This window comes from Chiloscyllium punctatum, chromosome 9 (genome assembly GCF_047496795.1).
Source record: "Chiloscyllium punctatum isolate Juve2018m chromosome 9, sChiPun1.3, whole genome shotgun sequence".
Taxonomy (NCBI): Eukaryota; Metazoa; Chordata; class Chondrichthyes; order Orectolobiformes; family Hemiscylliidae; genus Chiloscyllium; species Chiloscyllium punctatum.
Window position 1 is genome coordinate 126,366,236 of NC_092747.1, and position 72,089 is coordinate 126,438,324.

The following is a 72,089-nucleotide window of genomic DNA, read 5'->3' on the forward strand; positions in this document are numbered from 1 at the left end:
CCAGGAGAGAGGCCCAGACTCTAACATTCTCCTGTACCTGATGCCTCAAGTGAACACACCTCAGGCCTCCACTTATTCCTGAGTGTGCAGGAACCCCCATGTCTCTAACTGAGATACCAATAGTCAGCCCCATGTCTCAGTCACCCTGCACAAATGCTCTTCTCTCTTTTCCACACATGCACATCATCTCAAACAGTCACACCTCTCTGCTTTGTCTTTCTACATGAGAAGACAACACAAAACATTTTGAGAGGACTGAGTCTGGGGTGAAGGCCCTCCAGTGACACACACCATGTCATCATTGGTACCACATGTCCAATTGTTGGATGAGGATGGAGGTCTCATTCTAGGAGGTTGTAAGTGGAGCAGTTCCTGGTAGTGAAAGGAGGCTGAAGTGCTGAAGGGATTTGTATTGAGCTTGTCTCTTTCCAGTTAGATCTCAGTGTCTCACCCCTTTGCCCTCTGGAGAGCCATGCAGCCAAGCAGAATGTAGCCAATTATGGCATTGTCTTTGCTGCTACAGAAAAGGTTTGTGATGGTGCACGAGTCTGAGCTCTGCCCTGGGTCCAGAGCTGGATCAGGGGAGCTGTCTGAGCTACTCCCTAATCCAAGCAGATGGTAATCCCCTTCCAGGCTGTACAACACCCCAGGGACTGAAATATTTCTCTAGGGAAAGCTGGGAGAGAATAGAATCTCATTAGGATTCCAACTCCAATTATTTTCCAGAACCGTCCCACTCTCACCGTTATACTGGCAGGAAATTCTGCCTTTTAACCTTTTCCATCTCTTCCTGGATACTCCCAGCCCTGCTAAGAGTTTCCAGTATTTTCTGTTTTAATTGCAGCATTTTGCTTTGTGAAAATAATTGTAGTAGCAGGGAGGAGGGTGCAATTTGGAAGCCTGTCGTAGACTCACAATTATAGTGTGGTATATAGAGCACCAACCAACACAGAAACAGTGTTTTCAAGGAAGTGACATTAGAAGTAGACAATCAAATCTTTCCATCTTTCTTCTTTCTCCATCAGCGCAAGAAGCTGACAAGCATCATTTTTCTGAGGAAAGCAATCATGAAATGTTGGAGTCAGCACTAACTACCACAAGGAAGTCGAGATTGAATATTTTACTGTACATGAAGCATTGTCAGCTGGCTACAATTCTGAACATCTGGATGGCTTTCATGTTCTTCCAGGAATATATTATTCGTAATTAGAGATTCAGTTGGTGATCAGGGCTTCCTTCGAAGAGCTACCCTAATGTAGGCCAATGACGCACAGACATTTCAAACATCTTGTACATGAATAGGGCAAAATCAATTATTCTTCATAGTTTTCATTTTACTGTAGCTACCCTCTTACTCCACACCCCTAAAATCACAACAAGGACAGAACCCCCACCCTCAAAACCCTGGTCCTCACCTTCTACCCCACCAACCTCTGGATACATCACATCATCCTCCGCCATTTCCACCACCTACAAATAGCCCCCACCAGAGATATATTTCCCTCTCCTCCTCTATCCACTTTCTGAGAAGACCATTGCCGCCGTGACTCTCTTGTCAGGTCCACACCCCCCACTAACCCATCTTCCCCTTCCGGCACCTTCCGCTGCCACTGTAGGAATTGTAAAACCTGCTCCTATATCTCCTCCCTCATCTCCATCCAAGACCCAAAAGGATCCTTCCACATAGGACAGAGATTTACCTGCACTTCCACACAATCACCTACTGTATCCGTTGCACCCGATGTGGTCTCCTCTACATCGGGGAGACAGGATGTCTTCTTGCGGATCATTTCATAGAACATCTCTGGATTACCTGCACCCACCAACCTCACCGGCCCCTGGCTGAACACTTCAAATCCCCCTCCCACTCCATTAAGGGCATGCAGGTCCTGGCCTCCTCCACCGCCAAACCTTTACCATGCAACGCCTTGAGGAAAAACTTCTGCTTTGGGACCCTTTAACCACACGGGATCAAAATGGTTTTCACCGGGTTCCAAATTTCCTCTGCCCACACCTTATCCCAGTCCCAATCTTCTAACTCGTTACTGCCCTCTTGACCTGTCCTACCTGTCCATCTTCCTTCCCAACTATCCACTCCACTCTCCCCACCGACCTATCACTATCATCCCCCACCTTCATCTACCTATCACATCTGGAAACACTCAGAACGTCAGGCAGCAACTGTGGAAAGAGAAACAGTTAACATGACACATCCCTGCCCTTCTTTCAGAGCTAATGAAGACACATAAAACAGACCTGGTTTCGGAGCAAAAAAACAAATAGGAAGGCGATTGTGATGACAAGAGTCCAAAGGTAAGATTCTGGCTAAAAAATTTGATCATGGAGAATAATTGAAGCTTTAGGACGATAATGGATTTTGATTGCTGGGTTTCTGAAGATCATTCTCCATAACAAAGAACTTGCCTTATCGATGAATAAAGTGAAGTTGAATTATTTGTGATTGAGACGTCTGCATCTGCGAAGAACCTCAAATACAACCGATGGAAGTTAGATTTGATGTAAAAATGGAACATGTTGTTAATATTCAGCAGGTCTGGCACCTTCTGTGGAGAGAGAAACATGGGTAACATTTCTGACTGAATTAGACTTGAGTTGTCAGATTCCAGGGTGATCGCGAACGGTAACAGTTCGTTTTCGTGAACTGAATGGTTAAGATGCCAAAGAATCAGAATCTACATAACCACTTGTGCCCAACTGTGGATCATAAGTTAGAATCTAAATATAAGAGGGAAAGTGAATCATTTTGAGGTTAAGTTGAAGTGACCCTGGTTTTAAGGGACTGCGGGGAACGATAGACCGGAAGATTAAATAGCTGAAGGATAGGAAACACTTTGGACGTGGAGATTTTATCAAAAGGCAGGACCTGATTCCCATTCTCAGCATCTATTCACCCATGTTGGCTCAGTGGAAAAGTAACCTTGTGAGGTGAGGTAATAGCTACGATACTTGAGAACAGATTCTGGCACTTGGGAAAAGGCTGATTACTTCTTGGTGCTAATACATTCACAGAGAACATCTGCAGGCAGCGATATCAGATAATAGGGCTGGAGGGAGAGGAGAGGATTTGATGTTGGGTAGAGTGGAGTGAGGGATGATCTTCCACTGGTTTGCAAGGTTGGACATAGCGATGGGAGGAGAATCGATCATTGGGAATGGGTGGCATCAGTAAGTAAGTGACTGAGAGGTGAATGGGAAAGGGAGACATTGAGTGGGGCTCAAAAACTTTCTTGAGGAACACAAATCAGGAACTCCTGCTCCTGACCCACAAAAAGTGCTGGAAAAAGTACTCCCCTTATGGAGGTGACACTCCTGCCTCCCTTTCACTTTCAACTTTCATACAACAAATTCTCAAATTGAGTTCCAAAATACATTTTAGTTGGAAAATCAAGTACACAAATAAAGAATTCAGATAACCATGGTCTTCCTTCTTAGTGATCACTTAATTTGAAATTGCTGTTACACAAGAACATAGAACCAGGAGTGGGCCATCAGGCCCTTGGAGCCTGCTCCACCATTCAATAAGATCAGGGCTGATCTTTTCATGGAGTCAGCTCCACTTACCCTCCCTCCCACCATAACCCTTAATTCCTTTACTGTTCAAAAATCTATCTGTCTTTGCCTTAAAAACATTCAATGAGGAAGCCTCAACTGTTTCACTGGGCAGAGAATTCCACAGATCCACAACCCTCTGGGTGAAGAAGTTCCTCAACTCAGTCCTAAATCTGCTCCCCCTTATTTTGAGGCTATGCAGCCTCATTCTAGTTTTATCCATCAATGGAAACAATCTTCCTGCTTTCTTTTTAAACTAATCCCTTCGTAATTTTATATGTATTGTAAGGTTCCCCCCTTATTCTTCAAAATTCCAATAAGAATACCCAGTTGCCTCAGTCTCTCCTCATAAGCCAACCCCTTCAACTCTGGAATCAACCTAGTGAACCCCCTCTGCACCCCCTCCAGTGCCAGTTCGTCCTTTCTCAAGTAAGGAGACCAAAACTGCACACAGTACTCCAGGTATGGCCTCACCAGCACCCTGTACAGCTGCAACATAACAGCTCTGTTACTTATGAGGACAATAAAATATCCGATTCCATAGTTTTAAACAAACACATTAAAGGATACTATCTACAATTTAAAGCAAACAGTGAATACTATCTTTCTCATGCAATAATATCTAAAGTGAATGTGAGATAAACAAACTTTAGTTGAACACACCACCAAACCACACATTAAAATACAAACATGAGCAGTTGTTTGCTGCCTGCAGAATAATGAGATGGGCATGGCAATTTTCACATTGCAGCACAGTAGGTTATCACTGAAGCTGACATACCTCGAGATATTGTTGCTTGGTAAGACCAGACGTGTCTATCATGGCAAACTTCACTGGGGTTTATCTGTTAACGTGCGCATGTCCCAGAATGAAAGCAATGGATTCAGACTTTTCACAGTTGGGTGGCTGTGCTGTGGGATTCTTTTCACAGCCATAGCTCCCAACAGGAATGTTTGATGGATAAGAGGTAGGAAAAGAGGAAGAGAAAGAGTGAATCTCAGAATTTTGGGTCTAATCCTGAAACAGATAGTGGAGACAGAGATCTGTCACTGTTGGATCGAGTTCTAGGATTTGTTAGGCTGATTTACTCTAAGATATGTTTGCACTCATTTTTACTCAATGTTTTATTTATAGGACTTTTCAAAAAAGTTTGTTTATTTACAGTATGCTAACTATAAACAATATAATCCCACATGAGGTCTATAAGCTGTCACTCTGTCTCGAATCTCATCATCATTCTATGACCATGACATGTTCATGACGAAGGTCCTTATTAAATATTCAGGAAATAACCCGTTGCCTCTAGATGAGAGAGCAATCATAAAACTGGAACTGAGAAGCTTTCAGAGACTGGAAATTCCTTAGCTGTTTGTATAGAAAAGAATGGTGATCTTTCTTTATAAGATGTAGTTCCTCTCCCAGAGCTGAAAGAAAGATGAGTAGACTATAAATCTTAACAGTGACCAAACAAAAGACTCCCAAAACAATCCACAGCAGTTTACTGAATCACTGAAGTCTGTAGAATAGGTTGGTCATCATTGTGACTAATAGCTCGCACCTTTCAATCACAGATGTTACATAGGTCTTGCCTCTCTCTTCGCCATCTTGACTATTTAGACAATCTTTTCTAGTTTTTCCATTACCTCAGAGCAAAAAAATTATTATTATATGATTCAAAAGTTTTACAATACATTATGCTGCTGGTAGCCTTGAGGAGTGGATACTGTTGATTGATTCAGTTGGCAACAATTGTGCAGAGAAAGAGTTAACATTCCAGCTCATTGAGACATTCAGGAAAGTACACTCACCTGAGTGGTTCACTCTGTTTCTCCCAATCACTGCGGCCTGCCCAGCTGAGTACGCCCACCATTTTCTGTTTCTTTCATTTCAAATTTAGGATCATTGCAATATTTTACTTTACAGTTACACTATTTGTGGTTTTAAACTGGCCCTTTTTTATTTTCAAACTTACCGAGATTGTTCACTTTTAATGTTCACATCCAGGATTGTGTGCACAACAAAAAAGCATGATTATTTTAAAAGCAAAATATTTTGGATGATGGAACGCTGAAACAAAAAAAATGAGAATGTTGGAGAAACTCAGGTCTGGCAGCATCTGTGGAGAGAAAGCATATTTGGTATTTCAAGTCCGACATGACTCTTCAGATTTGAAGAGGGCTTGAAATGTCATGGGTTTTATGCTGCAGCAAAATGAGGCAGATGTGTTATTATGAATCTTTTCCCTTTACTAATACAATTTTGCCTGTCCAACAATTCAAGCATTTTCAGTTTTTGTTTTACATTTAAGCCTTTGCTACATTTTTTTGCATATCCTACTAATAACTTCAGAGCTATTTGAAAAAGTCAACTTACAGCTTTGAAAGCAATGTACCCTTTTGGCCCCTTAGCTTTGAGGAGAAGACATCTTGCTTGGTTTAGATTAGATTCCCTAATCTAAACAGGCCCTTCAGCCCAACAAGTCCACACCAACCCTCTGAAGAGTAACCCACCCACACTTGTTTCCCAATCCTGTATTTACCCTTGACTGATGCACCTAACACTAGGGGCAATTTAGCATGGCCAATTCACCGAACCTGCACCTTTTTAGACTGTGGGAGGAAACCCATGCAGACAGGGGGAGAATGTACAAACTCCACACAGACAGTTGCCCAAGGCAGGAATTGAACCCAGGTCCCTGGTGCTGTGAGGCAGCAGTGCTAACCACTGAGCCACCATGCCATCTCAAGTTTAGTATGAATGCTCAGGTACTAGTACTTTAGATAAGGCCTCCTTTGCACTGTTCAATGATTCCAGTAGAACATCTTTCAGAATTATCCATCAGTAAGAAATCACGGGTTCAGTTCCTGAGCTGACCGAGGTTGGTTTCTGCATTGTAACGTTCTGGTTAGCTCAGTTGGTGAGTGATATAAAGTGTACGTTTGGTTACTGTGTGACATGATGTTGCCAACAAGTTTCTGTCATCTCAACCTTACCTGAGGCATGATGACAATCAGGTAAAACTAATCTTTTATTGCCTCAACCTCTGCTTCTCTTTCTTACTCATAACATAAGAAAGTGGGTGTAGATATTGTGGTATTGGAGTATGCAACAGAGTTATAATACAGTTAACTGTTATTGTACAGACATTACATTTCCCAGATCCCTATTATTAACGTAATACACCACAGGAGAGGAGTATGTTCCCATTCTGGCGTCATGCTTCAAATGATTCCCGCTAAGACGGAGTATCAGATCACATGTCACATGTCACAGTGACAACGCTGTGATTAAAAGCAAAAGTCTGTGGATGTTGGAAATAAAAAGAGAAAAAGTTGAAAATTCTTCGGAAGAAGAGCCATATTGCTTTTGAAATGTTACCTCTGTTTCCACACCATAGATGGTCCTATTCCTCCTGAGTTGCTCCAGCGATTTCTATTTCTCTAATATGGTTCGTCTGTTAAAGATGTACTGATGGATTGATTGTCAGATATGACAGAACAACTTCAGCCTTCTCTGGCTTGCGTACTTGATGCTAAGAGTTGAGGAGAAATATTTTTACTTGAGAGGTTTTGGGAGTTTAGAACTCACTGGATGAAAGTGTGATTAAATCAGAATGCTTAAGCACGACATGGATTTTCACTTGTTATGGGGCTATAGGCCAAGAACTGGAAAATGGGATTAGTGTAATCAGATCCTCATTGACTAATAGAAAGTGAGGACTGCAGATGCTGGAGATCAGAGTCAAGAGTGTGGTGCTGGAAAAGCACAGCAGGTCAGGCAGCATCCAAGGAGCAGGAGAATCGATGTTTTGGGCATAAGCCCTTCATCAGGAACGGCTTGATGATGGGCTTATGCCTGAAACATTGATTCTCCTGCTCCTTGGATACTGCCTGACCTGTTGTGCTTTTCCAGCACCACACTCTTGACTCTTCATTGACTAGTGCTAACATGCCAGCCTAATGACCCCTGCCTGTGCTGTAATTGTCTGTGAGTTTCTGAGGTTTTGCGTGAGCCTGTTATTCAGATTTTCCTAAGGCCATCGGGTTTCTGTGCCTACTCCAGATTCCCCCAGAGCTAACCCTGAGCCAAGTTTATCAGTCAGGCTAAGGACTAGAGGACAAACTGTCAACACCAAAAGATGCCCAAAGAGGTGTAAAGTCCACTCTGAAAAAAGGTAATCGAACTGAAATGTAAATATTGATTCACTGTCTGCTGAGTATTTTTACCATTTCCAGCATCCTCAGTGTTTTGCTACTATCATGTTCCCTGGAGGCTAATCCTTCTGGCTGGGTGCCAGCATAGCCCTGATGAGGACTGATAACATCTCAGACTGACAAGCCCCTCTTTGGAAATCCCCAGCTAATGACTTGCTGTGTGATGCAAGGAAAGCAAGTTTGTTCATATTGTGTGGAGAAAGAGTCACCCTGAAAAGGTTATTCATTGTTTATATCAACAGATGGAGTTTGAATACGGAAAATTATGAGTCGGAGACACAAGTGAAAAGTGCCTGCACACTGTGATTTAGATGCTAATTGAAACTTATAACATAATGGTTCTCTTTGTCAAGGGCCCTATATGACTCTATGACTCTATGACCTGGTCTTTTAATGCTGCTGGGGTTCAATGATATTATGGTACACCACAAGATCCCTGCACTTATTTATATGTCACAACTAGAAATGAAGTATCTTTGTAACACTGTTTACATGTGGTAAGGTGTTGTTCAGTTGGTTTATTCCGTCAATGGGAAACAGGCACCAGAGGCAAGGCTAGAATTTGTGCTTTGCTCAATGCCCTTTGTAGTGAGAGTATTGCTGGGCATTTCAGAGGAGTGAGATGGGCTTTAACAGCTAAGTCATCTGGAGTCACATGCAGAGTGGACTGGGTAAGGATTTCCAACTGTGATGAGACAGAGTAGAGGAAAGAGATAGAGGACTTGGTAGTGTGGTGTAAGGACAACAGTCTCTCCCTCAACATCAGCAAAACAAAGGAGCTGGTCATTGACGACAGCAAGTAGGAGGAGGGCATGTCCCTATCTGCATCAATGGTGCTGAGGTGGAGATGGTCGAGAGCATCAACTTCCTAGGAGGGACCAACTATCTATCCTGGTCCAGCTACGTTGATGCCAAAGACAAGAAAGCACAACAGTGCCACTACCTCTGAGGAAGAGTCACTGGAGTGGAACCGTTAATCTGATTTCTGCCCATAGAGGCTGCCAGGCCTGCTGAGTTTTTTTTTAACAATTTCTGTTTTTGTAACTCCTCTAATTCCTCAGGAGGTTAAGAAAATTCACATCCAGAAAGACTCTTACCAATTTGTACAGATGCACCATAGAAAGTAGGGTTTTGAACACAGCCCAGTACATCACAATTCATTCCTGATGAAGACCTTATGCCTGAGACGTTGACTCTTCTGCTTCTTGGATGCTGTCTGACTGGCTGTGTTTTACAAGCACCACACTTTTTGACTCTGATCTCCAGCATCTGCAGTCCTCATTTTCTCCTAGTACATCACACAAGCCAACCTTCCATCCATTGACTCCATCTACACTTCCCACTGCCTCAGGAAGGCAGCCAAAATCATCAAAGACCCCTCCCACCCTGGTTACAATCTCTTCTAACCCCTTCTGTTAGGCCAAAGATATGAAAGCTTAAACACACATACCAACAGATTCAAGAACAGCTTCTCCCCCGCTGTCATCAGATGTTGAATGGACCTCTCAAATTTTATTTTTAATGTTGATCTTGATGTCTGTGCACAGTCTCTGCAGCTGTAACATTGTATTCCTTGCTCTGTTCTATTACTCTAATGCCCTTTGTATGGTGTGGTCTGCCTGAATTACACACAAAACAAAATGTTTCACTGACTACTGAGGTATATGTGACAATAATAAATCAAAGCAAATCAAAAAATTAATGAACCAGCAATAGTCTTACAAATAATGAAATGGTATTTTTATAAGCAAGCTTTCAATTCCAGATTTTATGAATTAAATTTAATTTTCTACAGCTGCCTTAGTGAAGTTTGAACACATGTGCCCCATAGCATTAGCCAGGAGTTGCTGGATGACTAACGTAGAGGCATTGCTACTATACCACCATGTTATTCAACAAACTGACAGAGAAAAAACTGACATTCTTCAGTCACCCATCCCATTCCAGGGTATTATATATTTTCTAATACGTGACAGCTTAAACTGTTTTCCTGTTGAGAGGGAAAGGGCGAGGGAGTGGGGAAGGAGGTAAAGGTGAGAAGAGGCCAGGAGGTGACTGGTCAGAGAACACAGAGTTGAGAGTGAATTTGGGAGAGACCAAAGGCAGGAGTGAAGTAGCATAAAGAGCAAAACCAAGAGGTGAGAGAGCACAGAGACTCACTTTAGGAAAGCTATCAAGGGTAGAAGAGTGAAAATCAAGCAGTGAATTCCAGACACCCTCCATGTAAAATCTTTTTCCTCACTAATCCTTCTGCCACTTAGCTTGAAGCTCTGGCCCCTGGGTTTTGAACTCTCTGCCAAGGGAAACAGGTTCCTCCTGTCTGTCTCTGCCCCCCACAGTTTTGTATCCCTCAATCATGTCACTTCTCAGCCTTCTCTATTCCATGGAATACAACCCCAACCTCTCCAATCTCTCCTCATAACTACAATTTGCCAGCCCTGGCAACATTCTGGTAAATCCTATCCGCTCTCTCTCCAAAGCAATTCCATCTTTCCCGTAATGTGGTGACCAGCCCCTCATACAATCCACCAGTTGTGGCCTCACCAGTGTCTTATACAGTTTCACCATTAGGTCCTTTCTTTTGTATTGTATGCCTCTGTTAATGAAGGACAGCTTTCCAAATGCCTTCTGTAAAACCTTATCCAGCCGTACTACCGCTTTCAGGGACCTCTCTACATGCACACCAAGATCTCTCACTTCATCTCCCCCTCTCAGTTTATGCCCATTTATTGTTTATTCCCTTTCACTGTTTGACCTCCCTAAATGCACGACCTCACACTTATCAGAGTTGAACTCCATCTACCACTATCCTGCCCACTCCAACCCATCTATATCATGGTGGAGCTTACAGCTCTGCCATACACTAGGCAGCCAGTTTTTATGTCATCTACAAACTTCCCAATAGTTTCCTCCCCACGTTCAAGTCCAAATCATTGATGTATAAAACAGATAGCAGGGATCCCAACACTGAGCCCTGTGGGACATCACTTAAAACAGCTCTCTATTCGCAACAGCAGCCATCGATCACTACCCTTTGTTTCCTGTTGCTGAGTCACTCAGGATCCAGTTGGACACATTGCCCTGGGTGCCATGGGCTTTGACTTTTTTGAGCAGTCTGCCATGTGGGACTGTCCCTTACTAAAAGCATCCACTGCACTGCCATCATTGATCCACCTCATCAGTACCTCCTTCACATTGTGGCTTAAACCCAGGATATGTAAAAGCAGTAATGAGACAACAGTCATTGTGGAAATTTGAGGGGAAGGAATTGGAACTTTTGACCCTCAGAACAGTCCAACAAACATCTTAACAATTACAATTTTTATTCATTGATTAAGTTGAAAACTTTGTGAAACAAAAGAGTACATAATACGTTTGTGGATTTATGTCCTCTGTGGATTTTGATCACCTAGAAACCATTAAAAGTAATTTATTTTCTTTTAGTTTACTGTTTCCTTGGTCTAATGTGATCAAGTTGTGACAGATAGAACCGGACAGAAGATTTCAATGTATTTTTCCTCTACTGGGTATACAGCATTATTCATGGGGTAAAAACAATGACTGCAGATGCTGAAAACCAAATACTGGAATAGTGGTGCTGGAAGAGCACAGCAGTTCAGGCAGCATCAAGGGCTTTTGCCCGAAACGTCGATTTTGCTGCTCCTTGGATGCTGCCTGAACTGCTGTGCTCTTCCAGCACCACTAATCCAGTATTATTCATGTGCCCAGGGTGATTTGAATAGGGAATGTGAGGAGGAAGGAGGAGAAAGTGAGGACTGCAGATGCTGCAGATCAGAGTCAAAAAGTGTGGCACTGGAAAAGCACAGCTGGTCCGAGAGAATCCGAGGAGCTCGAGAGGCAATGTTTCAGGTTTTAGCTCAAAAGAAGAGCTTATGCTTGAAACGTCGTCGCTCCTGCTGCTTGGAAGCTGACTGACCTGCTGTGCTTTTCCAGTGCCACACTTTTGGAATCTGATGAGGAACGCTTGGTGAACAGTTCCTTATGGTCACCCCAACCTTCACGTGTCCAGCAAAAACACATTCAGTATCTGCAGCCTTTCCACAGAATGCAGTTGCCTCCTCCTACCTTGCATCCTTGTCTGATTCTGAACATTGTGAATAAACGAAGACCAAAGACAAATCAGAAATTACCTGGGCCCAGTTTTCTCCTGTTTTAGTTTATTCTTGCTTATTTTATGAATTACGTAGTTGCAAGAGACCTTGCTGAGTTCTTCGGCAACTTTGTATAATCTGTGCAGAACGGCTTTAGTAAAATCATGTTTCATTGTAAAATCGTTATTCACTTACAGCTTTTGGGGTAAGAAGTCTGACTGACTTTTTTTACAATCCTTTTCATAAATTAGTTCAAGTACTTCATGGGTGAGTAAATAATATGACAAAATGCAAACTGTTATTAACCAGATTCACCAGGACACTGACAGGGGCTGGATAGATTATCTGTCTTGGACTTGAAAGGGTGAAAATAGCCTTGATATTTTTCTGTTGGACACTATCGTGTCCTGGCCATTGTTGTGAATATGAGGAAAAGAGATTTGGTTGCATCCCAGTCAACCCCAGTGTAATAATTCAGGAAAGAAAAAACATTCTATTTCCAGTGTAGTTAGAAAATAATGCAGAGTCTTGAAGCTTATCATTGTGTGGTGGATAGCATGACACTTTGCACCGATTTATCAATAATGGATAATTTCAACATTGTTTGAAATTGCTGCATAGTAAGTATATAGTTTTCAATATAACTGACTGGATGAAGGAAGGAAAGAATATCCTTTAATGGACTTCCTGGCTGCGCTTAACCAATTATGAGATGACTGTGGTTTTAACTGTTAGTCACATCTGAATCATTCTGCAATTAACAGACCATCAGTGATAAAACACTATAAAAGCCACAGGGAGAAAGCCAGAGACACAATTTCCTCTCTCAATCTTCAGTTGAGAACAGAATGATGAAGTGCCTTTGGTTTTCAGTTTTATTTATTGTACTTTATGTCACATTTTCTTCCGCTGTTCCACTACTTTCAGAAGTGGAGAAAAATGAGCAGGACTGGCAATTTGCAGAGGTATGGTGTGGAGTGCAATTATCAAAATCAAATTTGTGATCCCTTTAAGTTTAAACATTTTTTTCTTTCACAGCTAATATCAAGTTTAATAATGTGAATATTGATTTTTCTTGAAGACATATTTGAATAGATTTTACAAGCTTGAAGACAGTTCACCGAAGTTTGCAAGAAAGCTGGAAAACTATGTATCAAAGAGGTCCCTATCAGATAAGATTAAGAAAATGCAAGAATTCTTTGGTCTTCGGGTAACTGGAAATCTGGATTTGGCAACAATGGAAGTCATGGAAAAGCCTCGATGTGGAGTCCCTGATGTTGCTGAATACAATCTCTTTCCAAGAAAGATTAAATGGAAGAAAAACAATATCACATACAGGTAACAGTTTTTATAATATTTCATGACATTATTTCTGTGACTGATTGGGCCAAAACTTGCTCAAAAAAAGTGAGTGTTAATAGCATACATTATTATGAACAAATAAGTTGGCAATTTAATTGTGGATGCTCACATCATGCTACATTATCATCTGTCTTATGGAAATAGCATAATTGTTTTTTAAAGAATTTTCTGGATTTGTATGTGATGTACTGATTAAACTCACCGTCAAAAATTAAAGCTGATAATTCATAAGTATCCTAATAATTCTGGGATAATGTTAAGGAATTACTGCTCAATTTCAGTGTATATTTGACAGGAACAATTACATCTGTTCAGGCTCATTCATTCATGCAGTAAATTCTTCTTATCAAAGAATTGCTAAATTTGATTCTATTTCTTGAAATTCCGATGATTCCATTTTGTTTCTTTCCCCTTACCTGCTTGGTCCAACCTTTCCATTTCTTTTTTTGCCTTTTCTGGACCTGGTTCGGCTCTATGTCTTCCATTGTTCCTCTCATCCTTTCTCAGTTCTCAGCCCTATTGGTGGAAGAGGAAGATGGTCCTGACTGTTCACTGGTGTACCAGGCTCTCATTGCCATTGGTGTGACGTTACCATTTTCAACAACACATGATAGTTTTGAGTTTGAAGCAGGGACGTGTCTATCTGATTATATACTTTACAATGCCTTGCTGCATCAAGTTTTACTTCAGAATATTAAGCACAATATATCACTTCCTTTTCTTTTCAATACAGAATTCTAAACTATACTCCAGACATTTCATCCGTGGATGTGAATAAAGCAATTAAGAATGCATTTAAGATTTGGAGTGATGTCACACCTTTAAATTTCACAAAAATCTATGAAGGAGAAGCTGATATTATGATCGCTTTCGGAGCTCAAGGTATCAAAAGATTAATTTACTTTTGGTTAAGTTTGGAAATAAAGACCTCAATTATTTTGTATAACTCAAGACAAATAAGACACATACTTATCATGATTTAAATTTCTGTGAATATATGCACGCATTAAAAAATACAAACGGAGAAGCACTTTATGCATGTAAATATCTGACTGGCAAAGAGGTGTGGGAAAGGGGATTCTGTTTCTTGAGACACTGGCATTTATATTAAAATGAAAAATCTTTGTACCTTTGGGGCTGGCTCTAGGCTGGAAGCAAGCTGCCAGTAAGTCCGAGAGGAAAGGATAAATAGAATGGTTACAAGAGAACTTGAAGTGGAGGAAGGACTCCAGTATAAAAGGTCACATAAATAAGAGGCTGAAAATGGGGAAAAGTGAAGAGAGTGGGAGTTACAGTCAGAAATTGTGCTGTGCCCAGCACATACATGGGGTGTTATTAGGTGTGAATAATTAAAGCAGGAGAGAGATTTAAGAAATGTACGTGAGTAAAACAAATGGACAAATTAGGTGTGTAGGCTAAGTTAGTGTGTTTTAGATAGACATCAAAATGAACAGTAATGATTTAATAATCAGTGCGGGGAATTATAATGTAATAGCAATCACTACTAAATGGCTACAAGGGTGGCAAGACTGGGAATTAAATGAATGAATTGACAAATCTCTAAGAAAGTTAGGGGACATTGTAGCTGGGCAGGAATAGTGTGAAAGAAATTGTCTCAATGGTAAGTCAGGGTATAGTAAAAGATAAGCAGATAATGGAGGCTTTATGGGCTGAGTTAATCATCAGGAAAGTGTTGAAATGTTGTATATGTCTTATAGGAGCAGCTGCAACGTGGAGAAAACAAAGTATAAATCTAGACATGAGGGAAACTTGTAATGAGTTAGTGAGTTTACCTCCAGCAGAATGCACTGCACCTGATGCAGTGATGGTTATGTAGTCTCTCATAAGAAACTGGGTGTGGATGTTAGGCTACTGAAGAATCGAAGAGACATTTATCACACCTGAGAATAATGCGAAAACACTACACTGCTCAGGAGTGTCAGTAAGCTCTTAGGCTGCAACAGAGGATCATGCTTCAAGTGAGGTGAGATGGAATTTGAGATTGTTATAGGAGAAAGTGAGGACTGCAGATGCTAGTGATCAGAGAGGTTAGTGCTGGAAAAGCACAGCAGGTCAGGCAGCATCCGAGCAGCAGGAAAATTGATGTTTTGGGGATAAGCCCTTCATCAGGAAAAGTCCCTGATGAAGGGCTAGGACCTGAAACATTGATTCCACTGCTCCTCAGATGCTGCCTGACCTGCTGTGCTTTTCCAGCACCCCACTCTCGACTATGAGACTGTTATACCCTCCCGTAACATCCAAATTACAGCAATTGTATTATGAGTATGTAGGCATACTGACTGTAGGACACAACACAACATGTAACAAAGATAAGATGATTTCGATTCTCATAAGCAATCTACCGATATCAGCAAGATCGTGAAGATTTTGAGTGCGGCTGCAGCAATTCTGGACAAAAGTATTTCTTAAAACAAGCAAAGGTAAATATTGCATTAGACTATAATCTGAGATTGTAATCTGAGAATCTTTAAACCAGTAATATTAAGAGATACAGTACATGTTTCTCCTTCCTATCGGAAAGATGTTGTGAAACTTGAAAGGGTTCAGAAAAGATTTACAAGGATGTTGCCAGGGTTGGAGGATTTGAGCTATAGGGAGAGGCTGAACAGGCTGGGGCTGTTTTCCCTGGAGCATCAGAGGATGAGGGGTGACCTTCTAGAGATTTATAAAATCATGAGAGGCATGGATAGGATAAATAGACAAAGTCTTTTCCCTGGGGTTGGGGAGTCCAGAACTAGAGGGCATAGGTTTAGGGTGAGAGGGGAAAGATATAAAAGAGACCTAAGGGGCAATGTTTTCACGCAGAGGGTGATAGGTGTATGGAATGAGCTGCCAGAGGATGTGGTGGAGGCTGGTACAATTACAACATTTAAAAGGTTTCTGGATGGGTATATGAACAGGAAGGGTTTGGAGTGATATGGGCCGGGTGCTGGGAGGTGGATCTACATTAGGTTGGGATATCTGGTAGGCATGGACGGGTTGGACCAAAGGTCTGTTTCGATGCTGTACATCTCTATGACTCCATGATACTGACATGTGGAGTTAGCTTGCAGATTAGTCTACGTTTCATTGAATGGTGGAACATTCTGAAGGGGAGGACTAACCAGTTGCAGTGCCTAGGTTCTGAAGGTTGCGTTGTGGCTAGTGAGGTGCAATGGGGCATTCACACTGGGGCAGGTATCCTGAAAGTCGATAAGTGGATTGGCATTCTCCTACAGGATTGGCAGCGTGGGTCATTAAGTTCACAAATTGTTCACCTGATAGGGGTGTGAAGAGAAAATCGAAGAACATTGAAATGTTGGCATTTCAAGTTTATTTATCTTAAAATGTGTTGTAATTGGTATGTTACTAGCTAATCACAAACTCAGTATTAACTCTGCTGATTCTTTGTTCCATTATTTCCAGAACACGGTGATAGTTATCCCTTTGATGGAGCTGATGGATTATTGGCCCATGCTTTCCCCCCTGCAGCAGGCATTGGAGGTGACACACACTTCGATGAAGATGAGACCTGGACAATGGGGTCGAATGGTACATAAACTGACCAGAGTTATTAAAGTGATTCAGTAGAGAAAATGTGAAAAAATTAATTGGATGTTTCTATTTGAAGAGCTATTTATATAAGTTGGTAGCTGGTGATGTTAATGTTAGGAGTATTTTCCCCTTGCTTTAACTTAGGCCCATATACATGTAACCTTAATTTTTTGTCACCAAGAAATGTTATTGGATTAGAAATTTAGTAAAGCTTTTCAGTTTGACTGATATCTAATTCTAAATATTTGTCCAGTTACAATTGCTAATATGAAATTTTCTAAAAGTGTTATAAATGCTTTAAAGAATTGGGACATCTGAACCAATCCTATATAAGTGGAAGTATAGGATGCTTACATGGATTTCAGGATTTTAATTAATATGCTGGTCATATTCCATTTAAATAACATTCAGCTGTTTATTTATGGTAATGTTAAAAAGAGCAGCAGAGATAAATGTGTTGGAATTGATTTTAAACAGGCTGCTTTGTGATTGGTTCATTTAGGTTATAACTTGTTCCTTGTGGCTGCCCATGAATTTGGCCATGCCCTCGGACTGGCTCACTCTCGTGATCCAGGTGCGTTAATGTACCCGACCTACACATATACAAGTATGGATGAGTTTCGCCTTTCTTGGGACGATGTCAAGGGAATCCAGGCTCTGTATGGTAGGTTCACATCTCAAATATACACAGAAATATTGCTTCCTAAATAATATAGATTATTAAGGAATTGATCCTCTATCACTGCAATAACATCTTAAGATATTATTGCATTGTAAAAATGAATTATTTTTATAACAGTAATTTATTCACAATGAGCTAGACCATAACACTGTGAAAGATAGGTCATTTGGCAATCATCTATGATATGTTCCGTGGACAACATATGGAAACTCAAGAGAAATGATATAAATTTAATTCCTCCTTTTTCCCCACATACTACAGTTTTCCCGACGCCTTACAAATAAGTTTGAAGAAGTTTTCTTCCTCCTACCTGTTTAATACACTGGCTGTTCTCTCCAGGATAAATTCCCCTCTAGACTGATATTATCTGTAACCTCCAATCATTACATTGCTGTAAATCATAGACAGTAGAGTTGTCATTTAATGAGAATTCAATGTGAGTATTAATCTGCTTTAGTGTGTAACTACTAACACTGCCTTGAATACTTGTGTTGCACTGTTTAGTAATATGTGTGGTTACTTTAAATTAGGTAAATCAAATGAAGTCAATCCAAACCCCAGACCACCACCACCACAGACACCAGAGAAATGTAATCCAAACCTGTCCTTTGATGCAGTTGCTGGGCTTCGGGGAGAAATGATGTTTTTCAAAGACAGGTATTACAAGGTTTTGAATATACCACAATATTTTTATTGATGTTTATATTGATATAGTATTGATCTCTCTTGTTGGAAATGTTTTACCAAAGGTATTTGCAAATTATTTGGTGATCATTCCTGTCTTTTGACCTTCTCAGTCTTCAGTATGGTTTTTTTTGCCTGTAGTTCTGCAAACCTTAGGTTTCTGCTCTGTTGAGATCTAGAGAAATTATGACAATTCACATCAAAATACATCGTTGGATAAAACAATGAAAACCATTTCAGCCTGGCGAATGTGACATGGTCACAGTAGCTGGTTGTGGAATGAAAGCATTTAACAAGAGCCTAGACCGATTTCATCTTTTTGTCTGTCAGCTCAGGATGTCTCGTGGTGCTTTAGAGTGAATGAAGGGTAGTCACCATGATGAAGTAAGAGTGATATTCACACAACCTTGCCACCGGTATCCACCTAGCTTTGGGAAAGCGAAATCTTTTGAGACATGAGATGCACCTTGAAAATACATTATTTGAAAGCAAAATTTACAAATTGGTAATAGAAAGCATATGATATGACTTACCCATCCCTGAAGGTGTTGAGAGAGGTGGCAAGAAGGGCAAATACTTAGCCCTGGAAGGCAAGTCACCCCCTCTCCCACACCATCCAATTTCGGAGTGAGAAGATCCATGGCCAACCCTCTTGAGTGGCCATCAATCAAGTGATTGATTCATTATCATTTAAAGGCCTCAATTTGTCACCTACTCAAATTGTCTTTTTTTCCTCAAAAGGCTGGCTAATTTCCAAACTGAATAACCATGGCAACCAATGCAATGAATTGCTGGGGGCTGTCACTTGTCAGAGTCTGGAGGCAGTTGGGTAGAGGCAGGGTGAGGTCTGGAACCTAATACCCTCCCTTGCCCTTGTTTTTCAATAACACCACACTTCACATGAAGATTTCACACTACTGAATCCCACCAAGAAATCAGTTTGGACTCAGAAGATGATTGTATCTGAGGGGTGTCCAGCTTCTGACAACCCAGGTCACCCATGCCCAGGCTGAGGAAGGACCTCACCCTCCCTCCTGTGCCAGCTGTGTTTGTGTTGTTTGGTGGGAAATGGGTGATGTTCTCAAGTGTGGAGGTGACCTCACCTTAAACAAAAGAAAACAAATGGGACAAAGGTCACGTTAAATGCAGAGAATTTTTGATATATTGATATATTCGAATAAATCATTGTTATTCATTAGGTTTTTCTGGAGGAGAAATGTACAACTGCCTGAGGTTGAATTGACTTTAATTCGGTCATTCTGGCCAAAGTTACCTGCACGGATCGATGCGGCCTATGAAAACCAGGCGAGGGACTTCCTGGTTGTTATTAAAGGTTGGATCCTGTTACTTTTCTTTGCTAAAGAACATAGGAAAAGGATTCTGTGAGGATATAGTGCGAGAGGCTGAAGCTTGAGTTCATTTCATATCTTTAGCGTACATGTTTTGAGATTAGAATTCAGGAGAACCTGATTTTGAAATGATAATCTCCTTTAGGATTGGGTCTGTGGCAATGTATCATACCATATTCAGGGGGCTGAGCTTCCACAGTCAATAGAAACACTTTCCTCAAATTGTATGTCTTACAAAAAGAAATTAATGTGAGTGCATTATCAGAAGAGGATTAGCTGTCAAGTTTCTCAGGAGAAAGTGAGGACTGCAGATGCTGGAGATCAGAGTCTAGATTAGAGTGGTGATGGAAAAGCACAGCAGGTTAGTCAGCATCCGAGGAGCAGGAAAATCGACGTTTCGGGCAAGAGCCCTTCACCTGGAAGGTTCTCAGGTTTCTCAGTTGAGATGTGATGCGCACATAAGGAGATTGTAGGTTTGAAAAATGAACAACATTTATTAATGTGCAGATGCTAATCAATTTCCTGTAATCCCACAGGGAAAAAATACTGGGCCATCAATGGCTACGATATCATGCCGGGTTATCCAAAGTACATCTACCGATTGGGTATTCCGAAATCCGTCAGGAAAATCGATGCAGCTGTTCATATTGCGGAGACATCAAAGACTCTATTCTTTGCAGGAGACCAGTATTGGAGGTAACGGTTCATTCTCAACCTAAATATTCATCAATGTTTCTCATCGCCAACACATCACTGTTTACATAAAGAATGTGCGTCTCTTTCCAGTTATGATGAAAGGAAACGAGTGATGGATGAAGATTCCCCACGCCTGATAGCAGATGACTGGCCAGGAATCCCCGGGAGAGTGGATGCAGCATTTGCACAACATGGTAAACTTAAAAGCAAATAATCAATAAACTATTGAGATAGTCAAAGTATTTGCCCTCTGTTTTTCAGTTAAATGCAAAGATAAACTTTAACTGACTTTGCAATGAAAAAATGTAATTTTCTTGTGTAGAGTAATAACCGTACAAAGTTTTTTAATGTTCATTTAATTGACCCAATAAATACAGGAATCATACAGAGCAGAAAAGCTCCTGTTGATTCTGTCTATGTAGACATGGGATCTTAGTTTGGACAATACTATTTGGCTGTGCAATTAGGCCAAATGTTTTTGGTATAGCCACAGCTGTGAGTTGCTGTACAGTGACCCCTGCTGGAAAGTGTGAATTTGCATCTTTGCTTGAGTTTTTTTTGTCTGTGGATTGTCAAGTGGGACAAAATTGGATTTTATCCCAATGATTGTGCCAAACATCCATCTGAGATGATGCAAAGAATATGTTAATTTGATTGTGTAATTTTATGGGCTTTCCGAAGAGGAAAGAATTTTATTCAATCGGTTTGAGTTGAACTGAAATTCTGAACTCTAGACTAGAGCCATTTATATTATTCCTCATGTTTGTTTCAGTGTATGGGTAGAACTAAGAGCTATTCCATTTTGCAGGATATATTTATTTCTTCCATGGATCTACTGAGTTTCTATTCAACATCAGAGAGCAGCGAGTTCTTCAGGTGCACAGGATCAACCATTGGGTGGGCTGTTAGAGAGGGACGTATTCAAGATGATCTTCCCTGTCTTTACCTGATCCATCACCACATCAACAAAAACAATGATTTGCTGGACTTGCATTAACCACAAAACCATATGCGACAAATATAAGAAAAACTTCAAAGTATTTTTTAATGATTCTAGACAATACTGTTTTGAAGTATAATTCCAATTGTTATAAACAGATGTACTGTTTGAAATAATTTATTTCTAATGTTCAATGTTAGTCTAATGTTGAATGTTATACATGTTATTTATTATATTTCTATAGAACAGATTTAATTTACAAAATATTTTTAAATATTTTATGTTTTGATATTTATGCTGCAGTTCTGGTGTATGCGCAGAGCATTCATTGTCATGTGACAGAAGTATTTTTATTCAATATCTAATTATGTCATCCTGCATACTCTTGAATTACGTGCAGGGCTTTGTAACGAAAAATGGTTCATGAGTAAATGCAGTGTCAGAATATTGTAAATTGAGCCCCGTCATTTTCTTCAAATATGTTGTAAACAAAATTAAATGACGTGAAATTCATTTGCTGATGACTCCTGTTTGGTTTGTGTCACAACACACCTCAGCTTTATGCATGATGATGTTTTAAAAGTAAATAAAATGTGGAAATATTTCAGAATATGTTCAACCTCCTGTTCAAATGTTTAGACTCACATTCGGGCCCTAGGTCTAATACCATAAGAAGATAATGTAGAGGAGCAGAATTTGACCAGTTGGTTCATAGAGTCCGCTGTACCACTCAATCACAGCTGATGTGCTTCTCAATCCCTTTCTCCTGCCTTCATCCTTACCCATCAAGAACCTGTCCAACTCTCTGTCTTAAATACATTCAGTGACTTGGCAATGAATTTTACAGATTCCTCACCCTTCGGCTGAAGGAATTCCTCCTCTTCTCAGTCCATAAGACCATAAGACATAGGAGTGGAAGTAAGGCCATTCGGCCCATCAAGTCCACTCCGCCATTCAATAATGGCTGATGGGCATTTCAACTCCACTTACCTGCATTCTCCCCGTAGCCCTTAATTCCTCCAGACAACAAGAATCTATCAATCTCTGCCTTGAAGACATTTAGCGTCCCGGCCTCCACTGCACTCTGCGGCAATGAATTCCACAGGCCCACCACTCTCTGGCTGAAGAAATGTCTCTGCATTTCTGTACTGAATTTACCCCCTCTAATTCTAAGGCTGTGTCCACGGGTCCTAGTCTCCTCACCTAATCCTCAGCCGTTCCTCATATGTTAGACCTACCATTCCAGGGATCATCCGTGTGAATCTCCGCTGGACACGTTCCATTGCCAGTATGTCCTTCCTGAGGTGTGGGGAGCAAAACTGGACACAGTACTCCAAATGGGGCCTAACCAGAGCTTTATAAAGTCTCAGTAGCACAATGGTGCTTTTACATTCCAACCCTCTTGAGATAAGTGACAACATTGCATTCGCTTTCTTAATCACAGACTCGACCTGCATGTTGACCTTTAGAGAATCCTCGACTAGCACTCCCAGATCCCTTTGTACTTTGGCTTTACGAATTTTCTCACCGTTTAGAAAGTAGTCTGTGCTTTTATTCTTTTTGCCAAAGTGCAAGACCTGGCATTTGTTCACGTTGAATTCCATCAGCCATTTCCTGGACCACTCTCCCAAACTGTCTAGATCCTTCTGCAGCCTCCCCACTTCCTCAGTACTACCTGCCTGTCCACCTATCTTTGTATCATCGGCAAACTTCGCTAGAATGCCCCCAGTCCCTTCATCCAGATCATTAATATATAATGCGAACAGCTGTGGCCCCAACACTGAACCCTGCGGGACACTGCTCGTCACCGGCTGCCATTCTGAAAAAGAACCTTTTATCCCAACTCTCTGCCCTTCTGTTAGACAGCCAATCCTCAATCCATCCCAGTAGCTCACCTCGAACACCATGAGCCCTCACCTTGCTCAGCAGCCTCCTGTGTGGCACCTTATCAAAGGCCTTTTGGAAGTCTAGATAGACCACATCCACTGGGTTTCCCTGGTCTAACCTACTTGTCACCTTTTCAAAGAATACCAACAGGTTTGTCAGGCATGACCTCCCCTTACTAAATCCATGTTGACTTGTTCTAATCAGACTCTGCTCTTCTAAGAATTTAGAAACATCATCCTTAATGATGGATTCTAGAATTTTACCAACAACCAAGGTTAGGCTAATTGGCCTATAATTTTCCATCTTTTGTCTTGATCCTTTCTTGAACAATAGGGTTACAACAGCGATCTTCCAATCATCTGGGACTTTCCCTGACTCCAGTGACTCTTGAAAGATCTCAACCAATGCCTCCACTATTTCCTCAGCCACCTCTCTCAGAACTCTAGGATGTATCCCATCGGGGCCAGGAGATTTATCAATTTTAAGACTTTTTAGCTTTTCTAGCACTATCTCTTTTGTAATGCTCAACTCAGCCCCCTGACTCCCTTTAATTGTTGGGATATTACTCATGTCTTCCACTGTGAAGACTGACGCAAAGTACTTATTAAGTTCTCCTGCTATTTCCTTATCTCCCAACACTAGCCTTCCAGCATCAGTCTGAAGTGGCCCAATGTCTACTTTTGCCTGTCATTTGTTTCTTATGTATTGAAAGAAACTTTTACTATCATTTCTAATATTACTGGCTAGTCTACCTTCATATTTGATCCTCTCCTTTCTTATTCCTCTCTTTTTTATCCTCTGTTTATTTTTGCAGCCTTCCCAATCTTCTGATTTCCCACTGCTCTTGGCCACTTTATAGGATCTCTCTTTTTCTTTAATACATTTCCTGATTTCCTTTGTCAGCCATGGCTGTCTAATCCCTCCCTGGATAATCTTTCTTTTCTTGGGGATGAACCTCTGTACAGTGTCCTCAATTATACCCTAAAGGATCGTGCCATCACTCTGAGGCAGTGCCCTCAGGTCCTAGTCTCTCCGACTCATGGGAACATCTTCTCCATGTCCACTCTATCCAGGCCTCTCATTATTCTGTAAATTTCAATCAGATCCTCCCGCATCCTTCTAAACCCCACTGAGTATAAACCCAGAATCTTCAACTGCTCCTCACATGACAAATCCTTCATCCCTGGGATCATTCTTATAATCATTCTCTGGACCCCTTCCAATGCCACCACATCCTTCCTTTGATATGGGTTTTGCTAAATACCTCTGACACATTGCTGTTGTATTTCTCAGATAGTGTAAGCCCCCTGAATTGACACCGATACCGTCTTGTTGATTCTTTGAGGTAGAGGTGGCCAAATTTGTTAGCTATAGTAGTTTGCAGGATTGTGCTGGGTGTGTAGGTGTCTGCTAAGGCTGTTTTGTGTCCTGAAGGTCCTGCAGCAAGTAGGACATGATACCATAGATGTAAGGTTTGGATGTGTTACTGACTCAAATTTCCTCTGCTTGTGTTTTCTCTCTACTTCTGATGTGAACTTGCTTTAAAAAGAGGCAAACGCAATGGTGTACAAATGTCCTTCTGGCTCTCCTGATGAAGGGTTCCTGCGCGAAACATTGACTTTCCTGCTTCTTGGATGCTGCCTGACCTGCTGTGTTTTTCCAGCACCACTCTCATCTTGACTGTCGTCATGTGACCTCTACTGCGAGGCACGCATATTGCCAGCAGTTATCTTCAAAGGACTTCAACCAAGAACTCTGACTAACAGGGAGGTGATTCACTTTGGAAAATGGAACAAGACAAGGGAGTACTCAATGAGTACTCAGTGGAACAGAGGGATCTTGGGGAGCTTATCCATAGATCCCTGAAGATGGCAGGGCAGGTTAACCAGTAGATAAGGCAGTATATGGAATACTTGCCTTTACTGGTAATGGCATAGATTATAGGAGCAGGGAGATGGTTGGAGATGTTAGGCTGAGCCACTGCTGCAGTACTATGTGCAGTTCTGGCTGCCAAGCAAGAGGAAGGCTGTGATTGTACTGGAGAAGGTACAGAGGAGATTCATCGGGATATTGCCTGGGATGGGGTGCTTTAGCCAGGAAAAGAGGTTGGATAAGTTTGGGTTGTTTCTTTTAGAGCAGAGAAGGCTGAGAGAGGGCCTGTAATGTATTTATAAAAATGCATTACTTGGAAAATAATTTACAAAGTTGTGTCACAGAATATCTAATTATAATAACACTTACGGCAGTGATTAATGCTGAGAATACACATCAGTGGTTACTTTTAATAAATTCTAATAAATCCTGTCAGTCATTACTGTTTTTTTCTCGAGGGAACATCCACAAATGCCTGAGGTTCAGTTGGCTTTAATCAGACCATCCTGACCAGAGGTAGCTATAAGGATTGATGCTGTGTATTAAACTCTGGAGAGAGATTTCCTGGTTGTGATGAGAGGTTGAATATGTTACTTTTCTTTAATAAAGAAGAGTTGGATTCTGTGAGGATATAGAGTTGAAAGCAGCACTGAAGAAGGACAAAGGTTTCCTAGAACTGAAATACCTTTACATTTTAAAACATACAGAACATAGAAGAATACAGCGCAGTACAGGCCCTTTGGCCCTCGATGTTGCGCCGATCAAAGCCCACCTAACCTACACTAGCCCACTATCCTCCATATACCTATCCAATGCCCGTTTAAATGCCCATAAAGAGGGAGAGTCCACCACTGCTACTGGCAGGGCATTCCATGAACTCACGACCCGCTGAGTAAAGAATCTACCCCTAACATCTGTCCTATACCTACCACCCCTTAATTTAAAGCTATGCCCCCTCGTAATAGCTGACTCCATACACGGAAAAAGGTTCTCATGGTCAACCCTATCAAAACCCCTAATCATCTTGTACACCTCTATCAAGTCACCCCTAAACCTTCTTTTTTCCAATGAAAACAGCCCCAAGTGCCTCAGCCTTTCCTCATACGATCTTCCTACCATGCCAGGCAACATCCTGGTAAATTTCCTCTGCACCCGTTCCAGTGCCTCCACATCCTTCCTATAGTATGGCGACCAAAACTGCACACAATACTCCAGATGCGGCCGCACCAGAGTCTTATACAACTGCAACATGACCTCAGGACTCCGGAACTCAATTCCTCTACCAATAAAAGCCAGTACGCCATATGCCTTCTTCACCGCACTATTTACCTGGGTGGCAACTTTCAGAGATCTGTGTACATGGACACCAAGATCCCTCTGCTCATCCACACTACCAAGTATCCAACCATTAGCCCAGTACCCCATCTTTTTGTTACTCATACCAAAGTGAATCACCTCACACTTACCTACATTGAACTCCATTTGCCACCTTGCTGCCCAGCTCTGCAGCTTATCTATATCCCGCTGTAACCTGACACATCCTTCCTCACTGTCAACAACTCCACCGACTTTCGTATCATCCGCAAACTTGCTCACCCAACCTTCTAGCCCCTCCTCCAGGTCATTTGTAAAAATGACAAACAGCAATGGTCCCAAAACAGATCCTTGCGGAACACCGCTAGTAACTACACTCCAAGATGAACCTTTACCATCAACTACTACCCTCTGTCTTCTTCCAGCCAGCCAATTCCTAATCCAAACCTCCAACTCACCCTCAATGCCATACCTCCGTATTTTTTGCAGTAGCCCACCATGGGGAACCTTATCAAATGCCTTACTAAAATCCATATACACCACATCTACCGCTTTACCCTCGTCCACCTGCTTAGTCACCTTCTCGAAGAAGTCAATAAGGTTTGTGAGGCACGATCCGCCCTTCACAAAACCATGCTGACTATCCTTGATCACATTATTCCTATCCAGATGTTCATAAATCCTATCCCTTACAATTCTCTCTAAGACTTTGCCCACAACAGAAGTGAGGCTCACCGGCCTATAGTTACTAGGGTTATCCCTACTTCCCTTCTTGAACAAGGGAGCCACATTTGCTATCCTCCAGTCTTCTGGCACCATTCTTGTAGACAACGAGGACATAAAAATCGAGGCCAATGACTCTGCAATCTCCTCCCTTGCTTCCCAGAGAATCCTAGGATAAATGCCATCAGGCCCAGGGGACTTATCTATTTTCATCCTTTCCTGAATTTCCAACACCTCTTCCCTACGTAACTCAAAGCCGTCCATTCTAATTAATTGTGACTCAGTATTCACATCGGCAACAATGTCCTGTTCCTGAGTGAATACTGACGATAAGTATTCATTCAGTGTCTCCCCAATCTCTTCAGCCTCTACACGCAACTTCCCACTACTATCCTTGACTGGACCTATTCCTACCCTAGTCATTCTTTTATTCCTATGTTTCTAAACTGAAATTTGGGAGAACCTGCTTTGGAAATGATAACTTGTTTTTGAGATTGCACATTTGCTAATGTCTTATGCTGTGTGCAGGGGGATGGGCTTCATAAAATAATCAATGAGAGACAGAGAAACACTGAGAACCACAGGATCAAGTATAGGCTGTTTTGCCCTTCGAGACCGCACTGCCGCTCATTTAGCTCATGGCTATTCTATTGGAACACCACTTTTCCTCACTATCTCCAGGTTCCTTAATAGTATATCCTGTGGAAGTTTGTATAAAGCTTTAGTTACATCTCACTTAGAAAACTGCGTACAGTTTCAGTCTCTTTAACAAAGGAAAATTTGCTCAGTCACTAGTTCCGAGGCTCCTATCAATTTCTGAGTTGAACATGCTCAATGATTGAATTGTCACAAGCCTGCTGGGGAGGGAATGCCAATGTTTCACCATCCTCTGAGGTAAGACATATTCCTCTCTGCCTCTGTCTTAAATTTCCTCCATTATGTTGAAATGATGTTCCCTGGTTGTTGAATCACCAGCCAACGGAAATATCTTTCACTCAAACATGTGCACCATGGACTCTAAGAAATTTGTAAATTTCAGTGAGGTCATCTTGTGACCTTCAAAACTCAAGGGAATACCAGCCCAGATTCTTCAGTGTCTCCTCGTACAGTAATTTGGCTATTTCAGAGATTAATTGGGTGGCAAGTACATCTGTCCTTCATTAAGGAGACAGAAACTATACACAGTGTTCCAAGTGAAGTGTAACCAAAGCTTTATACAGCATCAACATGATTGTTTTCCTTTTGAATTCAAATCTCCTTAAAATAAATGAGTAACATCCCAAAAATTCAAGATCGTCGGGGGGGGGGTGGCGGGGGGTGGGGGGGCAGAGTTGAGTGTGGTGGCCATCACCTAGGAGAAGGTGCTAGAAAAATTGAAAGGTTTGAAGATGGATAAATCACTTGGATCAGATGGACTACACGCTATCTGAAAGAGATAGTGTTAGTGGTGATCATTCAGGAATCACTGGAGTCAGGCTGAGTCTCAGAGGACTGGGACATTGCTAATGTAATCCTCCCCCCCCCCCCCCCCCCATTTAAAAAGGGAGTGAGGCAAAAAGCAAGAAATTACAGACCGATTAGCCTAACCTCAGCCATGGGTAAGATCCTGTAATCCATTGTAAAGGATGAGATTTCTGAATATTTGGAAGTGCCTGATAAAATAAGACAAAGTCGGCTTGGCAACATCCAGGGGAGGTCATGCCTGACAAATCTGCTGGAATTATTTAAGCAAGTTAGACCAATGAGAGTCAATGGATGTAATCTACCTGGACATCCAGAAGGCCTTTGATAATGTGCTCCACAGGAGGCTGCTGAGTAAGATAAGGGCCCATGGTGTTAGAGGGAAGCTACTAGCATGGATAAAAGATTGGCTGTCTATCAGAAAGCAGAGAGTGGGGATAAAAGGGTCCTTCTCAGGATGGCAGTCAGTGACAAGTGGGGTTCCACAAAGCTCAGTGTTGGGACTACAACTTTTCACTTTATATATTAGCAAACAAAGCAAGGAACTGAGAACATTCTGGCTAAGTTTGCAGATGATACAAAGATAGGTAGAGGGTTCGGTAGGATTGAGGAGGTGGGGAGGCTGCAGAAGGATCTGGATAGGTTAGGAGAGTGGGCAAAAAGGAAATGGGTAGAATACAAAGTGGGAAAGTGTGAAGTCATGTGCCTTGGGAGGAAGAATAGAGGCATAGACTATTTTCTAAATGGGAGAAAATTCAGAAATGTGAAGTGCAAAGATACATGGGAGTCCCAATCCTGGATTCTCTTCAGATAAACTTGCAGATTGAGTCAGTAGTTAGGAAAGCGTATACAATGATGGCATTTGTTTTGAAGGGGCGAGAATATAAAAGCAGAGATGTACTTCTGAGGCTTTATAAGGCTCTGGTCAGACTACATTTAGAATATTGTGAACAAGTTTGGACCCCATATCTCTGGCCTGGAGTGGATCCAGAGGACGTTCACAAGAATGGTCCCAGGAATGAAAAGCTTAGCATATGAGGAATGTTTGAGAACTCTGGACCTGTACTCAGTTGAGTTTAGAAGGATAAGGGGGGGATTTAATCGAAATTTGTAGAATACAGAATAGACTGGATCGATTGGCTGTTGGGAAGATGTTCCATTGGTAGGAGAGACAAGGACACATGGGCACGGCTTTAGAGCTGAAGGAAGACCTTTTAGAACAGAGATGAGGAGAGACTCCTTCAGTCAGAGAGTGGGGAATCTGTGGAATGCATTATCACAGAAGGCTGTGGAGGCCAGGTCATTGAGTATGTTTAAGACTGAGATAGATAGGTACTTGGTTGTCGAGGGGCTGAAAGGTTACAGGGAGAAAGCTGGAGAATGGGGTTATCTATTTGTTCAGCTTGTCCAAATCCCCTTAAAGCTTCCTCGTACCCTATTCAAAATGTATTTTCCCACCCAGTTTGATGTCATCAACAAATTTGGTAAGATGAGAATATGTATCTGCATTCAAACTATTTCTGTAGATTGTGAATAGTTGGGGACCTCGGACTGACCTTTGGCACACCCCGTTAGTGATATCCCGCCAATCAGAGAATGGTCCACTTACTCCAACTCTGTGTCTTCTATGAATTAACTGTTACAACACAGGGTAAACCCTCCTACTTAACTTAACCCAGCAACACAGAAAAGATTTATCCTGTGCAGTAATCTGTGAAAATTCTAAAGGCCAAGAGCTAGTTAAAGTAAAAGTAACAACTTTACTTCTTCAAGTATAACAGAGAATGATTAACTAACAACTATTTACAACTCTTTCCTCTAACCTATCTTTTACTTTCCTTTCTATACTAAACCCCCAGACTAAGATTTACCAAAATTCAACTTTTCAAAAAAACCAGCCAGCTGTTGAATGTTCTTTTCTTCTTCTTAGGGATTTCTGCTTCGCAGGTCACTGATTGATAAAGGTACCTTGAAGAGAGCTATTCTCTCAGCAGTTTGCAGATGTCTTTGGCTTGGCAGTTATTGTTCCCAATTGTTCAACTTTCTCTGGTCTTATACCCCAAAGCATCAGATTGGGTCATTGGCTTTTAAGATTGTCAATATACTAAATTCAAACTTAATTGCAATTTTTTTGGGGGGTATAATGTAAACTGAGTGGACTAATTTGAAACTTATTTTGTCTCCAGGCAACCATCTACACTAACTGCTGGACCAAAAGGTTGCATTATATCTTTTTTCAGAACATTTGGTGCTGTTCTGTTGTTTTTAACTCTCTTAAAGGTACAATGCACACACATATTCATAACATAACGAATTGGCAATCTACGTTGTCAGTCATTTAATACGAATTTCTTGAAGCTTACTGAAAATCCAATTACACTGCATCGACTGGCTCCCCCTTGTCTATGCTACAAGTAAAATTTTCAAAAACCTTGAACTAATTTGTCAAACATGATTTCCCTTTCAGGAATCCAATTCCTGTTTTGTAGAAAAAGGAGTCAATGTAAGGGTGGTGTCAGGAAGGAGATGGGTTTTCAGCAGGTCACAAAATGCAGTGCTTATAGTCTCACATGAGATCAGGTTTCTGCATTGTTGGACCTGAAGAGGAACAGACTGACAGATCTGGAGATGTTAGAGTCTCCTGCTTTTAATAGGAGTGTGTGTTGTTATCCTGTTTGGTGCTGACTCTGCAAACATTTGCTTCTCTTGGGTTCTTGCAGTATAACATTTGTTGACTGAAGACTCTTTTAGTCAGGTGACGCATTCTGATTAATACTTTGATTGTCCACCTGTAATGATTTAGAAATCTGGAGTCATTGCAATAAAATGGGGAAATTGATAGGTAACTCACACCACCTTATGATGAACTGATATCTGGGATTTCAAACTTGGAGTCATAAATTCTGTACTTTAGTTTTTGAGTAAGTCTACAAGTAAAAACAGCTATGAATTTCAAAGATGCCTTCATTCTTGGGGTTCCTCTTGAGTGAAGGCGCTCTACCCACACTCACCTAACGAAGAATTTTCTGGAGATTTGAGATTTTTCCGGATCTATGTAGAAATTGCACCCGACCCTAACCAGAAATCTTAGCAGTCTTTCAGGTTCCATTTTAGAAGAAAGTTATTTCTGGAAGATTCCAAACATTACAGTTCATGATTTAAAGTTATGCCTACTGGGTACGACAAATTTTTGCAGTAGCTAAGGGGGTGAAGCAGTAATTCTATTACACAATAGAGTTCTGAAGTCAAATAACATTCGAAAAGAAGAAAATTCTCCACATCCTGGTAAATTTCTTCTGAACCCTCTCTAGATTAATAATATCCTTCTTATCGCAGGGATTACCAGAACTGGACACGATATTCCAGAATAGGCCTCATCAATATGCAATACAACCTCAACATGATATCCCAACTTGCACACTCAAAAGTATGAGCAATGAGGGCAAGTGTGTTAAACAGCTTAACCAGCCTGTCTACATATGATGCAAACTTCAAGGAGTTATTTACCTGAACTTCTCTGCTAAATGAAGAGGAGGAATGGTTTCAGTTAGAATGAGTGAGCTTGTGATTAGATGGAGGTGAAAAACATTGAAATGGTCAGCTCCTCAGGAAACCAGCTCCCATCCCCCTCCTATCCCCCTCCCATTCCCCCCTCCCATCCCCCTCCCAACCCTCTCCCATCCCCCTCCCAACCCTCTCCCATTCCCATCCCATCCAGTTACCATCCCCCTCCCAACCCTCTCCCATCCCCCTCCCATCCCTCTCCCATTCCCCTCCCATCCTTCTCCCATCCCTCTCATCCCCCTCCCAACTCTCTCCCATCCCCTTCCATCCAGCTCCCATCCCCCTCCCATCCCTCTCCCTTCCCCCTCCCAACCCTCTCCCATCCCCCTCCCATCCCCCTCCCATCCAGCTCCCATTCTCCTCCCATCCCCCTCCCATCCCCCTCCTAACCCTCTCCCATTCCCCTCCCATCCCCATCCCATCCCCTTCCCATTCCCTTCCCAACCCTCTCCCATTCCCCTCCCATCCCTCTCCCAACCCTCTCCCATCCCCCTCCCATCCCCCTCCCATCCCTCTCCCATTCCCCTCCCATTCCCATCTCATCCCCCTCCCATCCCTCTCCCATCCCCCTCATCCCTCTCCTATCCCCCTCCCATCCCTCTCCCATCCCTCTCCCATCCCTCTCCCATCCCTCTCCCATCCCTATCCCAACTGTCCTTTCCATATCTTACTGTGAGATATTACTCTGCAGAGGGTAAGCTCCTCTGGTTTCTCAGTTTCAATGTAGGTGGCGTTAACATTGGCTTTTGTGAGAAACAAAACTCACATATTAATAAATTTCAGTCCGAATCAAATTCTGAAGCAGGGAATTTTATTAATACGTACTTGCAAGAACAGGTGCCTAACAAGTAAGCACCTCAATCTGAGGGTTACATTCTGATTTATGCTGTTCAGCTACATCTCTCGGTCCTCCCCTTTCACCCCATTGGTTACTTTTGCTGTTGCGTGTAGCCTATCACAAGCCCTAGCTTCACTCCACCTTTGTCTAGCTTCTCTCCGCCTCTGTTTACTTCTCCCATTACTCTAAGCCTGTCGCCCCTAACTCTTACTTATCTCATTCCTTATATGTGACTATCCTGCCATAGTTTGCTGTCTTCATGTGATCATCCTGCCAAACTAAATTCCATCCGTTGGCCACATCCCTCCTGCGACTGGCACACTATTCTCCTGTTACTGGTACATCCCGCTACACAGTCACTCTGCCCTATTAGTCAGCGATAATTCTACCGGTTTCCGCTTCTCCTCTTCTCCTATGCCTGAGGATAGAGACTACCACGCCTTTCCACTTCCCAAACCATGATTCCAGCCATTCCGTGAGTGATGTATCCACCCCTGAATTCTCAGCCAGTTCTTCCGCCAAGGTGGTCAATCCTCACAAGGCACGAGAGATTGACCCATCAGGTGCTGTATTATTTGGAATAAAGATACAACAGCTACACCCTAACATCACACATACACCTCCTTTTATCGGCTAGGATCATATCTAAAGCCAGTCTGTTTTCCCAGGCCATTCTGCTGGCTTACATCATGTTGCTCGGAAATACCCTTGACCACATCTCTAGTTGCTCGGAAATACCCTTGACCACATCTCTAGTTGCTCGGAAATACCCTTGACCACATCATGAATCTTTGCTGGTTGTAAAAAATATAGTTTATCCAATCCACATTCTTGTTGACTGTTACCCACCAAAACAGGGCCGATTCAAAACCTGCTGCAATCTGGTTGCGGGCCTTGAACTGATCGGGGACCCCTCTAGGAATTCCGATAGAGTCGAGTTAAATCCTATCATCAAAGGAAGTATCTAATAATGACCTTTTATTCCTCCTATTCTTTGTTACTACCACCTTCTCCTTCTCAAATGCCAAGGTGAATGGGATTGCCAATTATACAAATGCACATATCCCTCTCCAGTCAGGAGATAGGGTAGGTCGCAATATTCTTCCTCCACAGTACCACCAGAGATCTGCCCGGGGAAGCCGGAGTGCTGAGTAGTTCCCTCCTTTGTCTGTTTCAGTGTCATTCTGAGTTTCTATACATAACCTCAGCTCCCCCAAGTCTCTAGACCAACTTGTACCCTGTCGGCTTATACACCATGTGTGATTCCCGACCGTGGTCAAAAATGGGGCCGGGGGAGGGGGGGTGCAGATTTCAAATCTGTCTTCTCCAAAGGATTTGGAGATGCCGATGTTGGACTGGGGTGGACAAAGTTAAAAATCACACACCAGGTTATAGTCCAACAGGTTTAATTGGAAGCACACTAGCTTTCGGAGCGACGCTCCTTCATCAGGTGATAGTCCTTCTCCAAAGGAGGGAACATTAGAGGTGGGGATGTACAATTCCTATCATTCCATGCAGTCTTAACCTGATACAGGGCTATCATACATTCCATGCCCTTCCTGTTTCGGTTCCACCCGAACAAAAAGGGGACTATGTGGGCAGCTGGTCTACCGGAGGCACATGCATATCAATTGCTTTTATTCAGAGTTTTAACAGTGTACTTTCCCCATTCAACCCAGGCATTTGTGTCCCCGTATCCAGTTTCTATTTCAATGGTCTGCTTCAAGTCCTTCACCTCGATCATTTTTACCACCTTTGGGTTGTTGGGAGGGACAAAATATTGTATTTTATTATCAAGTTGTTTGGCTCGTTTTCCGTTTCCTACGGCTATTCGGAAACAGCAGCCCGAAAAACACTTCCCAGCGGCTGCCATTACTATCTTTAAATCGTTACTAAGGAGTCGAGACCTGTTTTTACAGGGAAAGGAATCTTCAGAGGAGGTATTTTTGATGGTGAGATATATCGGGTAGCAATGTCTGTCAGGACAGTCTAGGGCTGGGTGAAAGGGGGCTCTATGAACAATGATGCCAGGGGGCGGTTTTTGTGAACCATACCCTGTGTCCGGTCGGGTCTTAAGAAGGATTTCTGAGGAAATATACTCCCTCTGATACTTTACATCTGTGTAATTTACTAGGATGCAAGCATCAACCTGTATTACTTGCGGATATTCAAACTCAGGGACCGTTAAATAACAAATATGGAGATGACAGCATTGTTTGACAAAATCCCAATACTAAGAAGGCTAATATGGTAACCCTAAGCGTCCCCAGTATCCTACAATAGGATTGAAGGACCGAGAGATTTAACATGTAATACTATATATAGATATCAAAAATAAACTATCCCGCGTCAGCATAAAAGTTCTGTCCATGACTTAATTAGGACCCAATCTCCCGGCCGGATGGGATGAACTGTGAATTCAAGAGGCGGAGTCTGTGTCAGTAATCCTTGTTTCCTAAGAAAAGACAAAGACGAGGACAAGCCCAGTATATACTTCTTTAAGAACAGATCTTTAGTCTCCAGGGTTGGCAGTTCCCCTTTCATTCCCAGATAGGGCAGGCCAAACAATATCCCACAATGGGCCAGCCCCATATCTTTCCTTGGGGCTGTTCGCATTCGCAAGAGGGCTATAGATAAACACTTAGTCCAAGGGAGTCTGGTTTCTATTATTAATTTAAATAACTGCTTCTTGAGTGTCTGGTTCATTCTCTCAACCTTTCCTAATGAAGGTGGGTGCCAAGGGGTGTGGAACTCCCAGGAGATTCCTAACCCTTCATTACTCCCTGGAGTACCCTGGAAGTGAAATGAGTTCCCTGATCTGAATCTATACATTCCACTATCCCGTATCTGGGGATTATGTGTTCGAGTATTATCTTGGACACCCCACTTGTGGTGGCAGTGACTAAAGGGTACACCTCCACCCATCCAGATCAGTGATCAACCATTACCAGCATATACCTCAGTCTTCCCACTCGGGGTAATTCGGTATAATCTACCGGAATGCTCTGAAATGGTCGGAGCCCAGGTACTCTCCCTCCTGGGACTTGTTTCCTCAATACCTTCTTGTTGATTTCTTGTGTGTTATACATCCCTCACATATCTGTTTGGCTATCGTATGGATCTCTTTGCATCCATATTTCCTTAAGACTAAATCACACATTGCTTGCCCTCCCCAGTGACTCCCCTGGTGTAAGACAGCCATAATTTCTCACATCATCATCTTATTTAGCATCTCCCAGCCATCGGGTAACATCCAGCGCCCCTCTACTGTCTGTGTAGCTCCCAGTTCTTCTGACTCTCTCTCTTCCTTAGCGCTAAATATCGGTCTCCCCCCCCCCAGGTTCCTACACCATAGGGACCAAAATATATATATTGTAGTGGGTTGAGGGTTCAGAGCTGCCTCCTTAGCGACTTCATTTGCCAATCTATTTCCCTTTGCTTCAGGATCATTTCCCTGCTGATGTCCATTGATGTGGACTATTGCTATTTCCTTGGGCAACAAAAGGGATTCCAATACTTGCTTTACCAATTCCTCATGAGCCAGTTCTTTACCCCTACTGTTTATCAGTCCCCTCTCCTGCCATATTTTCCCAAATGTGTGTGCCACCCCGAAGGCAGACTTAGAATCTGTGGATACAGTTCCTTCTTTGCCTTCCAAGGTCTTAAGGGCCCTTCCTAGTGAATAAAGTTCGCAAGTCTGTGCCGACCAATCATTGGGTAGCCTACTAGCCGCAATAACACTCCCTTCTGTTCCATCCACTACTGCATCTCCATTATGTATTTTACCTTCAATCACTCTGGAGGACCCATCAATGAACAGCCTGGCCCCTGCATGTAGAGGGATATCTCTAAGGTCCATTCTTACTTTAGTCTGATATTCTATAATGTCGAGGCAGTCATGTTCTGGGTCTGAGGGAGCTTCATTCTCCCCTTTCCAGAGAAAGGTAGGTGGATTCAGACAAATGTCTATGATCAATGTAAGGTCATCCCTCTCTATTAGAATTGCTTCGTACTTTAGAATTCTAGAGTCCGTAAGCCACCGTCCTGCTTTCTGATTTAATATGGTCTGTACCTGATGTGGGGTGCTGACTATTAAGGCTCCCCCAAAATAAGTTTCTGACTCTCCTCTACCAATAAGGCTGTTGCTGCCACTGCCTGCACACACTCTGACCAGTAATGTAGCTTTCCATTCTTTAATTAACAATGAATTAATGCAGTCATGTTTTAAATTAACCATGAATCAATATGACAGGTCACTGAGAATGTGTGAAGGAATCCTGCCAATTAATATTGAGTCAGGCTAATACAAATGATTTATTATAAATATTAATTATTAATTATATATATTATATAAATAAAATAATCATTATCTGTAATTCAGGATGGAAACACAACAAGTGACTAAAACACTTTAAAAACTGTAATTGCGCAGTTCTGTTTGTTTACCAGTCACTTGTGCTTTCTCATTCTGTTTCTGTAATTGTTTTGCTTGAGCACATTCATTTTTAAGAACCTCAACAGATTCCATCGCACCATTTGCAGTTAATTCAATCCCCAATTTAGTGGCAGTATTTTGTCATGAGTGCAAAACTAATTCTTCGTGCCTCTCATCACAAAACTGTTGCCATATTCCAATTAACTCTTTCGTTCCTGCTGCCTTGGGCTTAAATTTTAAGGATGACCTTGCTGCCCCCGTATCGACTAGGAAAACTACATCCTCTTTGTAAGGTCCCACCTTTAGATTTATCAAGGGTTCCTGGTGGGTCCCCGGGGGCAGGAACCCCTGACACCTCTATTCTTTATCAAGGTTCATAAACAGCCTTTACTTCCTTTTTCGGATCAGGACACTCTCTCTTAAAGTGACCTGTCTTTCCACAGTAATAACATCCCACCTGTGGGGATTTCCACTTTGATTCTTGTTCCTGTCTCCCAGACCCTTACACATCTCCTCCCCTATCTCTTCTCCTCCCTTTATTTTCAACATGCTTCCTGCCACCATTCCTGTTTCCTTCTCTTCTTAGGTTTGTCCTTTTCTTTATTACCTCATCAACCGTGGCTATCGTTATTTTGGCCTTTTTGTATCTGCTTCTCAATTGCTGAACCGATTTAACCAATTGAGCAGCTTTAGGGCCACCTAATGGCCAATCCTCATCACCCAATGTTTTGTTTAGACCTTGATTTTTTAAAGAAATATTGCGATATTTCTTGCTCCCTGTAACTTCAAATACCAGGAGCCTCTTTCTCCCTGTAATCTCAAATACAACTTATCAATTTATGCTTGTCTAACTTTAAAGCCTGTTCCTAACTATACATTTTGGAATCTTACTTGTAAATATATATTTATATATTATAAATTCATTTATTCAGTATTTAATATTTAAAATGTAAAATGCATACAGTTCCCAACTTTGAAATCCACTATAATTACCCAGTTTTAGTCCCTTAATTTAAATCCAAAATTAGTTTTCTTAAGTAACCCTGACCAGTCATTGCTCAATTATAACGCTATAGGTCGTGAAATAACTGGAGCTGCCTGAGAAGGATTTGTCTATTCAAGTTAAAAAAAATTCTAATGCATGAACAATGGCCGAATCCAAGGTCACAGATATTAACCATGGGATTGATTTATTACAATCTAATATTGAACTGAAACTTCAACTGTCAAGGAGGGAGGGAACTTTCTGAATAAAGCTACGGCTTAAAATTAAGTGAAAACAAATGAGTCTGAAACATAAAAAAAATTATAATGTTGTTTTCCTCCGTATTAAGCTGATTTGAAATCGCTTTTATGTAAGGATAAAAGAGATTAGTTAGAAACTGATAGTAAGGCAGTCATGACCTGTAAAAAGAACAGGAGTTATCGTTTTATTTCGTGTTAAATTTCCATAATAGAAATCAGATTCAAAACAGTCCCAGATCTCAAGCTCCAGGGAACAAAGCACAAACATTCAATCACTAACAAACAAATGTGCATTCAAACTGAATCACAAAGAGTTAAACTTTCTATTAGCTGTACAGCTCTTTTCTCTCTCTCTCTCTCTCTCACTCACACACACCGTATCTCACAGACATTTTCTGAGTTTGCTGCAACGACTCCTCTAGAGGCTTCTCGCTCCACCCCTCTATCATTTGAATATTTTCCTGATGTCTGGCCATGATTTAGTTACGAAGTGTACCCTCAGTAGCCCTTCAGCTACGAGTCCTTCCGCCACGAATCATAATCTGATCCCTCCTGACTGTAAGACAGTTTTCCTTTGACGTATAAATTCAAATATTTACAAACACAGTCTTCGTCCGACCCGTACTTTGGCCAGAAGACGGCGGGATGAAGAATGGATTCCTTAGTCCATACAAAGCAACAATATTTAATCATCTTTTTCCTATCTTTTCCTTTTGTACAAGTATTAATTTTCCAATTCCATAACATCCTGCCCAACGGACTTTCTGCAGGTATGTTGTCAGGGACCCCGCCTCCATTTCCATTTTCCCGGAGGCTTTTTCCTTACTCTCGGCACAACCCATATTGAGTTTCTTCGTTAGTCCCTTATTAACTACTAGAACTCAATCCCAGCTACCAAGGCAGTACTTAAAGGTCACTTTTCCGACCTTGGTCCATGCACGGAGTTGCCTGGCTCCCTGTGCCTACTTACAACCTTTCGCCTGGTTCAGATAGACTCTCATCGGATCTCAATCAGTCAACCAGAAGCGGGAACCCACCGCCGAGGAACACGGGACCGTTCTAAAAGGAACGGGACGTGTCTTCCCAGCCATCGACGGTGCTTACCCTGCTGGTGATGATGGACATCCTGGACGAGCCCCCAGATTGTGGGAAGCAAAACTCACATATTAATAAATTTCAGTCCGACTCAAATTCTGAAGCAGGGAATTTTATTGATACGTACTTGCAAGAGCAGGTGCCTAACGAGTAAGCACCTCGATCTGAGGGTTACATTCTGATTTATGCAGTTCAGCTGTGTCTCTTGGTCCTCCCCTTTCACCCCATTGGTTACTTTTGCTGTAGCGCGTAGCCTATCACAAGCTCTAGCTTCACTCTGCCTTTGTCTAGCTTCTCTCCGCCTCTGTTTACTTCTCCCATTACTCTAAGCCTGTCACCCCTTACTCTTATTTATCTCATTCCTTATATGTGACTATCCTGGCATAGTTTGCTGTCTTCGTGTGATCATCCTGCCAAACTAAATTCCATCCGTTGGCCACATCCCCCCTGAGACTGGCACACTATTCTCCTGTTACTGGTACATCCCGCTACACGGTCACTCTGCCCTATTAATCATAGATAATTCTACCTGTTTCCGCTTCTCCTATTCTCCTATGCCTGGTACATCCTGCTCCACAATTGCCCTGCCTTATTAGTCAGAGATAATTCTACCTGTTTTCGCTCCTCACTGCATGTGCAGCCTAATTTTATCATGCAAGTTTTTGCAGATGCAACACCTGTTCCCTTATTCTGTACAATTTTAACCCTATGCCCTACATTTTGGACTTTAATATGGTTCCCAGGTCCCCTGGAGCTCACTAGTGAAAGCAAGGTTACACTTGGGGGAGACAAAACAAAGACAGGTGAAAAGTCCTGTAGTTGCCAAAATCACCCACTGGCTTCCATGGCCTGTTGTGTCCTGACATCTGTTCAGAGTGTAGGACAGCAATGTGCTGATGCTCCTCACCGATCTGTCCTTCATAATGGTGACAGGATGAGTGAAGAACTGCAGTTTGCAGTAGGCAATATACATATTGCAGAATGGATCAGCAGACAATCCCCTTCCTCTGGCAAAGCCTGTGTCTTATGAGGCTTTGACTTTCATGTCAAATTGGGGGTGGATGTTTGCAGCAGCGGTAAGAAGACTAGTGGCCATGCTTTATCAATGGCTGAGTCCCAATCACCCTCAATACCTTTGATCAGAATCCTTGTAGGATTTCCCTGCAGACGTTTACAGGATTCCACAGTTGGCAGGTTCAAAGTGGACTATTGCCATGTTTCCCAGGGCTGCAATGATTTCATCTTTTAAATAAATTCTCAATGCTGCCTCCATAAGCACGCTTTTCAATGAGATCATCTGAGTTTTTCTCAGCCGGTGGACTTTGGCATCAATTTTCTCAAACAATAAAATACAAAATACATTTCAACTCCTTCACTGAATTCAGTAACTAGAGTTTTCTTACCAAATCAAATTCATTACTAAGTTTCCTTCCAAACCAAATCAAAATTGCTCAGTTGTTCCTAAACAGACTTTATGAACAACAGATCTTGAACATCAACTTTATAGCTTAAACAAAAATTAATAATTATTTAATTATGAATGTAACTTTAGCAGAACACAGGTAAACAACAGGGCAATCTAATTAATATCCATGACCTAATTAATATCCATAAGCCTAATTTTCATTGAATATAAATCCACATTCACATATTGACAGACAAACAGATGCAGTTAAGGGATAAATTATTAAAGAAAAGAATTGTAAGTTTCCAGTTTAATAACCATTTCAATGATCAATACCAAGCCTTCATGAAATCCTTGAACGATGTGTCCTATTTTAGGTACACAGAACTGGATATCCTGTTTCCACAGACGTCAAGAGACTTTTACTTATTTCTTCCAGACTGGGTTTATTTTCTCAGAACTTTCAACAATTCCCTAACTGGAGAACAATGAGAGAGAACAAAACCAAAATGGCACCCTAGTCCCAGAAGCTTCTAAAGCAAAACTATGTCCTCCCAAAAACCTGATCATAGCCAGGTCACTTCTTGTTTTCTCTTTTTTGACTTTCTCTATGGTTGGCTGCAAAGTATTGGTTCTCTCTTGTTTGACCAATTCAACATCTAACCAGCTGCCAGTCCCAGAGCAGAGCAACATCTCGGTATTGAAACATCTGCAGTGCTCTTAGAGCAGCAAGTAACCTGCATTCTCTTTCCAGGCCAACTCCCAACAGCAAATATTTGTCTTTGATCTCTCCTCTTTTTTTTGAAACAAGCTGCTGGTCGAAGTTTTATTCTGAACTGCAATTCATAGTCCAAACCAAATGGGAGAAAAAAATTTTAAAAATAGTGATGGTCTCAGCATAATCCATTCCCTATGCAATAAGTGTCAATATTCCATTTGCCTTCCTAATCACTGCTGCAGCTCCTCACCGACATCTCGTGATTCAAGTAATAAGACACCCAGATGCCTCTGTACTTCAGAGTTCTGCATGCTCTTTCCATGTAAACAGATGCTGTTTTGCTATTCTTCCAGCCAAAGGTCACATTTTCCGATGCTATACTCAATATTTCAAATGTTGCCAACTCACTTAGCCCATCTATATCTCTTTATAAACTCTGAATGTCCTTTTCAAAAATGTACCTTCTTTCCTATCATTATGTAATCAGCAAATTTATGATCTGTTAATCTAAGTAACTGGCATGAATTGTAAATAACACTGGCATCTGAGGGACGCCACTCATTACATTTTGCCAACTGGAAATGGTCCATTCATGTCTTTTGTCTGTTTCCTGGTAGCCAGCTGCTCTCTTTTTTTCTATGTTAGTTACATAAACAACCACAACTAACAAATGGGTTCAAGAGTTCAGTTTAATTTCTCTGAAACTTACCTCCTAAACCAAACTCAAGCAAACAACATTCCACAGTCAAACAGCAGATGCAGCAGCTGAAGTGGACTCTAATGCTGTTTCTCCCCATTTGTGCAGAATCCCCTTGACATTGCTTCTACGATTGTCTGTACTTTTCTCACATGTTTCAATGCCATCGCTGCAAAATCTGGGTGCATACCTCCTTTCTTTATACTTCAAGTGTCATTTTAGCAGGAGGACATTCTCACCACACACACTGGGGGTGGGTTTTTTATGTCATTATTGCAGACATTGTGAGGTGTGCAGTGAGAGTGGGTTGTGATGGCAGTCAGGCTATAATGCTGACTGAGACCAATGGAGACATTCTCAACTTCTGTACTGCATCTAATGCGCCAGCTTAACCTTGCAATGCTCCACAGTATTCAGCAGCATGAAGGCCATCATCCACCAGGTGTATTTAACATGATCATCAGTTAAATTGCCCGGTAATGTCCAGGGATGTGCAGGTTTGGTGGATTGGTCATGGGAAATGTGGGATTACAGGGATAAAATGGGGTCTGGGTCTGGGTGGGATGCACTTTGGAGGGTTGGTGCAGACTGGATGGGCGAAATAGCCTCTTTCCACACTATAGGGCTTCTATGATTCAATGAAGCAAAACATGTCTCTGAATATCACGAATCCTTGGAAGTCTTCCTGAAAAGGTACTGAAAGCAAAGTCTTTGAATATTTTCTGGGCAGAGATGAACAGACTCTTGGTAAGCATGGGATTGGATGATAATCAGGAGCATGGGAATCTCGATTTGAGATAACAATCAGATCAGCCGTGGTTTTATTAAATGCTGGAACAGGCTCAAAGGGATAAGTGATCTACTCCTGCTCTGAGTTCATACGGAGTGATAATGTTGTGATCCAGCTGGTGTTATTAACAGACAAAGCAGATCCCAGGCTGAAATCTGGCTTTAATAGATTTGCTTTATTTAATCAGATGGTGTCTCACTAAAAACGCAAACAATTAATGGTGAAGACTTAGTTTAACAATGAATGGGAAATTTATTATGCAAAGGAAAATTAAACCAGATTAAATAGAATAAATCAAACTATTTATATATAGCACAATTTGAAAGAGTTTGAAACATCCCATCTGTCCAAGAAACATAATTTTACAGCACTCCAACACCAAGGAGAGTTCACTGCTCTTTCACATCAAGAGATTAATTTTCTTTTTCATTCCTGGGATGTGGGTGTCGCTGCCTAGGCTGCATTTATTGCCCATCCCTAATTGCCCAGAGGGCAGTTGAGAGTCAACCACATTACTATGGGTCTGGAGTCATATGTAACCCAGACCAGGTAAGGATGGCAGTTCCCTTCTCTAAAGGGTATTAGTGACCCAGATGGGTTTTTCCAACAACCAATTCATAGTCATCGTTAGTTTCTTAATTCCAGATTTTTATTGAATTCAAATCCCACCAGTTGCAGTGATGGGATTCGAACCTGGGGCTCCAGAACACAACCTGGTTCGTGTGGATTAACAGCTCCAGTGATAACTTCACCAGGCCATCGCCTCCCCGATTGATACTTTTCAAACTTGAAAACTTGTCAGCCTCTTCCTTGATCAGTCATACGACTGAACTTAGACTTTCTGAGCTTCAAAACTCCTGCAAGTTTCTAATGAAGCATTTCGTTGGGACCTTTTAAATTAAACTCTTTCACTGAGCTAAGCATTTACTAACAGTTCGAAACTATCCCCTTTCTTCAAGAGAAACTACTTTACACACCAAACTTTCACCAGGAGGACCAGGAACTGGAAATTAAAGCTTTCTAAACTATAGGTATATCCCCTAAGCAAAAGAGAAAATAATATTGTGCTCCTTATAAAATGAAAGCAAAGTAACTCTTCTCAATATTCGTTCAGCACACCCATTACCCCTCCCGATGCAAATGTGTTTCAATTGTCACCACAAGGTCTCCCTCTCTCATAGTGTTTCTAAAAATGTCATGGGTAATGTGGTATTCAAAAATCCAACAGACAATCCTTCCAGCTCAGAAAAGGTATTTTAAGCAGAAGAGATTTACCAGGATGTTGCCAGGTATGGAAGGTTTGAGTTATAAAAAAAGGTTGGATAGGCTGAGATTCTTTTCACTGGAGAGTAGGAGGTTGAAAGGTGACCTTGTAGAGGTTTAGAAATCAAGAGAGGTAGATAAGGGTTAATGGTGGGTGTCTTTTCCCTAGGATGGACTGTTTCAAGACGAGAGGATGCAAATTTTAAGGTGGGAGGAGAGAGATTTGAAAAAGATAAGAGGGTTAAATTGCTTCCATAGAGAGTGGTTCAAATGTGGAATGAACTTCCTGAGGATGTGGTAGATGTGGGCACAGATACAAAATTTAAAAGATATCTGGAGAAGAACATGAATAGGAAGGGTCTGGAGCAAAATGGGCCAGGAGCAGGCAGGTGAGAGTAGTTTAGTTTGGGATTAAGGTCGGCATGGACAAGTTGGGCCGATGGGTCTGTTTCTTTGCTGGATGACTCAAGGTCTTTCAAGACATACCTACACTGGAACAGACAATGAATGGCTTTCTTTTGGCAGGTTTAACTGGTGTCTGCTACATAATTGTTGCTGTTTTATCCCCTGTCCAATGAACACTTTAATAGTGTTGACTTTTTATAGTCTGATCCTTACCTTCACTGTAAACTCCAGGTCAGCATGATGGCACTGTGTACTGCTGTCCTGAAAAGATTCATTTGCAGATAAAGGAGCAACAACTTTCAAAAGCAGCTGCCAAAAAGAAATGACAATGTTGTGTCCAGCTTACCATTCCTTCCTAACACATCTTACTATGATTCAGTCGGAAACAATTACATGGTGCCTTTTAGTGCTGAAAACTTTGCATTTCCTTACTGGTCACTTCATACCTTTTCACCATTTTCTGGCGGGCAGGTTTTCCTCCTTTTGCTGATTCAGCTCCATAATGAGATATATATATATATATATAAAGTGCATTCCAGTAATTTGAATGATTTGCTCTTTAGCCAATGTTGGAATATGTGATTTGAATCATTGCAGCCACAGACAGATGTAGACAGAATATTTCTCCCCACATGAACCACTGTCAACTGGCCACAGCTCAGGGTTGGGTGCTCTGCTAATTTTGATAATTTGGATGACGTTTGTGTGCTTCCAGGAAGAAGTTGCTCATAATTGCAGTGTCAGCACTTGAGGGCAATTTCCAAAGAGCTGCCCTGCTACAAGAAGATATTTAGTACAGAAGTCATGGAATAATAGGAGAAGGCCATACTAATTCTCCACTGATGTAGCCAGTGTTTGACATTCTGGGTCCATGGATAATGATAGGTGCAAACACAACATTCGAATTGTTGTCCTAACATAATTACCAACCTCATGTATTTCATGCAATAGAACAAAGAACAAAAGAACAAAGAAAATTTACAGCCCAGGAACAGGCCCTTCGGTCCTCCAAACCTGAGCCGATCCAAATCCACCATGCTCTGTACAACTGAATACTGCACAGATTACTACAGGTTAGTGCTGTGGTCACATCTGCAGTAATCTGTGCAGTATTCAGTTGTACAGGTCAGTGCTGTGGTCACATCTGCAGTAATCTGTGCAGTATTCAGTTGTACAGGTCAGTAGTGAAGTCACATCTGCAGTAATCTGTGCAGTATTCAGTTGTACAGGTCAGTGCTGTGGTCACATCTGCAGTTATCTGTGCAGTATTCAGTTGTACAGGTCAGTGCTGTGGTCACATCTGCAGTAATCTGTGCAGTATTCAGTTGTACAGGTCAGTAGTGAAGTCACATCTGCAGTAATCTGTGCAGTATTCAGTTGTACAGGTCAGTGGTGAGATCACGTCCTCAGTAATCTGTGCAGTATTGCTTGCCTTACTTAAGCAAGAATGTAAATACATTGGAAGCAGTTCAGAGAAGCTTCATTAGATAAAGGATCTGATTTGTCGATTGTGGAGTGTTCTGTCTATGACTTGCTGTTTATGTTGCTCGACATGCAAATAGTCCTGTTTGGTAGATTCGTCAAATAGGCGCCTCAGTTTCAGGTATTTCTGATGCTGCTCCTGGTATACCCTCCTGCACTCTCCGATGAGCTCGGGTTGATCCACCGATGTGATAACAAGGGAAGAGTGGAGGATGGGCTGATGCATTAGTTGATAGATTAGAGTTTAGTACAATTCTGCTTCTACCAAAGATCCGAACGCTTCCTGGATGACCAGTCTGTGGTTGCTAAATCAAAGTCTATCCCATTTCGCAAGGTGGTCATATCTGAAGAAGGAGTGAGCGGTGAAGTCTCTTCTTGATACCGAGATGGACAGATGAATCCGTAATCAGCAGATTGATGAGGACGTGGTCCTCCTGTTCGTTTCCTCACCAGTTGGCCACAGATCCCATATAGAAGTTGTATCCTTTAGGGCCAGACCAGCTCAGTCAGTAATGGTGCTGCCGAGCTGCTCTTGTTGCTGGGTATTGATGTTCCTCACCTAGCGAACATTGTTTACAAGGTGTCCTCGTTGTCTTGGCCTCAGTCGTCTCCTCATTAAAATGTTGAGCCCTGGCTGCAGTCATGAGTGAAAGGGATTGCAAGTTTCTTTTCAAAGCTGAATGGTTGATCTTGAAAACAATGTGTAAGAGGGTCATCATAACTAAATGGTGAGATGATTGGTTGTTATTGGGATGACATTTCAAACCATGTAGATTTCTGAACTAGCTCAGTGAAATTCAGAATTGGTCAGAGAGGAGAGAGCTGATTTATGATTAAGGCTGAATACATTCTGCTCATCTTTAATTTATAGGCAATAATACAAGAGTAACATTAAAGTCAGTTAAAACAAGTAAAAGTAATCAAAGTTAATGTGAGTAAAGTAACCTAAAAGTTTAAATGACAGGACAGACGAGCCAAGTAAGGCAAATAATACTGCACAGATTACTGCAGATGTGATCTCACCACTGCTCTGTACAACTGAGGATAGTTTGGTGCCTCCCCAGTGTTTGGGTCAAGGCTGTCACAGACTGGCTGCAGTACATTCTCCAGGGGGAGGGCAAACAGCCAGAAGTCTCAGAAACACAGAATGACTGTCGCACAAGGAAAGGCCATTCTGCCCATTGCACAAGTTCTGTTACCAAGTGCCCATCTCCTGCTTTTCCTTATATTCCTGCAAACCATTTAATCCAAATAATTGTCCAATGCCCCTCTGGAATGCCTCAGCTGAACCAACCTCCACCACATTTCCCAGCAGTGCTTTCCAGACCCTAACTACATGTGCAAAAAGTTTATTTTTATTTAACATCACTTTAACTGTATGACCTCTAGTTATATCTTCTAGTCAACCCTTTCAAAAGTATCATTACACACTTCTAGAGCAGCTGGGACTTAAACACAGATCTCCTGGCTCAGAGATAGGGACACTACCATTGCACCACATGACCTCTCCACTGTGCTTTCTTGGTTTTTTTAACATTTAGCCTTTTTATCTAATTCACCTGCTCAGAGATGTCAATACACATCGCTGGAGCAAGCAGGACTTGAACCTGGGCCTCGCAGCCAAGGGTTACGGACACTACCACTGAACCATAAGCTGATTTTATGTCTGTGTTATTTTAGTTTTATACGGGTGAACAGTTGCTTTCTCTCCTACTCTCCCTGGCCAGCTCATGACTTTGAACATCTTTAACAAACCCTGGAGGCTGAGCGATGACCTTATAGAGGTTTACAAAATTATGAGGGGCATGGATAGGATAAATAGGCAAATTCTTTTCCCTGGGGTCAGGGAGTCCGGAATTAGACGGCATATACCCATCCAAATGCCTTTTAAATGTTGCAATTGTACCAGCCTCCACCACTTCCTCTGGCAGCTCATTCCATATACGTACCACCCTCTGCGTGAAAAGGTTGCCCCTTAGGTCTCTTACCCTCCTCTTACCCTAAACCTATGCCCTCTAGTTCTGGACTCCCCCACCCCAGGGAAAAGACTTTGCCTATTTATCCTATCCATGCCCCTCATGATTTTGTAAACCTCTATAAGGTCACCCCTCAGCCTCTGATGCTCCAGGGAAAACAGCCCCAGCCTGTTCAGCCTCTCCCTATAGCTCAAATCTTCCAACCTTGGCAACATCCTTGTAAATCTTTTCTGAACCCTTTCAAGTTTCACAACATCTTTCTTTTAGGAAGGAGACCAGAATTGCACGTAATATTCCAACAGTGGCCTAACCAATGTCCTGTTCAGCTGCAACATGACCTCCCAACTCCTGTTCTCCATACTCTGACCAATAAAGGAAAGCATACCAAACACCTTCTTCACTATCCTATCTACCTGCGACTCCACTTTCAAGGAGCTACAAACCTGCACTCCAAGGTGTCTTTGTTCAGCAACACTCCCTAGGACCTTACCATTAAGTGTATAAGTCCTGCTAAGATTTGCTTTCCCAAAATGCAGCACCTCGCATTTATCTGAATTAAACTCCATCTGCCACTTCTCAGCCCATTGGCCCATCTGATCAAAATCTCATCGTAATCTGAAGTAACCTTCTTCGCTGTCCACTACACCTCCAATTTTGGTGTTACCTGCTAACTTAGTAATGATACCTCTAATGCTCAATTCCAAATCATTTATGTAAATGACAAAACGTAGAGGACTCAGCACCGATCTTTGTGGCACTCCACTGGTCACAGGCCTCCAGTCTGAAAAACAACCCTCCACCACCACCCTCTGTCTTCTACCTTTGAGCCAGTTCTGTATCCAAGTGGATAGTTCTCCCTGTATTCCATGAGATCTAACCTTGCTAACCAGTCTCCCATCGGGAACCTTGTCGAATGTCTGACTGAAGTCCATATACATCACATCTTCTGCTCTGCCCTCATCAATCCTTTTTGTTACTTCTTAAAAAAACTCAATCAAATTTGTGAGACATGATTTCCCACATACAAAGCCACGTCTACACCCAACATCTTATATCTACACCCAACATCCTATATCCACTCCGATTATCCTATACCCACACCCATCCTCTTATCAATACTCATCATCCTATAACCACACCCATCATCCTATAACCACATCCATTATCCTATATCCACACCCATCCTCCTATATATACCTACCATCCTATAACCACACCCATCATCCTATATCCACACCCATCATTCTATATCAACACCTATCATCTTATATATACATCCATCATCCTATATCAATATCCATCATACTATATTCACACCTATCATCCTATATCCACACTCATCATCCTACATCTATACTCATCATTCTATATTTCCCATATCTACTCATCATTCTCTATCCACCCCCATCATCCTATATCCACATCCATTACTCTATATCCACACCCATTACTCAATGTCCACAGTCATTACTCTAAATCCACACCCATTATCCTATATCCAGACCCATCATTCTATATCTACACCCATCATCCTATAGCCACCTCCATCATCCTATATCCACACCCATTACCCTTAATCCACATCCATCATCCTACATCTATACCCATCATCCTAAAACAACACCCATCTCCTATATCCACACTTATCCACCATATATCTATACCCATCACCCTAAAGCCACACCCATTATCGTATATCTACACCCAGTATCCTATATCCAAACCCATTACTCTATATGGGTGAGGGAGAGCACAGAATGATAGAGCCATACAGGACAGAAGAGGGTCTCAGCTTCCCAACTCTGGACTTCCAAAACTATACCACGGTCTACTCTGGCCCCACTTTCCCGCACTAGATCCTTGGTTCTGAATGTTATGATATGTTGAGTGCTCTTCCAAGCACTTGTTTGAAGGTTGTGATCATTCCTGTCTCAGCTACCCTCCCAGGAAGTGCATTCCACACCCTCACAACCCTCTGAGTGGAAAAGGTTTTCTCAAATACCCTCTAAACCTCTTGCTTTTCACTTCAAAGTTATATACCATGTTATTGACTCTTTGACTAAGGGCATGGAGAAGGTAAATAGAGAAGGTCTTTTCCCTGGGGTTGGGGAGTCCAGAACTAGAGGGCATAGGTTTAGGGTGAGAGGGAAATGATAACAAAGAGACCTAAGGGACAATACTTTCACACAGAGGGTGATGCGTGCATGGAATGAGCTGCCAGAGGAAGTAGCGGAGGCTGGTACAATTGCAACAGGTCCTACAGTATAGAAGCAGGCCATTCAGTCCATTGGGTCCATATCACCCAGAACCTATGCTCTCTAGTTTTAGGCTCCCCTACCCAGGGGAAAAGCTGTTGTTTCTCTACCTTTTCTGTGTCTCTCATTATTTTAATAGATGTTCATAAGGTCGCCCTATGCTCCTATGCTCCAGGGAAGAAAGTTATGACATGATCCTTGAGTTTTTATTATGGCAGGAACTATAAATCAAAACATTCTTGTAACTCCACAGTTTCAAGTATCATGATGTTGCTGCAGCTGGTGTATACCATGGCTAGGTTGACAGATGAAGACGAGTTTATCGATTTGAGGAGCGTGTGTTGTTGTTGGAATGTTATTGCAGCTTGTATCATTCCTGAGTGTGCTGGGAGAAGAGGGGATGGTGAGGAGGGAGAAGATAGAGGGAGGAGAAGAAATGTGGAAGAAGTCTGGACTGAGAAGTAGAAAATAGTAGGCAGGGAAAGGAAGTGAGTGAAAAGAAGGGAGAGGAGGGACTGAGATGTGTGTCGAGGGAAGTGAATGGAAGGAAAGAGGAGGGGAGATGAGGAGGAAGAGGTTGAGGAAGGTTATAAGGTAATGGAGGGGGAGAAGGAGTGCAGTGGCAACAGTGGGGACAAAAGCACAAGAGGCATAGGAGGCTTTTCATCATTTATATAAATGATTTGAATGTGAGCATAAGAGGTACAGTTAGTAAGTTTGCAGATGACACCAAATAGGAGGTGCAGTGGATAGTGAAGAGGGTTAACTCAGATTATAATGGGATCTTGATCAGATGGGCCAATGGGCTATGGAGTGGCAGATGGAGTTTAATTTAGGTAAATGTGAGGTGCTGCATTTTGGGAAAACAAATCAGAACACTTAATGGTAAAGTTCTAGGGAGTGTTGCTGAACAAAGAGACCTTGGAGTGCAGGTTCATAGCTCCTTGAAAGTAGAGTCACAGGTAGATAGTGTAGTGAAGAAGGCGTTTGGTATGCTTTCCTTTATTGGTCAGAGTATGGAGTACAGGAGTTGGGAGGTATTGTTGCAGCTGAACAGGACATTGGTTAGGCCACTGTTGGAATATTGCATGCAATTCTGGTCTCCTTCCTATCGGAAAGATGTTGTGAAACTTGAAAGGGTTCAGAAAAGATTTACAAGGATGTTGCCAGAGTTGGAGGATCTGAGCTACAGGGAGAGGCTGAACAGGCTGGGGCTGTTTTGCCTGGAGCGTCAGAGGCTGAGGGGTGACCTTATAGAGGTTTACAAAATAATGAGGGGCATGGATAGGGTAAATAGACAAAGTCTTTTCCCTGGGGTCGGGGAGTCCAGAACTAGAGGGCATAGGTTTAGGGTGAGAGGGGAAAGATATAAAAGAGACCTGAGGGGTAACATTTTCACACAGAGGGTGGTACGTGTATGGAATGAGCTGCCAGAGGAAGTGGTGGATGCTGGTACAATTGCAACATTTAAGAGGCATTTGGATGGGTATATGAATAGGAACATAAGAACTAAGAGCAGGAGTAGGCCATTTGGCCCCTGGAGTCTGCTCTGCCATTCAATTGGATCACAGCTGATCTTTTCATGGACTCAGCTCCACTTACCCGCCTTCTCACTATAACCCTTAATTCATTTACTGTTCAAAAATTAACTACCTTAGCCTTAAAAACATTTACTGAGGAAGCCTCAATGACTTCACTGGACAGGGAATTCTATAACCCTCTGGGTGAAGATGTTCCTTCTCAATTCAGTCCTAAATCTGCTCTCTCTCATTTTGAGGCTATGCCCTCTTGTCCTAGTTTCACCTGCCAGTGTAAACATCCTCTCTACTTCTATGTTATCTATTCCCTTCATAGTTTTATATGTTTCTGTAGGAAACATCTTAGTGTCATCCACAAACTTTGACACACAACATGTGGTCTCCAACTCCAACCATGTTTGTAAATTGTCAATTATTGTTGTCCCAACACTGATTCTTGAGTTACATCACTAGTTACCGATTGCCAACCAGAAAAGCACTCAAATATCTCCACTCTTGGCTTATTTGGTTAACCGTTCCTCTCTCCATGCTAATGCTTTGCCTGTAATGCCTTGCATCTTTATCCGATGCAGCAGCATTTTGTGTGGCAAATTGTCAAATGTCTTTTGGAAATCTAGGTACACCACACCTAACGGGTTCCCATTGTCCACTGTGCTCATCATACCTTCATATAATTCCAGTGGATTACTTAAGCATGACCTGTCTTTGAAGAACCCATGCTACATCTGCCCAACGGACAGTTTCTATCTGGTTAGCTATTTCTTCCTTGATGATAGATTTAAGCATTTTCCCCACTACAGCAGTTAAGCCAACTAGCCTATAATTCTCCACTTCTTTTCCATCTCTTTTTTAAAAAAATTGGCTGTTTTCCAATCTGCTGGAACTGCCCCAATGTCCAGCAAATTTTGGAAAATTACCACAAATAGGAAGGGTTTAGAGGTATACGGGCCAAACGCTGGCAAATGGAACTAGATTAATCTGGTTGGCATGGGCAAGTGAAACCAAAGGGTCTGTGTCTGTGCTGTATATCTCTATGACTGTACGACTCTGTGACTGTACATCTCTATTACTGTAAAACTGCACATCTCTATGACTGTACCACTCTGTGACTGTACACCTCTATGACTTTAAGACTCTGTGACTGTACCACTCTGTGACTGTACATCTCTATGATGGTATGGCTCTGTGATTGTACATCTCTATGACTGTACCACTCTGTGACTGTACACCTCTATGACTCTAAGACTGTACATCTCTATGACTGTACCACTCTGTGACTGTACACCTCTATGACTCTAAGACTGTACATCTCTATGACTGTACATCTCTATAACTGTACATCTCTGATTGTACGACTCTGTGACTGTACATCTCTATGTCTGTACAACTCTATGTATGACTCTAAGTGAAAGATGGCTGGAATAGTGAGAAGAAGGAGGAATGGTTTGTTTTACCAACCTCACTGTACAGAGATTGAAGACATTTTCTATTTATCTGCACATCTTTACTGGCAGGAAATGTGGCCAGCATGTGGAAAGTTTTGTGGATCTTAGTGACATGAATATTGCAAAACATTCTCTCAAGAAACCAATGCTTTAATTACTTTTAAATGTGATTATGCAAATGATATATTTACTGTACATGCACAAATAAACATTGCTTTTTTCATGCGCATCTCCAGGTCAGCATAGGTGCTAATCTTTCATTAGAGGCCAGGCTTTGGAGTAGCATGGTGACTCAGTGGTTAGCACTGCTACCTCACAGCACCAGGGACCCAAGGTCAATTCTACTCTGCCTGGAGTTTGCACGTTCTCCCTGTTTTGTGCAGGTTTCTCTGGGTGCTCCAGCTTCCTCCCACAGTCCAAAGATGTGTAGGTAAGATGGATTGACCATGGTAAATGTCTCATAATGTCCAGGGATGTGTAGACTAGGTGGGTTAGCAAAGGGAAATGTAGGGTTCCAAGGCTAGGGTAGGGGCTGGGTCTGAGTGGGATGTGTCTCCACAGGATTGGTGTGGACTCAATGGACTGAATAGTCAGCTTCCTAGAAACCAAAGAGTCTCATTTTGACTCATGCACTCATTTACAAAGAGCATCCCATAGATACAAGATTTCTTCACAGAACTCTTAGAGACTTTTCTGTAATTTTTACAAAGTCTAGTTAGTAATATATTACAGAATTCCGAAGTGTCACGAGACTCGTAAAATTACATTGCTTTCTCTCACCACAAATGCTGCCAGAAATTTCTGTTTTGATTTAGATTTTTGATATCTGCGGTTTTAATGAATGAAGGAATGCGCATTTTGCATTAAGAAACAATGAAATACAATGAAAAGCTTTCTTTTGTTACCACAATTTGGTGCTGTCTCGAAAGGAAAAATAACTTAGAGTCCAGCAGGGTCTGAGCCAGCTCATCACCAACGCTGCCTACACCACCATCCTTCCTCCAGCACCTTGCTGTCGTCTACACCAGACCCAACCAACTCTGAAGTCAGGCACGACCCTCGCCCCAGACCCATACTGCTCTGCTACCACCTCACTACCCATTCAGCCCATCGACCTGCATCAGTTAAAAACAACACCTAATCATTATATGGTATATATAGCCTTCTATGCCTTGACATTGCAAGCACATTTCAAAATACTTCTCCAATGTTCTGAGGGTTTCTGTCTCTCAATGCCAGGTGCATGGTTTTGCATGTGATGTACAGCAACCTGACAGGGATTCAATGTGGAAGCAATGAACTCTCCAGCTTCCAGCTCTTCAGTGACATTCTCATTTCATGTCAACAAATTGTTCTGGTGCATTTCTCACCTGTCAGAAACTATGTAGATGTGAAGTGTTTTAAGAGATCTCAACAGGTATGCTGTCATAGGCTCTGTAGTTTATCTGTTTAGGACTTGAGAGAATTAGCCAAATTTTTGTATTGCCTCCTGGCTCTTGTTTAGCATATGATGATGCATTATGATGAGAGATTTGGTTGCATGACACCACTTCACCACAATATAATAATCCATCACAAAATGTTACCCATTTCCACTATAGTTAGAAAAGAATACAATTTCCTAGAAACTCAACATTCATCTTTGTATGTTGTAGTGACATGACAGTTAATTTCAACATTGTTTGAAGTGCTTCTTAGTAGCTAATATAGTTTTCAGTATAACTGACTGGGTGAAGGAAGGAAAGAATATCCTTTAATGGACTTCCTGGCTGCACTTAACCAATTATGAGACGACTGGTTTTAGCTCCAAATCACGTTTGAATCACCCTGTAATTAACCCAACATCAGTGATAAAACACTATAAAAGCCACAGCGAGAAAGCCAGAGACACAATTTCCTCTCTCAATCTTCAGTTGAGAACAGAATGATGAAGTGCCTTTGGTTTTCAGTTTTATTTATTGTACTTTACGTCACATTTTCTTCCGCTGTTCCACTACTTTCAGAAGTGGAGAAAAACGAGCAGGACTGGCAATTTGCAGAGGTATGGTGTGGAGTGCAATTATCAAAATCAAATTTGTGATCCCTTTAAGTTTAAACATTTTTTTCTTTCACAGCTAATATCAAGTTTAATAATGTGAATATTGATTTTTCTTGAAGACATATTTGAACAGATTTTACAAGCTTGAAGACAGTTCACCAAAGTTTGCAATCAATCTGCCAATAAACTATGTATCAAAGAGGTCCCTATCAGATAAGATTAAGAAAATGCAAGAATTCTTTGGTCTTCGGGTAACTGGAAATCTGGATTTGGCAACAATGGAAGTCATGGAAAAGCCTCGATGTGGAGTCCCCGATGTTGCTGAATACAATCTCTTTCCAAGAAAGATTAAATGGAAGAAAAACAATATCACATACAGGTAACAGTTTTTATAATATTTCATGACATTATTTCCGTGAGTGATTGGGTCAAAACTTGCTCAAAAAGTCAGCTTATGCTAAATATGCTAAGTATGCATGTTCTTATTAATGCACAAAATTGACAGCAAGTTTAGGAAATGGTTGTGGAGTGGAATCTCTCTGGTTGATTTGTTTTATTCAGTCATTACTTGAGAGAAACAGCATTTAGTTCTTAGCCTCCATTTTGGCTAAATTTACTTTAAAAATGGCCATTAATTGGATCATAAAAATTGGTAATTAAAAGTATAAGTAATCTCTTCTTGATCTGATATTTCTGAATTAATCAGTCTGTGTCTCAGAAGGACACAATGTCAACTGTTCAATCTCTTCATCATTGTTGCAGAAACATTGGAATACTTAAGTTCAATGAAGGTTTTAAAGTTATTACTTTCTCATTTTGTTATTTTCTGTCCTCTCCGAATTTAACTTTCCTTTCACCCTCTTTTCTCTTTCCGTAACTGATTGACTCTAATTTACAACTTCTTCATTGTTCAATCCTTCTTCGTTTTCAATCCTAAAGTCTCGTTGGTTGAGTGGATGAACTCTCGCTCCACTGAGGTCTCATTACCCTTTCTTCTCACATAGCATTTCCAGCAAGTTATTGGATAAGTTATGTTTTTATAATCGGAAAGGTGTCGTAAAATGCCTAATTTGCAGCATTTGCTACAAAGTGCCTGCTCCACCAAAATGTAGTTGTTATTTTTATCCCAATACCTTTATTTTCTATTTTCTTTCATAAAGAATAACAAACTACACCCCTGATCTTCAGTCTGTGGATGTGGACACAGCAATTTGGAAAGCTTTTATGATTTGGAGTGAAGTCACACCTTTGAAGTTCGCAAGAATCCATGAAGGAGAAGCTGATATCATGATCTCTTTTGGAACTGGAGGTATAGAATGATAAAATCATCCAGCATGGAAACAGACCCCTTGGCCCAACCATGTTCCAAAACTAAACTCGTCCAACTTGCCCACGTTTGGCCCAATCCCTCCACACCTTTCCTATACATATACTTAGCCAACTGTCTTTTAAACTTTGTAATTATACCTGCATCTACCACTTCCTCTGGCAGTTCATTCCACACACGAACAGCACTCTGTGTAAAAACATTGCCCCTCATGTCCTGTTTAAAACTTTCTCCTCTCACCTTAAAAATATGCCCCTAGTTTTGAACTCCCCTACTCTCGGGAAAAGACCCTTGCTATTCACTTTATCGATGCCCCTCATGATTTTATAAACCTCTATAAGCTCACCACTCAACCTCCTATGCTCTAGTGAAAATAGTCTCAGCCTATCCAACCCTTTTTTTTATAAATCAAACCCTCCAGACCCAGCAAAATCCTGGTTAGTCTGTTCTGAACCCTCTCCAATGTAATAGTATTCTTCCTATAACAGGGTGACCAGGACTACACACAGTACTCCAGGACTGGCCTCACCAATGATCTGTATAAACCTCAACATGATGTCCCAGCTCCTTTACTCAATGGTCTGAACAATGAAGGCGAGTGTGCTAAACAACTTTTTCACCACCCTCTCTACCTGTGATGCAAACTTCAAACAATTATTTACCTGAACCCCTAGATCTCTGTTCTATAACACTCCCCAGGGCCCTACCACTGACTATGTAAGTCCTGTCATTGTTTGTTTTACTAGAATGCAATACCTTGTATTTATTCAAATTGAAACTCCATCTGCCACTCCTCAGCCCATTGACCCAATTGATCAAGATCTGCTTGTAATCTTAGATCACCTTCTTCATTGCCCACTATACCAACAAGTTAGATATCATCCGCAAATCATTCTCATCCAAATCATGTATATCAATGACAAATAAAAGTGGACCCAATACTGATCCCTGTGGAACACTGCTGGTAACAGCCCTCTGGTCTGAATAACAACCCTCCACCACCCTCTGTCTCCTCCCATTAAGCCAATTTTGTATCCAATTGGAAAGCTCATCCTGAATCCCAAATCATCTAACTTTGCTAAATAGTTTGCCATGTGGAGCTTTGTTAAAGGTTTTACTAAAATCCTTGTAAACAAGACCTACTGCACTGCCGTCACCAATTTGATTTGTAGCTGACTTCAGAATAAATACAGAAATCAAAATCTTTTATCAGTCTGTGGGTGATGTCACAGTGAAATGACTAGTCATAAAACTTTAGGAATTGAATTCAAATATATACTCATGAATATTTGCTTTGGTAAATATTCCCAGTTTCTAATCATGGGCAGCTCGGTGACTCAGTGATTAGCACTGCTGCCTCACAGCGCCAGGGACTTGAGTTTGATTCCAGCCTTGGGCAGCTGTCTGTGTTGAGTTTGCACCCCGTGTCTGTGTGAGTTTCCTCCCACAGTCTAAAGATGTATAGGTTAGGGTGGAATGGCCGTGCTAAATTGCCCATAGTGGACAGGGATGTGTAGGTTAGCATTAGTCAGGGGTAAATGTAGAGTAATGGGGTTGGGGAATAGGTCTGGGTGGATTAGTTTTCAGAAGGTCAGTGTGGGTTTGTTGGGCCGAATGGCCTGTTTCCCCACTGTAGGGATACAGTAACAAAATACATAAGGAGACCTCTTAGCGACATATTGCAAATGTATCTTATCAAAGTTTTCTTTTACTGTGATTAGATTTTCCATTTGAGGAAAGGGATTCAGAATTTCCAGATGGTTTAGTGTGATGTACTGATGAAAGCATCGGAACATGTAGGATTCCTAACTCACTCTCTCACCAGTGTTGTTAGTTATAGCAGTGCAATTCACTTCTTCACACTGAGGTTAAGTTGGGGGAGATCAGGAAGAAATCATCCAGAAATTCTCATTTCTGCTCAAACAACCACCGTTGAACTGTTGGTGAAATATAATTCACTATTTAGTGACAAACGGAGAATAGTCCTGGTTCCTGTGAAATGAGCAAGTGTCAATGGGTGGCTGAGAACTTCAATGATCTTAGATAGAGAAATCCGTAGTCACTGGAAAATGGGCCCATTGAGATCAACGGTGTGGTCATCGTCAATTTACGAAATGTTTTCCATTGGATAGTCCCTGTTTGTGTCATGTGCATGCATTTTTAGGAAACAAATTGTGGTACACAGCCGTTTGAGTGCTAACTGGGGAATCAAGCTCCTGCGAGTTTTATTAAAATGTTCAGCAGCAACAATAAGGTAGATGTACAGTGACTGCTGACAGGCTGGAAGGAGCAGGATTTCTCTCTCAGACTCCACAGGAATGGTGCTGGCTGCTACCACGACAAGCTCCAGCTGTTCGATAATCACCTTTCCTTAGAACATGTCCACATCAAGAAGGTTATACTGGCCTTGAATAGGTGAGCTATAAAATACCCTCATCTCTCAGCTCGCTGGCACTGGGCTGAAGGCCAGACTCCCTCAAAGTGGACAAGGCATCCCATCACCTGAGTTGTACCTCAAGTTGGCTTCTGGTTGGCCAAATCTATCGTGAGAGCTCATTTGTGAAAAGAAGAACTTGTTACACAATGGACAGTTGCTTTGATTGTTGGTGTTGGTTTCAATTTGCAGTGTTTAACATGTTAACAGCTGGTCACAAACTCAGTATTAACTCTGCTGATTCTTTGTTCCATTATTTCCAGAACACGGTGATAGTTATCCCTTTGATGGAGCTGATGGATTATTGGCCCATGCTTTCCCCCCTGCAGCAGGCATTGGAGGTGACACACACTTCGATGAAGATGAGACCTGGACAATGGGGTCGAATGGTACATAAACTGACCAGAGTTATTAAAGTGATTCAGTAGAGAAAATGTGAACAAGTTCATAGGATATTTCTAGTCTAGTCAGTTAGTTGTTAACTAACAATACTAAGTTTGAGAGGTTTATTTTGCAATATCTTAATGTTAGAATGTAGAACATTCCAGTGCAGTACAGGCCCTTTCGCCCTCAATGTTGTACCGACCTGTGAGGCCAATCTGAAGCCCATCTATCCTACCCTATTCAATTTTCATCCATATGTCTATCCAATGACCATTTAAATGACCTTAAAGTTGGTGACTCTACTACTGTTGCAGGCAGTGCGTTCCACGCCCTTACTACTCTCTGAGTAAGGAAACTACCTCTGACATCTGTCCTATATCTATCACTCCACAATTTAAAGCTATGTCCCCTTGTGCTCACCATCACCATTTGAGGAAAAAGGCTCTCCCTGTCCACCCTATCTAACCCTCTGATTATCTCATAAGTCTCAATGAGGTCACCTCTCTACCTTCTTCTCTCTAACGAAAACAGCATCAAGTCCCCCACCCTTTCCTTATAAGACCTTCCCTCCATACCAGGCAACATCCTAGTCAATCTCCTCTGAACCTTTTCCAACGTTTCTGCATCCTTCCTATAATGCGGTGACTAGAACTGTATGCAATACTCCAAGTGCGGCCGCATCAGAGTTTTGTACAGTTGCAGCATGATCTCATGGCTCCAAACCTCAATCTCTCTACCAATAAAAGCTAACACACTGTATACTTTCTTAACAGCCTTATCAACCTGGGTGGCAACTTTAAGGGATCTATGTGTGTGGACACCGAGGTCTCTCTGCTCATCTACACAGCCAAGAATCTTACCATTAGCACAGTATTTATTATTCCTGTTGCTCCTTCCAAAGTGAATCACCTCACACTTTTCTGCATTAAACTCCATTTGCCACCTCTCAGCCCAGCTCTGCAGCTTATCTACCCACTATCCACAACTCTACCAACCTTAGTGTCATCCACAAATTTACTAACCCATCCTTTGCTAATGCCCTCATCTGGGTCATTTATAAAACTGACAAACAACAGTAGAGCCAAAACAGATCCTTGTGGTACACCACTAGTAACTGAACTTCAGGATGAACATTTCCCATCAACCACCACCTTCTGTCTTCTTCCAGCTAGCCAATTTCTGATACAAACCACTAAATCACCCTCAATCCCGTGTCTCTGTATTTTGTGCAATAGCCTACCATGGGGAACCTTATCAAACTCCTTACTGAAATCCATATACACCACATCAACTTCTTTACCCTCATCCACCTGTTTGGTTACCTTCTTAAAGAACTCAATAAGGTTTGTGAGGCATGACCTACCCTTCACAAAACCCTGTTGGCTATCCTTAATCAACTTATTCCTTTCTAGATGATTATAAATCCTATCTTATAACCCTTTCAACACTTTACCCACAACCGAAGTAAGGCTCACTGGTCTATAATTACCAGGGTTGTCTCTACTCCCCTTCTTGAACAAGGGGACAACATTTGCTATCCTCCAGTCTTCTGCATTATTCCCGTAGACAATGAAGACTTAAAATTAAAGCCTAAGACTCTGCAATCTCCTCCCTGGCTTCCTAGAGATCCTTGGATAAATCCTATCCGGTTAAATGACATTTCCTAATGGCTATATAACTATAGCCCGATGGACTACAAATCTATTTTAATTCCCCTGAGAAATTCAATGTCATTAATTTGTTATGCCAGTTCTAAAGAAGTGTCATATTGAATTCACAGCATCAAATTGATTTCTCTCACTGAAGAGGCTGCCAGATCTGCTACTTTTCACCATCACTTTCTATATTTCATTTATATTTCCAACATCCACAGTTCTTTGCTTTGCTTCATTTCTGGAAGTTTTATACGTGTGTGATGTTCTGGATGTTTGTCCAATTACCTTTAAATAATTTCTAATTTGTAAATGTATTGAAAATGTTTAAAAGGCATGATTCACTCATCTCTAAGACAAAATATGAATACAATATAAGTTATTGAATATTTGAGTGAATATTTCTGTTGTGTTCTATTTGATTAATAGATAGTTACTTTGTTGGTTTATGATTTTAAATTTTCAGTGGAGGTAAATGTGTTGGAATTGATTTTAAACAGGCTGCTTTGTGATTGGTTCGTTTAGGTTATAACTTGTTCCTTGTGGCTGCCCATGAATTTGGCCATGCCCTCGGACTGGCTCACTCTCGTGATCCAGGTGCATTAATGTACCCGACCTACACATATACAAGTATGGATGAGTTTCGCCTTTCTTGGGACGATGTCAAGGGAATCCAGGCTCTGTATGGTAGGTTCACGTCTCAGAGAAAACCATGCATTCTCTTTCTACAGCTTGCTGGATTTTTTTCCTCTCTCTGTAAAGTTACTGGAATAAGTAATAGAATGATTTAGAATTTCTCTCTTCCTTCCTTTCTAGGACCTTGACTGCTCCCTCCTGCATACATTCCTCCCTAGTTTGACACAATCAGAGTTTCACTAATCATTTAAGTTCTGTAAATTTTACAGAGTTAATGTACTTTAAATAAAATTGGACAGTCGTGATAATTTGCATTACTCTGGGAGTATGGATAATGCAGCAAACAGTATCTTCTACCTTGCTTACCGAGATTTGTGATTACTTAGGTGCATCAAAACAGATTATCACAAACCGCAAACCACCACAAAGGACACCAAAGAAATGCAGTCGTAAGTTGTCATTTGATGCGGTCGTTAGTCTTCGAGGAGAAATGCTTTTCTTCAAAGACAGGTAAGAATAATGTCGAGCAAACCAGACTATTTTATTCCTGATTATTTATCGTTGATAGTTTTATATAGGAAAATCGTACCAGAACTTCAGGTACTAGAGGAGAAATTGCACAGATTAGACCTGTTTGTTTTGAGAATTTAGAAAGTTACAGGTGATTAGATTAAGATCAAGAAAGTCAGAGGAGATAAACTATTCCCACTGGCTGGGAATTCGAGAACTAGGGGTCATAGTCTGAGAGTTAGGGCCAGACCGTTCAGGAGAGATGTTTGGAAGCATTTTGGCTCATCAAAGGGTGGGAGAGGTTTGGACTCTCTTTCACAAATAGCAGTGGATGATGGATCCATTGCTAATTTAAATCCGAGACAGATGATGTTTTGTTAAGGGACACGGGCCAGAGGCAGGTGAGTGAAGGCAGGTCACAGGTCAGCTAAGATCTCACTGAATGAAGGAACAGGTTTGAGGGGTTGAATGGCCAACTCCTGTCTCTGTGTTCTTAAAATGGTTTGCAATAATATTTGAGTGCTCTTTCGGAAAACATCCCTGATCACTTTCTTTTCAATTCTCGGACTTGTTCTAGAGTCATAGAGTCATAGAAATGTTTAGCACAGAAACAGACCCTTCAGTCCGACCCATCCATGCTGACCAGATATCCCAACCCAATCTAGTCCCACCTTCCAGCACCCGGCCCATATCCCTCCAAACCCTTCCTATTCATATACCCATCCTTTTAAATGTTGTAATTGAACCAGCCTCTGTCACTTCCTCTGGCAGCTCATTCCATACACATACCACCCTCTGTGTGAAAAAGTTGCCCCTTAGGTCTCTTTTATATCTTTCCCCTCTCACCCTAAAGCTATTCCCTCTAGTCCTGGATTCCCCGACCCCTGGGAAAAGACTTTGCCTATTTACACTATCCATGCCCCTCATAATAGAGCTAAGGAGAATCCAAAGAGTTTTTACAAATACGTTAAGGACAAAAGGGTAACTAGGGACAGGATAGGGCCCCTCAAAGATCAGCAAGGCGGCCTTTGTGTGGAGCCACAGAAAATGGGGTAGATACTAAATGAATATTTTGCCTCAGTGTTTACTGTGGAAAAGGATGTGGAAGATATAGACTGTAGGGAAATAGATGGTGACATCTTGCAAAATGTCCAGATTACAGAGGAGGAAGTGTTGGATGTCTTGAAATGGTTAAAGGTGGATAAATCCCCAGGACCTGATCAGGTGTACCAGAGAACTCTGTGGGAAGCTGGAGAAGTGATTGCTGGGCCTCTTGCTGAGATATTTGTTGCTTACAGTTCTCCATATGCAAGGATTTACAGAAGTGATGATCAAAGCCAAAAAGTTTTATTGGATGAGATAATAAAACTGGTGCCAATGCAGTCTGGATAATCTGGTACAGATTCCATTGGCTGGTTACAAAGTGGAATAAAGACAATTGTATCATTTCTTTCCTGATCTTAGGATATGCTAAAGTGCTTTACTGGCAACTTGAGGCTGTCACTGTTCCAATTGAAGTCATATTTGTACTGGCTCGGAATCCAACATTCCCCAAGTAATTTTGTCCAGAGAACATTTCAGGACATGTGCTGCTTACCTAAAAACTGGAAAAAAAACCTGTCGATGTTGTAAATGAAAAACAAGCACAAAAATTGCTGGAAAAGCTCAGCATCTCTGGCAGCACCTGTGCAGAGAAATCAAAGTTAAGTTTCGGATTCAGTAGCCCTTCATCAGAATAGGAAGGGTCATTGGACCTGAAACGCTAACTCTGATTTCTCTGCATAGATGCTGCCAGAGCTTTTCCAGCAATTTCTGCTTTTGTTGTTGGTGTTTATCTATGTTGGGTTCCAAAATAATTATGTATAATACAAGTGAGTTATTTTAATATGCTGGAATAAATCCTTGTTATTCATTAGGTTTTTCTGGAGAAGACATCCAACAATGCCTGAGGTTGAATTGACTTTAATTCGGTCATTCTGGCCAAAGTTACCTGCACGGATCGATGCGGCCTATGAAAACCAGGCGAGGGACTTCCTGGTTGTTATTAAACGTTGAGTACTGCTACTTCTCTTTTGTGAAGAATACAGGAATTTTTAAAATACAATTGTATGGAAACAGCAAAACTACAATCGGGGCATAGTCTTTTGGAACATGAATTGAAATCACAATGAGCTTTTACAAGACTTTCTCAGTTTTAAATTTAAAGGAAACTTTTTAGAAAGTTTTTGAATCTTTGCTAGTGACAGCAGTCATATATTGTAATGCTACACACAATGGGCTGAGCTTTGCCATTCAATGAACACGAGGCGGTAAAGCACAACTCTGGAAAAGTACCTCTTGCAAAAATGAACCACAATTGTACTATTAAGAGGGAGTTGTGATTGGTCTTAGCTGAATTGAGGAGATTGTGGATTTGAAGAAAGAACAACTTTTATTAATGTGCAGATGCTAATCGATTTCCTGTAATCCCACAGGGAACAAATACTGGGCCATCAATGGCTACGATATCATGCCGGGTTATCCAAAGTACATCTACCGATTGGGTATTCCGAAATCCGTCAGGAAAATCGATGCAGCTGTTCATATTGCGGTGACATCAAAGACTCTATTCTTTGCAGGAGACCAGTATTGGAGGTAACGGTTCATTCTCAACCTAAATATTCATCAATGTTTCTCATCACCAACACATCACTGTTTACATAAAGAATGTGCGTCTCTTTCCAGTTATGATGAAAGGAAACGAGTGATGGATGAAGATTCCCCACGCCTGATAGCAGATGACTGGCCAGGAATCCCCGGGAGAGTGGATGCAGCATTTGCACAACATGGTAAATTTAAAAGCAAATAATCAATAAACTATTGAGATAATCAAAGTATCTATGTGCTGTTTGCATGAGCTGAAGTTCAATTTTAACTGACTTTGCGATGAAAAGAAGCACTTCTTTAATGTTGAGTAAATATTGCAGAACACTTCCAAGTGCTCAGTGTGTTAACTCCATAAGTACATGAAGCATGAAAACAAACAAATTGCAGGGGATCACAGCAGATCAGAGAAAGCAAGCTAATGTTTTGAGTCTAGATGACTCTTCAGTAGAACTGGACTCGAAATGTTCGCTTGTTCGCTCTCTCTCCATGGATACTGCCTGACCTGCTGTGATCTCCAGCATTTGTTGTTTTCAGTCCAGATTCCAGCATCTGGAGTAATTGGCTCCTGTATGATACATGAACCATACAGACAATGCCTATTGCAGTTGAGATCACCAGCTTTAAGGGGATGTGATCGGAGATTGGCCAATAATGGGGTCAGTAGAGTTACATTGCCTCTTGTGTTGCCACTTGCTATTTGTTGACCTATGAAAGCATCGTGTTCCTGGTTGAATAGGGGCAGAAATGATTGGCATTTATTTCCAATGTCTGCTAGAGATTTATGGAAGGACAATATTGATTTGATTTCTTTTCAATATTACCTTCAGAAATATGAAAAAAATAAGTCACTTGATCCATTTCAGTGAACTTTGTTTCTGAGCTCTGGCATGAAGCTGTTCTTTTAATTGTTGTTCAAATGTAAGGGTAGAATTTCGATAGAAGTCCTCATCTCCCACATGACCTCAGCAGGATCTTGTTGGAGCCTGAGTAGATGATATAAACACTGTTTCACTGGGCTTTCCACTGACTGTGGACGTTAGTATGAGACATCATGAGAAGGTTTATGGGAATTCCTAATGACAGCGATGATACAGTAAAAAGCTGGGAACAAGGATGAAGGTAGTTAGGGAAGAAAATTGTTCGGATAAGCCAGCTTCAGTTTGGATGGGTTATCTTTCAAGAACTATTGAAGGTAGTCATGTGTTTGAACAAGGAGGACCCACTGGACTGAGTTCATTTGTTAAACATTAATGCAGTTAATTTTCAGTTAAAGGGACAACATGATGTTCAGACTCTCATTGTGATCTTTCTCAGAACATAAAATGATGATTGTTGGTGATTATTTTCATTTATGTTCATCCAGAAAACATTTAATGTTTCCCTGCTGTTTCCCACAGCTCCTCTGTACCCAACTGTTTGTGACAATGTTGTCACTTTGTGAGATTATTTTATCCTGGCATTTGTTTGAAGAGAGATTGTAAGTAGAGGTGCTGAGCTGAGAAAGTAAACAATTTGTGAGGCTTTGGGGATGTCTGAAGCTGGGAGTGTGGGAGGAGGCTGGGTATGGCCAGCTCTCACAAACCACACTTTAGAGTCTTTCTTTGGTTTTATGTTTAATTTTAAACAGAAGCCTGAGGAGCTGAAAGTTTCAATGAATGTCTCTCAGCTGCTAATCTCACCGATTTGGAGAACCCGATATGAGGATCTGTGTCTGAACTTGTGGTTTTCCCAAGGGGTTTGTGGTGGGATATTATTATATTGGAACAGTTATTATGAAATAGTTATTGTATCTATCATTAAGTTTAGTTTTCCAATTTAGTTATTCTAAATTCCTCTTCCTTTTGTTTGTTTTTTAACTATAGTGTTTAAATAAATTGTGTCTGGCCAGTCACATCCCATCTGGAACATGGAACTTCACAACTACCTCTAAAATAAGAAAACGTTAGGGTGTAGGCCACCTTTGTAAAATGTTTTGAGGAATCAGGTCTGGTCCATAACATGGTTCTTAAACAACTTCTGGCTTTTCTCTCAGATGGGTTTGTCTTGGTGAACATACAGAAATGAATCTTTTTTTATTTGCTCTAAATTTACCAATTGCCAGTTGGAGCCTTTATCCTTTTGATTTTGTCCCATCAGTTATTTTGAAGTGGTGTTAGATATTTATTGCCTGAACATCCCATTACAATCATTTTGTAGTCACTTTCTTATCCCTGGAAGTCTCATTATTTTTACGTGTTCTGTATTCCATTGGTGCTCCAATAGTCTGGCAGCTCACAGTTTTAAAGAGTCCTTTGTGTTTCTGTTTTCAGGACTTGGTACAACAAGTGCTTGACCCTAGATTTTTTTTTTGTTTGTACTCGGTTGTTTGGACATTACATTTCAGCATTTTGTTCGCTTTTTTGATTGTTATCTACATTGATTTAACATATTGATTATGAAACATACTAAGATCCAAATTCACACAGTACATACATTTTTAATTAATTTAGTGTATTACAGTTATCCTCAATGAACCTTTCCATTGTTCCGTATAATTGCAAATTTTGCCAGACTCTTTTAGAGTTCCTGAGCTACTTCTCCCGAACTTATTGTCCTTCTTGGTTTTGTATTGTCTATGAATTTAATCTTTTTCTGAACCTAAATTATGTTGCAAATTGACAATGTCAGCAGACTAAAAGCAAACTCTTTTCCATAATATGTCTTCAATTAGTATCTTTAGACAATTTATTTAAATCAAATTCAAAATAACATTCTGACTTTGATATTCCGTACTTCTGTTTTAAAGCAATTATTAAAAAAGAAAATGTTGTAAGGTGTAGAAACAATAAATGTATCTGAGAAATATGTTGGATTTGTTTTATTTTCATTTGTGATGCATTGATTGAAACTGTTTATTGACACTGAAGTAAGACCTCTATTTTGCATTCTGTTTTATAGGATATATGTATATTTTCCATGGACCACATCATTTCCAGTTCAGCATCAGAGAGCAGCGAATGACTGGGATGCACAGAATCAATCAGTGGGTGGGCTGTTAGATAAATGCATTTACGCATTTATCAAATTGATAGTGCACTCCGTACTAAGCCATTGTGAATAGATTATATGCAAAATACCTCTCAGCATTAGATGGTCCTTAAATGTTATTACAATCCAATGTAATTATTGTAAACAAACAAACTAATTGAAACAATTCAACATCATTCTCGTATTTTTTGTCATTTACTATTCAACGCTGGAAGCAAAATATGTTTCCAAAATTTGATGTTATTTATTTTTCACAACAATGCTGCAGTGCATGTAAATATGGTAAATCTTGAGATATAACACTGATGTGTTTTTATTAAATGTTAAATGATATCATTCTGTACATGTTTGAACAGTGAGGGGTTAAATTGGGGGTAAAAACAGTGTATGACTAAAATGAAGTGTAGGGATGTTGTACATCCTGATCATTTTTCAACTAATATGTTGCAAACAAAATTAAAAGACATGAAATTTAATTTGCTGACTGATTCTCTGTGTTTTGTGCTTGTCATTCCGATGTTATAATGTTAAGTGAACATGAAACTACCTTTAGAACATAGTCAATCTTCTTTTCAAATTATTATAATAGGATCCCTATGGTGTGGAAACAGGCCATTTGGCCCAACAAGTCCACACTGACTCTCCAAAGAGCATCCCACCCCTACCCTATTACTCCACATTTACCCCTGACGAACGTACCTAACCTACACATCCCTGAACACTATGGGTAATTTAGCACAGGCAATTCACCTGACCTGCATATTTCTGGACTGTGGGAGGAAACCAGAGCATGTGGGAGGAAACCCACATAGACACAGGGAGAATGTACAAACTCTACACAGACAATCACCTGAGGCTGGGATCGAACCCAGGTCTATGGCGCTCTGGAGCAGCAGTGCTAACCACTGAGCCACCGTGCCGCCCAATTGGCTTTAGATTGGAACCTTCATAACCTAGAATCTTCAGCACATGAGCAATTTTCAAATTTTAGGGGCTTGTTATCAAATACTGCACCTTTTTGTTGTGTCTATGGTATTTTCTTTTTAGTTGCATATGTCTCAGAGAAGACTGTGTCCTGCAACAGGGGATGGAGGGTGTGGAAGTTAATGTTTAGCTGTTATAGTATCAGGTTGGCCATCCATCATATATAGCCCCTTATAGTCCATTCCATTGATTGCAACAGAAATAATTCTTGTCCTGCAGTCAGTTGCTTTATGTGCTGAACATCTGCTCCTTTGTTTCAATGAGAAATTCCCTGGTGTGATAAGATTTTCCCAGGCTACATCACTGTGATGCTGACAGCAGGACACTCTTCTTGAACTTATTAAATTTGTGATACTTCCTGATGCAGGCAAAGTGGTTTACTGATGTGCTATGCCCCAGTGCGTGTGGTGGGTGATAAGCTGGAGGATAAGACCTTTTATTTGCGAATGGAGAAGGATAGATTGTAACAGAGTTATTTAAATGAGATGGCGCAGATTTTCCTTGCAGTAGCCCTCTCAAGTCATTCTTTTATCCCCATGACCTTTTGTATGACCTGTTCACTGCAGCTCAGGTTAGCTAAAACTCGAGTAAAATGAAGATATATTCAAAACCACCAGGAGAGGGAGCTATGTGCTTTATTATGTGCTAATCTAGTCCCACCTGCCAGCACCTGCCCATATCCCTCCAAATCCTTCCTATTCATATACCCATCCAGATGCCTTTTAAATGTTGCAATTGTACCAGCCTCCACCACTTCCTCTTGCAGATCATTCCATAGGAGAAAGTGAGGACTGCAGATGCTGGAGATCAGAGCTGAAAATGTGTTGCTGGAAAAGCGCAGCAGGTCAGGCAGCATCCAAGGAACAGGAGAATCGATGTTTTGGGCATCAGCCCTTCTTCGGGCTCATGCCCGAAACGTCGATTCTCCTGCTCCTTGGATGCTGCCTGACCTGCTGCGCTTTTCCAGCAACACATTTTCAGCTCATTCCATACACGTACCACCCTCTGTGTGAAAAAGTTGCCCCTTTGGTCTCTTTTATATCTTTCCCCTCTCAGCCTAAACCTATGCCCTCTAGTTTTGCACTCCCCGACCCCAGGGAAAAGACTTTGCCTATTTATCCTATCCATGCCTCTCATGATTTTATAAACCTCTATAAGGTCACCCCTCAGTCTCTGACACTCCAGGTAAAACAGCCCCAGCCTGTTCAGCCTCTCCCTATAGCTCAAATCCTCCAACCCTGGCAACATCCTTGTAAATCTTTTCTGAAACATTTCAAGTTTCACAACATTCTTCCGATAGGAAGGAGGTCAGAATTGCACGCAATATTCCAAAAGCGGCCTAACCAATGTCCTATACAGCTGCTACATGACCTCCCAACTCCCGTACTCAATACTCTGACCAATAAAGGAAAGCATACCAAACGCTTTCTTCACGATCCTATCTACCTGCCACTCCATTTTCAAGGAGCTATGAACCTGCACTCCAAGGTCTCTTTGTTCAGCAACACTCCCTAGGACCTTACCATTAAGTGTATAAGTCGTGCTAAGATTTGCTTTCCCAAAATACAGCACCTCGCATTTATTTGAATTTAACTTCATCTGCCACACCTCAGCCCATTGGCCCATCTGGTCCAGATCCTGTTGTAATCTGAGGTAAGCCTCTTTGCTGTCCACTACACCTCCAATTTTGGTGTCATCTGCAAAATTACTAATGATATATCTTATGCTCACATCATTATATAAATGATAAAAAGTAGTGGACCCAGCACTGATCCTTGTGACACTCCATTGGTCTCAGGTCTCCAGTCTGAAAAACAACCTTTGGGGGGAGCAACAGGAATGCAGAGTCCTTGGCTAATGGTAAGGTTCTTGGTAATGTAGATGAGCAGAGAGATCTCGGTGTCCATGTACATCAATCCCTGAAAGTTGCCACCCAGATTGATAGGGTTGTTACAAAGGTATACAGTGTGTTAGCTTTTATCAGTAGAGGAATTGAGTTTCAGAACCATCAGGTCGTACTGCAGCTGTACAAAACTCTGGTACGGCCACACTTGGAGTATAGCGTACAGTTCTGATCACCGTATTATAGGAAGGATGTGAAAGCTTTGGAAAGGGCTCAGAGGAGATTTACTAGGATGTTGCCTGGTATGGAGGAAAGGCTGAGGGACTTGAGGCTGTTTTCCTTAGAGAGAAGAAGGTTGAGAGGTGACTTAATTGAGACATAGAAAATAATCAGAGGGTTTGATAGGGTGGACAGGGAGAGCCTTTTTCCTTGGATGGTGATGGCTAGCATGAGGGGACATAGCTTTAAATTGAGGTGATAGATATAGGACAGATGTCAGAGGTAGTTTCTTTATGCAGACAGTAGCTGGGGTGTGGAACACTGCCTGCAACAGTAGTAGATTTGTCAACTTTAGGGGCATTTCAATGGTCACTGATAAATATATAGATGAGAATGGAATAGTGTGGGATAGATGGGCTTCAGATTGGTTCCACAAGTTGGTGCAACATCGAAGGCTGAAGGGCCTGTACTGCGCTGTAACTATGTTGTATGTTTTATGTAACCCTCCTCCATCATCCTCTATCTTGACTCCAGACCCACAGCAACATGATTGACTCTTACCTGCCCTCTGAAATTACCTAGCAAGCCCTTCAGTTGTATTAATTGTGACAAAGAAATGAAACCAGAGAGATCACCCAATGTTAGGCATCAGAAAAGACAACAGCTCTGTCCTCCTCACTAACATCTGGGGGCTGGTGCCAACATTGGGAGAGCTGTCCCACAGACTAGTCAAGCAACAGCCTGCCACAGTCATACTCACGGAATCATACCTTATAGACAATGTCCCAGACCCCACTATCACCATTCCATGCTGTG

General features: G+C 41.5%; 2 protein-coding genes across 2 annotated transcripts; both read left to right on the plus strand.

Moving 5' to 3' along the window:
• The first annotated feature begins 12,745 nt into the window (after window positions 1-12,745).
• LOC140481670 (collagenase 3-like) lies at window positions 12,746-21,281 on the plus strand. Its single transcript, XM_072578224.1, has 10 exons — window positions 12,746-12,862; window positions 12,979-13,235; window positions 13,993-14,141; window positions 16,686-16,811; window positions 17,317-17,478; window positions 18,027-18,153; window positions 19,380-19,513; window positions 20,066-20,225; window positions 20,316-20,419; window positions 21,034-21,281. The coding sequence occupies exons 1-10, from the start codon at window positions 12,746-12,748 to the stop codon at window positions 21,132-21,134; spliced, it is 1,437 nt and encodes a 478-aa protein (XP_072434325.1). The 3' UTR covers window positions 21,135-21,281.
• A 34,216-nt stretch (window positions 21,282-55,497) lies between these two features.
• LOC140481672 (collagenase 3-like) lies at window positions 55,498-68,287 on the plus strand. Its single transcript, XM_072578226.1, has 10 exons — window positions 55,498-55,614; window positions 55,731-55,990; window positions 56,772-56,920; window positions 59,636-59,761; window positions 61,934-62,095; window positions 62,431-62,554; window positions 64,471-64,604; window positions 65,029-65,188; window positions 65,279-65,382; window positions 68,138-68,287. Exons 1-10 carry the CDS (start codon window positions 55,498-55,500, stop codon window positions 68,236-68,238), a joined length of 1,437 nt encoding a protein of 478 aa, XP_072434327.1. The 3' UTR covers window positions 68,239-68,287.
• The last annotated feature ends 3,802 nt before the right edge of the window (window positions 68,288-72,089 follow it).

Coding starts and splice junctions, on each gene's coding strand:
- LOC140481672 (XM_072578226.1), top strand. CDS start 55,498: ATGATGAAGTGCCTTTGGTTTTCAGTTTTATTTATTGTACTTTACGTC. Junction 56,921..59,635: donor GATCTCTTTTGGAACTGGAG/GTATAGAATGAT, acceptor CATTATTTCCAG/AACACGGTGATAGTTATCCC. Junction 65,189..65,278: donor GCAGGAGACCAGTATTGGAG/GTAACGGTTCAT, acceptor GTCTCTTTCCAG/TTATGATGAAAGGAAACGAG.
- LOC140481670 (XM_072578224.1), top strand. CDS start 12,746: ATGATGAAGTGCCTTTGGTTTTCAGTTTTATTTATTGTACTTTATGTC. Junction 12,863..12,978: donor AGGACTGGCAATTTGCAGAG/GTATGGTGTGGA, acceptor TTTTTCTTGAAG/ACATATTTGAATAGATTTTA. Junction 19,514..20,065: donor CTTCCTGGTTGTTATTAAAG/GTTGGATCCTGT, acceptor GTAATCCCACAG/GGAAAAAATACTGGGCCATC.